A 72,089-nucleotide genomic window follows, 5' to 3' on the forward strand; every position below is an offset into this window, starting at 1 on the left:
GGTGCTGGAGTAATAGCTGAGAGATCACATCATTTGAGATGCAGTCATAGGCACAGAAAGCTAATTGGGAATGGTGTAGGGATGTCAGTGACACACCTCTGAAAAGGCCATAGTACTTCCTAAACATCTGGTACATAGGTATATCAATTTCAGACAAGGTTTCAGTTTCAGTTTCAAACAATGGCACATCAGAGCCGCTTGGAAGAAACCAAGAAAGAACGTCTTGTCTTGACCTCTCTCCGCAGTTCCCATCCTGCTTTAAAACCGGTAACATTGGAAAGTACTTCTATTACAAAACTATGTTGCCAGTTCAAGATGAAGGCTTGGTCCCGTTGAACTACAGCTGTATCAGAATATGTGGTTGACCTTAAGTGAACACATTCAGGTTGACCCCGCACAGGGGACTTCCACAATGGCGTTGCCCGTTAATTACAGCACTAATCTAAATAACACCCTGCTTTCAATTTTCTTTCCCAACCAAATCAAGTGTACTTAAATTCAATTTTACTGAACCTCCCAGGACAAAGGCAGAACATCAGATTCTTATGTAAAATATCACACAATAAAAGCTCTTATCGTAGTTCATGATAAAATGACAAAGTGAATAAACTGCAATTAATAAAAATAAAAATAAAAAATGGAAGAAAAATTGTTCCTCTGTGAAACTTCATGAGCCAGATCTCTGTTGTCTTCATTTCTATCAGCATTCTTATCCTCCATGTTATGACTAGAATGATGTTATCTTCTGTCTATAACAGTTAATAAACATTCTATCACAGACTTTCATAATCCTCCTCCCATCCAAAACTCAGAGTCAAAAGCCACACAGTAATGCTTATAACAGGACAAAATTCTGTCCTAATTTTATTTCTCTTGGTATGGAAAAAGTACACTGAAAAAAGGTAATTTCAGAGAGAAAGGGTTCATTTTAGTTCATGTTTTCATGTTAAAGTACATTATTGTGAGGAAGTCAGGGCAGAATCTTCAATAAGCTATACATATCCCTTTACTAGGGTACCCACTTGGAGACTGAGCTACCATGTGCTATATCTGAACAGGGGTTCTAGCTTATATCCATGCATGGTACGTGGTTGGAGTATCAGTCACAGAAAAGACACCTGTGCCAAGATTTTTTTATTCTGTTGCTCTCCTTGTGGAGCTCTTGTCCCCCCTAGGTCTTATTATCTCTCACTTCTTTCCTAAAATTATCTGCACTCTACCCAAAGTTTGGTTATGAGTCTCAGCATCTGCTTTGATACCCTGCTGGGTAGAGTCTTCAGAGGCCTTCTGTGGTAGGCTCCTGTCCTATTTCCTCTTTTCTCCTTTTTCCAAAGTCCATCCCATTTGCCTTTCTGAGTGAAGATTGATCATCTTACCCAGGGTCCTCCTTCTAGCTCAGCATCTTTAGGTGTACAGATTTGTATAGGTTTATGATATATTATATGTCTAGTATCCACTTATAAGTGAGTACATACTATGTGTGTCTTTCTGTTTCTGGGATACCTCACTCAAGATGATCTTTTTAAGTTCTCACAATTTACCTGCAAAGTTCATGATGTCCTCATTTTTAATTACTGAGTAGCATTCTGTTGTGTAAATGTACCACAATTTCTGTATCCATTCCTCTGTTGAGGTATCTCTTGGTTGTTTCCAGTTCTGGCTATTACAAATAAAGCTGCTAAGAACATTGTTGAACAAATGTCCTTGTTGTGTACTTAAACATTTTTGTATATATGCCTAGGAGTGGTATAGCTGGATCTTGAGGAAGAACTATTTCTAATTGTCTGAGAAAGCACCAGATTGATTTCCAAAGTGGTTGTATGAGTTTACATTCCCACCAGCAATGTTGGAGAGTTCCCCTTTTTCCACATCTTCTCCAGCATGTATTGTAACTTGAGTTTTGGATCTTAGCCATTCTGATGGGAATAAGGTGAAATCTCAGGGTCATTTTGATTTCCATCTCCCTGTTGACTAAGGACTTTGAGAATTTCTTTAAGTGTATCTCTGCCATTTGATATTCCTCTAAAGAGAATTCTCTGTTTAGCTCTGTACCCTATTTTGTAATTATATTACTTGATTTGTTGCCTTTTAACTTCTTGAGGTCTTTATGTATTTTGAATATTATCTCTCTGTCAGATATAGGGTTGGTGAAGATCCTTTCCCAGTTTTTTTCTTCTAAATGATTTAATATGTCTGGTTTTATGTTGAGGTCTTTGATTTTGGACTTTAGTTTTGTGCAGGGTGATAAACATGAATCTATTTTCATTTTTCTGCATGCAGATATCCAGTTGGACCAGCATCATCTGTTGAAAATGCTGTCTTTTTTCCATTTTATGGTTTTGACTACCTTGTAAAAAATCAAGTATCCATAGTTGTGTGGATTTATTTCTGCATCTTCTATTTGGTTCCATTGATCCACCATTCTGTTTCTAAGCCAATCCCATGCGGCTTTTATTACTGTTACTCTCTAGTACAGCTTTAGATCAGGGATGGAGATACCTCCAGATGTCTGTTGTTTTACAGGATTGTTTTGAAAATTTTGTTTGTTTTTTTCCAAAGTTGAGAATTTTTCTTTCAAGGTCTGTAAAGAACTGTGTTGGTATTTTGATGGGAATTGCATTGAATCTAGATTGCCTTTAGCAGAATAGCCACTTCCAATATGTTAATTCTACCACTTCATGAGCACGGGAGATCTTTCCATTTTCTGATATCTTCTTCAATTTCTTTCTTCAGAGGATTGATGATATTTCCAAACAAGTCTTTCACTTGCTTAGTTAGTCATTCCAAGGTATTTTATGTTATTAGTGGCTATTGTGAAGGGTGTTGTTTTCCTAAATTTTCTCTTGGCCCTTTTGTTTGTCATATACTGCAGGGTTACTGATTTTTTTGAGTTAATTTTGTATCCAGCCACTTTGCTCAAGATGTTTATCACCTGAAGGAATTATCTGATGGAATTTTGGGATCACTCATGTATACTATTATATTGTCTGCGAATAGTGAAACTTTGTCTTCTACCTTTCTTATTTGTATCCCCTTATCTCCTTTCCTTGTCTTATTGCTCTAGCTAGGACTTCAGGGACTATGTTCAAGAGATATGGAGAGAGTCCTTGCCTTGTCCCTGATTTCAGTGAGATTGATTTAAGTTTCTCTCTGTTTAGTTTGATATTGGTTATAGGCTTGCTATATATTGTCTTTACTATGCTTAAGTAAGTGCCTTGTATCCCTTATCTCTCCAAGACTTTATTTATTTATTTATTTATTTACTTACTTACTTACTTATTTTCTCTCCAAGACTTTAAACAAGAATGTGTGTTGGATTTTGTCAAATGCTTTCAGCATCTGAGGAGATGGTCATGTGGTTTTTCTCCTTCAGTTTGTTTATATGGTGGATTACATTGATAGATTTCTGTATATTTAACCATGCCTGCCTGGCCAGGATGAAGCCTACTCAGTCATGGTAGATGATGTCTTTTATGTGTTCTTGGATTTGGTTTGCAAATATTTTATTGAATATTTTTGCATTAATGTTCATATTAGAGATAGGTCTGAAGTTCTCTTTTTTTGTTGGTTCTTTGAGTAGTTTAGGTATCAAGGTGACTGTGGTCTCACAGAATGAGTTTGGTAATGTTGCTTCTGTTTCTATTTCTGCTTCTGTTTCTGGAATAGTTTGAAGAGTATTGGAGTTAACTCTTCTTTGAAGGTCTGGTAGAATTCTGCACTGAAACCATCTGGCTCTGAGCTTTTTGTTTTTTGGAAGGAAGACTTTTTTAAATTAAAATTTTATTTTTTATATTAACTACAATTTATTCACTTTTTATCTCACCTGTAGCCCCCTCCCTCATTCTCTCCCTATCCCACCTTCCCTCCCTCATCTCCTCCCATGCCCCTTTCCACATCCACTGATAGGGGAGGTCCTCCTCCCTTTCCATCTGACCCTTGGTTATCAGGTCTCATCAGGACTGGCTGCATTGTCCTCCTCTGTGGCCTGGCAAGGCTGCTCCCCATTCAGGGGAAGGTGATCAAAGAGCCAGCCCCTGAGTTCATGTCAGAGACAGTCCCTCTTCCTTCTGCTTACTAGGGAACCCACTTGGATACTGAGCTGCCATCGAACACACACAGTATATACTCACTTATAAGTGGAGACTAGACATATAATATAAGATAAACCTACTAAAATCTGTACAGTTAAAGAAGCTAAACAAGAAGGAGGACTGTGGGTAAGATGATGAATCTTCACTCAAAAAGACAAAGGGGTGGATATTGGAAGAAGGAGAAAACAGAAAACAGGCTAGGGACCTACCACTGAGGGCCTTTGAAAGACTACCCAGCAGTGCATCAAAGTAGATGCTGAGACTCATAACCAAACTCTGGGCATAGTGCAGGGAAACTTATGGAAGAATTTTGATGGTTGCTTCTATTTCTTTGGGGGATATAAGGCTATTTAATCTATTTACCTGATCTTGACTTAATTTTGGTAAATGGAATCTATCAAGAAAATTTTCCTTTTCATTTAGATTTTCATATTTTGTGGCATACACGGTTTTGTAGTAAGTCCTAATGATTGTTTGTATTTCCTCAATGTTTGTCATTATGTCCCTCTTTTCATTTCTGATTTTCCTGATTTGGATAGTTTTCCTCTGCCTTTTAATTTAGTTAGTTTCACTGTCTTGTTGATTTTCATAAAGAACAAGCTCTTGGTCTCACTGATTCTTTTAATTGTTTTGTTTGTTTCTTATTCATTGATTTCAGCTCTGAGTTTGATTATTTCTAATCATTTACTCCTCTTTGGTGTGTCTACTTCTTTTTTTTTTCAGGGATTTTAGGTTTGCCATTAAGTTGCTTGTATGAAATTTCTCCAACTTCTTTTTGGAGGCACTTAGTCCTATGAACTTTCCTCTTATCACTGTTTTGATTGTGTCCCTCAAGTATGGTTAAGTAGTGCCTTCATTTTCATTGAATTTTAGGAAGTCTCTAATTTCTTTTTTCATTTCTTCCCTTATCAAGCTGTCATTGAGTGGAGAGTTATTTATTTTCCATGTGTGTAGATTTTTTTGTTATTTCTGTTGTTGTTGAGGTCTAGTCTTAGGTCATGATGGTCTCATAGGAAAAAAAAAGGATTATTTCGATCTTCTTGTATCTGTTGAGGCTTGCTTTGTGCCTGACTATATGGTTAATTTTGGAGAAGGTTCTATGAGGTACTGAATAGAAGGTATACTCTTTTGAGTTTGGGTGAAAAATTCTGTAGACATAATTGGATTTACAACTTCTATAAGTACCATTATTTCCCTATTTAACTTCTGTCTAGATACAGACCTTTGGCCATCTGCTTATCTGGAACCTTCACCATTTGTTCCTGGAGTCTGTACTTCAGACTGGGTCCCTCTGGTGTCTGGATTATTCTTCAGGAAGAAGAGAGAGGACCACTAGTTCGAGAGTGGATGTTGGTGTTTCAGCTGCAGCTAAGGGAGGGAGGTCTCAGGCACATGTTCACAAATGCATAGAAGTGTGCCTTGAAGGATAGGGTATTGGAGCACATAGATGCCTGCAAGGGTGGAGCATAAGTGCAGGCGGGGATACTGGCACCATGCCTGGGCGCAATGCGTATGCACAGGTTCCATGTATGTCTCAGTGTCCCACAAGCCTGTCATACTGTTCTCGAGGTATTCAAATCTGTCTGGGTTGCACCATCTGGGTTCCAGGAATTGTTTGCTTGTACTCCACTCTGAGACCCACAGAACGGGGCTTCGATGTTGAAAACGCTGTCCCAAGGATCCTTAAGTTGCCCAGGTTGGGATGTGGGTGGCAGGGATCTGATGTCTGGCTGGTAGTGTAGAGGGTCCCTGGATCTGAGGCTCTGCATGCACTCACTTGAAGGTGCACTCACTCTCCTCACTCTCAGGCCTAATCAGAAAGCACATGGGTTTCCTCTGTCTTCTACTCTCAGATTTGGGCCCACAAGGACAAATGAAAATATAGGAGATCCTTCAGCTCAGTGGTGTCCACTTTTTGTCACCCAGGCAGGGAGACCCGAACTTGGGGCAGCCACTTCTGCCTTCTCAGTCACTGACCAAGGAGGCTCTTGTTTGGGACAGCCACCTCTGTTGTCTCAGTCACTGAGCAGGGAGGATCCTGCTTGGGACGGCCTCTGCTGCCTCCAAAGAGCAGGGAGACCAGTGCAAGGGGAAGTGCAGGGGAGTAGAATATTCACCATTCTCAGGCCCCAGAGGTCCATGGTGACCTGGATCCAATCTGATCCAGCTCATGGGTTATCCCCTCTTGCCCAGGAAGCCTCAGTGTCGATGTTCTGTCTTCAGCTGCACCCCTACTCACCAGTTTCAGAATTTTGGATCCTATGCCTCAAAAACATGGTGTGCACTGTTCACCACCATCTAGGACTCTGTTTTGGGAGCTTTGAAGCAGTTTTCTTTGAAGAAAAGCATTTCCTTAAAAAAAAAAAAGCCATTTAATCAGTATAATAAAAAATGCATACCATGAATAGTCTCTTCTTACCATATAAGCCTTTAATTCTGTTTCTAAGCTTCTCTGTGTCCTGGAGTACCCTCATTTTATCATAGTTATATTTGAAACACAATTAAATGGGCAATTTGAGCAATAAATAACACAAATTTAGAGAACCGGTTGAACAATGATAAAGTCCTTTGTAGATCTAAAAGTATATAACTCTATCCAAATATAGCTCCCTCTTGGGAGGATGATAGCTGGCACAGAATAAGTAAATCCACTAATCCAGGCTAAGTGCAGGCACTTTAATTCTCAACATAGCACTGCAAAAAGTTACTATGAACCATTGTTTTGAAGATCAGAAAATAAAAGCAATGAAAAGTTAAATAACTATGAAGTGATGGATATGAAATTCTAATATAGAAAATTTAGAGTTTTGTGAGTACAAATACCTTGCAGTATCCATCCCAATGCTGTACTTTAAATCTGCTTCTTGATGCCTTCATTGACTATGCTGACCCATAAAAATCTCTTTTATCTGAAATTCGACAAGCTTATAGTTTATGCAGTTCAGTTCACTGGAGTATATATTTTTCTCTCATAGTCTAATTGTCTCATTTCATCCACATTCATGCAGGCTGGCTAAATGTCCACAGACATTAGACTAGGTAGCAGTGATTGCTTGTCATTCAAAACATCCATAGTGTTGCTGATTTTGATCTGTGGAACACTTGCATGGGAATCATCCAACAATCTACATTTTGAGTAGGATGATATTGTTGCATCTAATCTGAGAAACACCAGCCAAGACAGTCACGGCTATCTTCTTAACCCAGATGGAAACTCTTTATGAAACGGAAATTGTGTCACCAATTCTATCTGTACTATGTGAAAGATGCCATTATGTGTAAGGAATCTGCTAACTATTGGTCACAAAGTTACTGGGCATTTTTCTCAGCTGGGGAAAATGCAGCCTTTCTAATGCTTCTATTTTTAAGCTGTATTCATTCATGTCAATAGCAAGATGATTTATAACATACTTCAGTCAAAAAAAAAAATGACCCATGATCTGTCTTTGCCTTGTAAAGAATGTAAAAGCTTCATAAGTGAGAAATCCATGCTGACTATTCAGTAATGATAAGATATCATAGTAACATGAAAGAGTGTTCCAGGTACCAAAGATCAATATGATTAATATGTGAGATAATATGCAAAATGAAGAGCTATAGAAAACTTGTCAGTAATAGTAGGTAAAATAAATGTCATTTTCTTCAGGAGCCAAGACTTGTGCCAAATCTGGAGATATTCAAGACCATGACCTATGAAACCCAGAGAATCCCATAGATATATAGCATGCATGTATTTGTTCATCAGTGTACACTTTGCTTCTGTTTTTCACTATAACTGATACAAATCTAAACCTAACAGTGGTAGGGTCCATGAATCGCCAAAGAAAAACCCCAGAATCAGATATTATTCTAAAACACAAAGAGTTTATTCTGCAGAAAATTCCAGCATGGTAGGGTCACCACCTTCACAAAATGGTGGAGACCCAGAAGCAGGCTTACAGGTCCTAATTATAGACTGTCAGTTAGGGTAAATCCGGGAATGATTATGTGAGATTTAATTTGATTGTGGGGCAGCTAGCTGACAGGTATGGGGTCAATCAAAATTAATCAGGAGGTTAGGGACTTTCTAAAGCAATTATTAAGTAAATATCTCTGACCCAAGCCAGGTGTCAGGGCTGATGCTGACTGGTTGCCTGACACATGTACCTAGAAAAAAAAAAGTTGAAACTCAAGCTTAGTCAGATGAATTAAGAACTAAAACCTGTCACTGGAATAAAGCCCTCTCAACAGCCTTCACTGTTTTCTCCTCTTAGAAGACTGATTTTTCTGTATCCTACAATGCAAAAGGTGACAATATTTTAGGCAATAACATGCAACATTTACTTTTTGATCACTTTACAACTTTATGTGTGCTCATGTGAAAGAGAAAGACACGCTTTCTCTTTTTCACGCTATTATGAAAAGAGGGTAGAGGCAGTAACCCATTGTTGGAAGAATATTAAAGCTGTTTTAATAAATAATGGAGGAGACTATGAGAATGCAAAAGTCTTGGGTCTCAAACTTGAGGAGATCCACACACTTTTATGAGGTTTATGATTCAAAAGTCCAGGCAGATTCCTGAGTAGAGTGTTGAGAGAATATCTTGTGTATTGTATGGATGTATTACCTGTCAATAAAAAATATGATGGCCTATAGCTTGTGCATGAAATAGGAAGTGAGACATCCTGCAGGCAGAAAGGAGTCTGGGATAGAGCCAGGCATGATAGATTGGTCAGGCAAGATATGAGGAGGACAGGCACATGATACCTGAGATCAGGTAACCAGACACATGGCAGAATGTAAACTAGTATAAGAGGTTCTTTTAAGTTATGAGTCAGAGAAGAGCCTAACTATATGGCTTAGGTATTTTTAAATATATTTTGAGTCTAATTAGTTGTTATTACAGGAACATAAAGCCAGGAGGAAGATCCACCACAACAGTAGAGAGAAAAATTTCCAAAGTTGACCACATACTCAGTAACAAAGTAAGTCTCCGGAGATACAAAAAACAACAACAACAACAAAAAAAAAAAAAACTGTAGTAACCCCCTTCATTCTCTCAGAAAACTAGAAACAACAGAAAGCATATAAACTCATGGCAATTGAACAACTCTCTCTTAAAGGATTACTGGCTTAGTGAATAAATACAGAAAGAAATTAAAAACTTCCTGGAATTCAAAGAAAGTGAAGGGGACACAATGAAAGCGGTGCTAAGGGGAAAGTCCACAACAATAAATGCCTGCATAAATAAATTGGAGAGATCTCATACTAACAACTTAACAGCACACCTGAAAGCTCTCGAACAAAAGGAACCAAACACATCTAAGAAGAATAGATGGCAGGGAATAATCAAGCTGATGGCTAAAATCAATAAAAAAGAAAGAAAAAAAACAATACAAACAATCAATAAAACAAACAGTTGGTGAGAAAAATCAATAAGATAGACAAACCCTTATTCAAACTAACCACAAAAAGAGAATATCCAAATTAACAAAATCAGAAATGAAAGGGGGACATGAAAATAGTCATTACAGAAACCCAAAGAATCATGATTTCATACTTTAAAAACCTGCACTTCATAAAATGAGGAAATCTAAAAGAAGTGGATAATTTCCCCAATAGATATTGGTTACCAATGTTAAATCCAGATCAGATAAACAATTTAAATAGACCTATAACCCCCAACACCCCACCCCAATAGAAGCAGTCATCAAAATCTCCCAAACAAAAAAGCCCAGCACCTGACAGTTTTGGTGGAGAATTCTGCCAGCCTTTCAAAGGAGACCTGATACCAGTACTCCTCAAATTATTCCACAAAAAATAAACAAAAGGAACATTGGTAAAATCATTTCATGAAGCCACAGTCACCATGATACCTAAAACATACAAGGATTCAACAAAGAAAGAAAAATTTCTCTTATGAATATTGATGCCAAAATACCCAATAAAATACTTGCAAAGCAAATCCAAAAATTGTATCAAAATGTATCCACTGTGATCAAGTAGTCTTCATTCCAGAGATCCAGGAATGGTTTAAGGCAGAAAATCTGTCAACATAATCCACCATATAGGCAAACTGAAAGAAAACACACACACACACACACACACACACACACACACACACACACACATGCTAAAAAAGCCTTTGACAAAAATTCAACACCCCTTCGTGATAAAAGTCTGGAAGAGATGAGGGATACAATGGACATACCTAAAAAGAATAAAGGCAATTTACAGCAAGCCTATATCTAACATCAAATTAAATGAAGAGAAACTAAAAGAAATTCCACTAAAATTAGGAAGAAGACTAATTCTATATTTACTCAGTATAGTTCTGCAGTTCTGGCTAGAGCAGTAAGACAACTGAAGGAGATCAAGGGGATACTAAATGGGTAACAAAAATGTTACTGTTATTTGCAGATGATTTGATAGTCTTTATAAGTGACCCCCCAAATCCTACAGCTAATAAACACCTTCAGTGAATTGACTGTATACAAGATTATTTCAAAACTAAAAATCAATAGTCGTCCTATATATAAATGACAAATAAGGTAAGAACAAAATAAGGGAAAAAGCACCTTTCACAATGTCCGCAAATAAAACATATTGGGGTAACTCTAATCAAGCAAGTGAAAACTTACATGACAAAAAAAATAAATAAAAATAAAAATAAATAAATAAATCGAGTCTTTGAAGAGAAAGTTTGAAGAAAATGGAAAGATTTCCTTTCATATGGTGTTATTGGTTTCCCATAGTAAGGGGAACAAGGACTATTTCTAACAGGAACTCAATGACTGGCTCTTTGACCTCCCCACCTCCCAAGGGAGGAGCAGTACTGTTAGGCCACAGAGGAGGACTTTGCAGCCAGTCCTGAAAATACCTCACAAAAGGGAGTCATATGAAAGGGGAGGAGGTCCTCCCCTATTAGTGGACTTGGAAAGGGGCAGGGAGGAGATGAGGGAGGGAGGGAGGGAGGGTGGGATTGGGGAGGGAATGAGGGATACAGCTGGGATACAGAATTAACAAAATGTAACTAATGAGAAAAATAAAATTATAGGAAAAAATAAATAAATAAATAAATAAATAAATAAATAAATAAATAAATAAAACCAGTTACACTGAACCTGATAGAAGAGAAGTGGGAGGTAGCCTTGAATGCATTGGCACAGCAGGCAGCTTCCTGAATAGAATGTCAAACATGAAGGCACCAACATCAACAATTAATAAATGGGAGATCATGAAACTTAAAAGCTTCTGTAAGACAAAGACACCATCAATAGGACAAAATGGCAGCTTGCAGAATGGAAAAAAGATCTTCACTCTTAACCAACCCCATAAATGCCAGAAATATCCAAACATAAAGAACTCAAGAAAATAGACATCAACAAACCAAGTAATCAAATTACAAAATCTAAACAGAAACTTTTTAATAGATTAATCTCAAATGGCCAAGAAACACTTAAAATGTTCAACATGCTTAGCCACCATTGACATGCAAACCAAAACTTCCATCTTACACCTGTCAGAATGGTTAAGATCAAAAACACAAGTGACAGCTCACACTGCCAAGGATGTGAAGCAAGAGAAACAATTTTCCATTGCTTGTGGGAGAGCAAATTTGAACAGCCACTATTTAAATCAATATGGTGGTTCTTCAGAAAATTGGGAATCAATTTACCTCAAGACCTAGTTATACCACTCTTGAGCATATACCCAAAGGTTATGTATGCTCGATGACACTTGTTCAACTGTGTTAATAGCATAGTTCATAACAGTCAGAAACTGGAAGCAGTCTCGGTATCCCTCAATGGAAGAATCTGGTACATTTACACAATGGAGTATTACTCAGTTGTTAACAAAAATGGTACCATGAAATTTGCAGACAAATGGATTGAACTGGAAAAAATCATCCTGAACCAGAAAAACAGACTTGCTATGTATTAACTTTCAAGTGGGTATTAGCTGTTGAGTAAAGGAAAATCATGTTACAATCCACGAACCCAGAGAGGCTAAGTAACAGGGAAGGGAAGGGCTCAGGGTGTGTGCATGGATCTCCCAGGAAGTGTAAATAAAATAGATTTTGAAAGTGGACTTGGGGATGTTTAAGGACTGGAACAGTATTGATCTAGGATACCATTTCCCCAGCACGTCTTGCAGGCATGATGAATGCAGGTCTGAGGTTTTGTGTTTGAGATGATGTCACACATTAGAAAGTGTGTCAGAGCTGTCTCAGAGCTTGTTGAGTAGCCAACCAACAACTGGTCAAAATTGAGGTCCACACCATGAAAGGGAACCCAAGCCTGACACTCACAGGACACAGAGACTGGATAGTCTAGAGACCTAGGATGGATCCAAATAAAACTGGCAAAGAAAAAAAAAATCTGGGAAGTAATTCCTAATGATATTTTGCTATTCTCATAGATAGGTTCCTAGCCCAACTGTCATCAGACAGGCTTCCTTCAGCAACTAATGGGAGGAGATTCAGAGACCCTCAGCCAAGCAGAGCTCAGGGAAGGGGAAAAGGAAGGATTATACGGAATAGAGCAGTCAACGACACCATGAGAACATGGCAGGGCTCATAGGGGCTCATAGAGCCTGAAATGACAATCACAGACCTTGTATAGGTATGACCTAGGTCCACTGCTTGTATGTTATGGTTATCTAACTTTGTGTTGTGTGGGCCTCCTAACAGTGGGAGTGGAGTGTGTCTCTGACTCTTTTGCCTGTTCTTGGGACACGTTCCATCCTACTGGGTTGCCTCATCCAGCCTGGATACTCGTTTGTGGCTAGTCTTATTGTAACTTGTTATACTCTGTTGGGTTTCTAGCCCTGGGAGACCTGTTCCTTTCTGAAGGGAAATGGAGGAGGAGGAGATATAGGGTAGAGGAAAAGTGGAGGAAAGGACTGGGAAGCAAAACTGTAGTTGGGATGTAATATATGATAGAAAACTAAATTAAAAAGAAAAAGAGAAAAGTTTCTATATGGGCTTCCGGTAAGTGGAATTAATTATGTTTAAACCTAATCGTATACGAACAACAACAAAAGCCTGTCTTACAAGTTTTAACTGACCAGGCAGAAGGCTAGGGCCTAGCTGTTTCATCCTTCTGAACTCGCCAAAAGTAAGAAAAGGGGATAATGAAACTCTTTAAAACACAAGATTTGCTCCCAGAAATATAAAATGCTTTCTTTCTGTGTGTATACCATGCAGCTACATCAACCAGACTTTTGTGTTAAGAGAACATTACATCTGACAAAGAAAAGCCACAGATTCGGTTTGCATGAGTTTCTAGGGAAGTAGAAAACAAACAAACAAACAAACAAACACAAAACAAAACAAAATAAAATAAACAGCAACAACAAAAACAACAAAGCTCCTTAAGGAGATCTTGGCTTTTGGCATTTCAAGCTATAGAAACATTAAGCATATTAAACTCTTGTCCAAATAAGCAAAATATTCCTGAATTGTGACCTAGTTGGCTCTTTTTATTTGTTGTTTGTTTGCTTGCTTGCTTCATTAGCTGGCTGTAAACTGAACATCAGGAGGCATGCTGAATGCTAGCAACAAAGTCTGAGGAAAGCAAGCAGAGACCAATAGAAATAGCTCTTAGCAGATTAGGATTTTAAAGCAGTTGTGATAAATAAGCTAATGGCTTTAATGGAATAGATGAGTGACATAAACAGAGACAGAGACCCTAAGAAACCTATACTCTGAGGAAATTTAAAACATTAAAGCCTTAATGAAGGAAATAGGTCACTAATTTAGCACTTTTTTCCCCTTCAGACAGTACCACATAGTTTGTCTACATGAGTCAGGTATACATGGAAGAGGCTCACATATGTTCACAAAATCCTGTGATAACAGTGGCAAAATGAACAAATTACATCATATATAACTTTTAAAAATGCTTATTTGTGAACTGAAGCATTTGATTGAAGATAACTAAGCTAATGTGTTAGTCTGGAATGTTATGAACAAATATTCTTGCTCACAGCTGAAAAGCTAAATAAACTTTAAAAATAATTTTGTTTTAACCTCTATTCCATGCTCTCTGCCAAGCCCCTTTCTGAGTTAATCCACCAGCCACCCAAGAATACTTCAGTTTTCACACACAAGCTCTAACAAAAAATAAGAAATTAACTGATTCTCATTCCTTACATCAATAAACATGTGGTCTCTTCTATACACGCTCTAGTATGGAGGTGTGCTAGCAGCAGAGAGTGAAAGAACTTAGCCGTTTTATTGCATGAAAGCAAACTGTTTTAAATGCCTTGTAGTGAGCATCAGTTATGCAGTGATTAGACACTATCACACGGTTGGCTCTGGGTCAGGTAGTCCGACCTACACAGAGAGCAATTTCTGTGGAATTTAGCGGACAGGGCAAAAGTAGAACACTCATAAATAAACTTCCTTAGTTGAAATTTGATATTCGCTCTCAGTAATTAAATCAAAAATTTTAAAGGAATACTCCCAGCTATAATAACTCCTTTTGAGTAGGAATTTCTGAGGGTTCTGCCCATTGTCAATCATGTTACTCCACCACTCAAAATAAGGATTTTCATACTGCCAGCCATGTGTCCTTATTCATATAAAGAAATTACTGTAAGTTTTTTTTTTCAATGCAATTTTGTCTTTAATGCATTTAGGTATAATTCCTCCTCTAATTAGTATTGATAACATTTATTGAGTAAAACCCATATTCCTGGCACTTTTCTTAGCTTTTAAGTATGTTGTCTCATACTATATTTGTAGTAAATATATGAGATAAGATTTTATTTTAGAGATGAGAAAAATGGAGAACAGATGAAATAAGTAATTTGCACATATCATACAATAAATAGATATTTCAGCACTACCTAGCTTTTCAAGCTGTACTCCTTTGTTAACATTATTTTTTAAACTCTATTTTACTTGTTGTATTAATTGCTTTTCCCTCCCTTCCATCAACCGTTTAACCCTAGGTAGAAGAGAGAAGGTTAGTGGGGTGAGGGGCACAGACCCCTTTATTTCTCCCAGCTGTTTAGGATTAGTGGAGTCTTTTAGGGCTATCTCAGTCTCTGTCAACAGCAAACACAGCCAACAGTCTCCTCCAAGCCACTGGGGCCAGAAGTGTTTCTCTCCATCTGTCTCTGGTCTCTCCAAACTGCCACTTGCTGCATTTTCTCTTTCTGTGCTCTCATATTTATATCCTCAGAACCCTAGCCCATGTCCCTCTCATTGCCACAGGAGGAAGGCCATTACCAGTTTTCAAAGGCCACATCCCACATGAGATAATTATCAGCTGTGGACATACTAGATGCCAAACAAAAACCCCAATCTGGGATTAAAATAAAAACATATCTACATAACTGATTTTTAAAGAAACCAAAATTTCCTTTACACTCACCACATTGAAATTATTAGCAGATAGTACATATTTGTGCTGAAGTTACACAATCTACCACGGATAAATTCACATTTATCAAGAATAGTGTAGAGTTCAAATGTAGCTGCCCGCAACTAACAGCACGATCTGCTTCATTTTCCTCCGTGCTATTAGAGTACATGAAGTGTATGGATCAAAGAGAACAACGGGGTGTTGCTTACAGTGAGCCTATTAGCCATAGCATCACTATTTTTACTTTGGTGTCTAGGTCACTAAATATGTGAAGTGGGCCAGAGAGCACTTGTGAATGATGGCTGTACTGTAACTGATAAACCTTGATCTTAGAGAACCTGAGTTCATACTGACTAAAAGGATGATTGTCTGTCGGTTGCTACACCATAGATGCACTCAGTAGACAGACAGACTCCCTCTCCTCCCTACACATACACACAGGAATTCCAGAAATGTAGGAGTCGCCATTTCACTTACAAGAGGAAAGAAATGCAAAAAAAAAAAAAAAAAAAATCCACCCATAAAAAGTTTTCTCTCAACAAATTCTATTCAGAAAACATGAAACTACTTTTTTCTTTGTAATAAATTTGTCATCACTTTAAAAAGATTTTGTGTGTGTGTGTGTGTGTGTGTGTGTGTGTGTGTGTGTGTGTGTGTTAAAACAGTGCTGTCTCCCTGGCGCCCTTCTCTGTGTCCTGTCATGCTTAACAAGTTCCCAGCCTCCCAGAGATTGTGTGAATCTCCAAGATAAACAGGACATTTGCCCTTTAAGTCTGGTGAGAGAATTGCAGTTCTCCCTTAATCTTTGATCATTGTAAAACCTTAAGATCCAACAGTCATATGTCCATACTTTGTGTATGATTTACAGTGTTCATGACAGCTACTGTTTTCAAAAGCAACAAAAAAGAAGGTATAACTCTATGGATGGAGCTGTAATCACCATATCTAAAATATTAGCACTAAAATGTTAGTAATATTAAATCAATATAAAGTGTTTATGATGAATTTCATATTCATTCAAATTCTTTTTTTCCATTCAGACTTTTTGTGTTTCTCTTCCCTCCTCTCTCTTTCTCTCACTGTCTGTGTGTGTGTTTGTACAGTAACATGTTCACCGTGTTGGACATACGTAGTTCAAAGGAATCAGTTCTTTTCTTCTACCTCATGTGTCTTGGACCCCAGGCTTTGCAGCCAGGGCCTTTACTCACCAAGGCCTGGGGGCCAAGACCTTCTCATTGCACTTGAAATGAAGGTTTCAAATACAATACAAAAATTACAAAATGTCTCAATATAGATTAGGGGTATTTTATGTTATCTGATTCCACATTTGACCAGGGGCTGTTGTAAAAGACGGTGTATTCTGGCCAATAGCATTTGTGAGGAAGTGAATTGTTGCATCTTTAAAGGAAAGCATTGTCTTTTTACTTCTGTCATTTGCTCCTCTGCTTCAATTAATGCAAAAAGAAAACGGGAGGATTTAAAAAAAATTGCAGAAGCCATATCTGCTTATTTTTGAAACAACTTCCAATGTTTAATTGACCCTAGCTTTCTTGCTTTTATACTCATTGTACTGGTAATTTTGTCTTAACTTTTAACAAGCTAGCATCATCTAAGTGGTGGGGAAACTCAATTGAAGGAAATGCCGAACCAGCTGGGTTTTTCTTTGTTTTGTTTTTTTAGGTAATCACTTTATAGCCTGATATAGCCTCTTCCCTCCTCTTCTTCCAGTCCCACCCTCATACCCTTTCCTCTTATTACTCCCTTCTTCTCAGAGAAGAAGAGGCCCCTAAGGGATATCAACCCACCCTGGCACTTCAAGTAGCAACAGGACTAAGCACATCCTCTCCAACTGGAACCTGACAAGGCAGCCCAGCTAGGGAAAAGGGATCCAGTGGCAGGCAATAGAGTCTGAGACTCTGTTGCCCCTACTCCCATTAGTAGGGTACCAAAATGTTGACCATGCTGCAATCTGCTACATATGTGTAGAAAGTGCTGACTTTTTTTGTTAGTGATTGATAGGGAAGGGCCCAGCCCTTTATGAGTGGTACCACCTCTGAGGTGGTCCTGAGTTCTAGAAGAAATTAGGCTGAGCAAGCCATGAGGAACAAGCCAATGATCAATATCCCTCCATAACCTCGGCACCAGCTCCTGTTCTTGCCCTGACTTTCTACTGACTTTTCCATGATGGACGGTGATGTGATAGTATAAGTCATTTAAATCCTTTCCTTCCCAAACTGCTTTTGATCATGATGTTTCATCACAGCAATAGAAACCCTAACTAAGATACTCACTAAACTTCAAATAACACAAATTATTTACTGTTAAAAAATCATATCTGACCAGTTTATGTGTTCTCTTTATCCAATGAAATATATTGACATGATCATTCCTTGGGGTAAGATGTGTGAATACAACAATAAAGTTAATCACAAATAAGTAGCTTTTTAGTGAATGTCAAGTGTCAGAAAGTTGTGCTCAGACTTAGAAATAACGTTTAGCAGAACTATTTCTGATAATAGTTCAACAATGCACAGATAATGAATAACTGTGTGTAAATAAATGTAAGCGTATATTTAGATACAACAATTAACATACATCGCATAGGATAACATGTGACCCATCCTTGTTTATATACATACACACTCATTATATCAATGAGAAAAGCTAAATTTGCACTTACAGTAAATGGAACTTTTATTTGGATCCCACAGACAGGGAAAAAGTTAGTTGAAAACTTGCCCTGTTATATAATTTTAGTTGAACCTGTTATCAGTTACCACCCTATTTTTGAAGAATACCACAAAACTTGTCTTAAAAATTTTTATGTCTTGGTGTATACCATCAGGTTTAAAGTGTTATCTTTTTAATAGTTCTTTTATGTAATAGCCAGGATTAGTTCCATAAGACACTGGGCTTAAGATAGACATACATCCTAGAGACTTGGTATGTGAAAAAAAATATGGAATTATGAACACATTGGAATAATTGCTTTTCTGACAGCTTTTAACTAGCTGGCAATAAAACGTTAAAGTGAAGGCTCTGAAGAACTGTGAAGTCAGAATCAGAAACATGTTCATAAAAAACAGCCAAAGTGTAGGGCCGTGCTGCCAGGTCAGGGACAGATGTGTTGTGGCTATCCAACCACGGAAGCTTCAGCGACCAGAGGGAAATGCAATTATATCCTACCCACAGTCACTTCAACCTCAGGACTTTAATTCTTTCATCATATTTTTGCCATAGATGTCATATGCCACCCAATTTAGCACTGAAGACAAATAACAAAAAATGTATGAATGAGGCCCAACTTCAGATTTGTATAAAGAGCAAACTGTGTGGTGACTGAAACCTACAAGAGCTAATAGAAAGCTTGCATTTGGCCCAAGTCCATGCAGAGTGAAAAGTATTAGAATCAAAGAGCTCTTGTTGATGTTTGTGAAGTGAGTTAGTCATTTCATGCCAATTTCTTATTGACAGGTGTCCAGACAACCGTTGCTGTGGTAACTCTTAAACTGGATTTTGGAAAGAGTCAAATATATATGCAATACAAAATCACTATAGTATAAAGCACACACACACACACACACACGTGTGTGCGTGTGTGTGCGTATGCGTGCGCGCATATGTGCCAGAATATTGGCGATAAACTCAGTAACTTTTTGTTTATTTTTGTTGCCTGGCAGAAATGCACTTAAAACATAGCTTATTAAATAAATTTCATAGAAATAGGTTTGGCAAATTTTCTTGACAATGCAAGGAAAATAGTAAGCTTATTAAGAGCCTTTCATAGCTGTTTCTTCCATACACATTTCTTCTAGAGTAAAACATTAGTTATAAGTATCAGCAAGCAATATTTTTCATTTAACATTTTTACTTTAGAGTATTTGCCCATTTTAATTCATGTTTATTAAGACTTATAAACAAAGTCCAGTTTATTATAATACCATGTCAGGAAATAATAAATACTTCCTTTAGTGTTGTTTTCCCTTAGGCTGCTATATGATTTAGACAATTAATTTTCATGTGCAAAGAACAGAAATGTCAGAAAGGAGTAGGATTATAAAAATTAGTGATTAGATTTTTAGGCTTTAAGTGTTGATGCCAAAATTATTTAAGCCATTTATCTTAATTGGCAATCCTAGTTGAAAGAGTGGAAGCTTTTATGGGAGGCAATTGTAACATCTTTGCAACTTACCTGTTTGCCTGAAATTACATCACATAGAGTAATCCTTACAAAACTAGAAACCCCTGAATGGCTGAGGGTTTCATCTGGAAAGCATTTTAAAGATAATAATCTTTATTTAAGGGGGTAGTGATGATTGTGTTGATAATGATAATTAATGATAACTAGTGATATGCACCAAGTATGAGGCCATGATGCCATTAGTCCTTTTTCTTTTCTGCAAAAATTGTCTTACTGAGGCTTGCCAGCCAGTGATTAAGAAGATATTTTAACCTAAGTTTAAGATTCTACAAAATCTGAATCATTGAATACAATTTTAAGGGAAAATATCTGTGGATAGACATGAATAACTGATCTGGTGTAACTAATAAAATATTGCTTAGAAAAGCATGCTTTTTCATGCATATGTAAATTATCTTAAAAAGTGAGCTTTATATTGACAGAATGAAGAAAAGTAATACATGATTGGAGAAGTTAAGGTCTTATACTTCGAATGAGCTTGACTGCCACTGAGGAAGGCCATGAAAATAATGTAAGCCAATCGACAATTTATTGCCTCCTGTAACTAATGATATCATAGGGCTGCTTCTAAAGCCTCTTACATCATCAGCAACTGTTTTTTGTTACTTTTTCTGTCTTTCCCTTCCACCTTTGTCTTTTATCTCTGGAAAGAAATTATTACTAGGAATTGAATCCATAATATGGTACCAAGGAAATCACAATATCTTTAGAGCCACTGTTTTCCAAATTCATACATAAAAGAAGATGTAACCTCCTGAAGATTGTTTCAAGATCACTTATTGACACTTATTTTATATATTTAAGACAGGAACTCAATTCACTGATGGACTAGTTCACTGGTTTATTTTTTCCCATGTGTATATTCTGGCTTTCTACTGAGCTAATTCTGTTAGTTGAAATGCTTAAGGTAGTTCCTATCTAAATGATGTTTACATCTCAATAGAGAAAATTTTATAAGATATGTAAGATCTCTCACTCCTTCCTTCCTTCCCTTCCCTTCCTTTCCTCTTTCTTACACATTGACACACATGTGTGTACTTTCTTTATCTTACCAATTGCTAATTATCTATTCAGTGCATTTAATATAGCATATATAGACATATATATATTTCTTATATGTGTATGTAGTATATGCATTTATATGCACACATAGGTGCATACACATATCTACATACGAATGAAAAACAAATGTCAATGTCAAGTGATTTCTTCAATAGCTTTTCACGTTAGGTTTTCTGTTTGTTTTTTACTTGTGTGTATTCTTTCTAAGACTTTTAAAATTTTACTTATTTATTTTATAAGTTACAGTTTATTCACTTTGTATCCCATCAGTAGCCTCCTCCCTCATCCCCTCCTAATCCTGCCCTCCCTCCTCCCATGCCCCTCCCCCAGTCCACTAATAGAGGAGGTCCTGCCCCCCTTCCCTCTGACCTTAGCCTATCAGGTCTCATCAGGAGTGGCTGCATTGTCTTCCTCTGTGGCCTGGTAAGGCTGTTCCCCCCTCAGGAGAAAGTAATCAAAGAGCCAGCCATCACTTTAGGTTTTAAGACAGGGTCATTCATTGAACTTGGAGGGTAACAAGTTGGCCTGACTGGCTGGGCAGTGAAATCCAGTGATCTACCTGTTTTGTTCTCCCTAGTGTTTGAGTAACAGATATGCACTCTAACACTTGTTTTTTGTTTGTTTGTTTTTTGTTGTTGTTGTTGTTTTTGTTTTGTTTTTAAGTGTGTGTGTATGCGTGTTAGGGGGGAGGGGAAGATTAGGAAGCCAAACTCAAACTATCATGCTTGCACAGCAAACATTTTATGGATGGAGCTATCTTCCTGGCTCCATTTCCTAAATAAATAAAGGGTAAAAAGAACCTTTAGCACTGTTTCCATTTTCAATATTTCACTGTAATAGACAGAAAGCCACAGATAAATTGGATTTCCCAAAACACTCCCTGTATTTATTGGGCTGATCAGGTATAATAAGAAATGAAGGAAGAAAAAGGTGTGTATTCCATGTGTTTAATGTTGGATGAGATGTAAATTCTAACCACATAGCCAAATAGCTGCCACCAACTGTGCAGAAAGAAAACCATGGGAAATTACAAGAACTCTTTCCTGTTTAATATTCAAATGTAAAATGTGCATAATGATAAATAACTTTTGTAAGAATAAAACATATAAATCATCAGATGGAAGGGCATGAGCAGCATCATTGTAAGGAAAATAAATTATGCCTGCTTATAAATCAAAATAATATGAAACAGCTTATGCAATGGAGTGAGTGATAGGATATTAAATACTAAATTCAGTGGTATGCTATATTACAAAGTCAGTGCTATTTTAAGAATGAGCACATAATAACTCTAGAAGGCCATCTAGCATCGTGATTCGCTTACCTGTGACCATGTATAAAAATTAGTTAACAAGAGGGGAACACATTATAAAGTTTAATCATAAAAACAATGAAATCACAAGATGTAAACATTTCATCAAGCAAAACTTTAAACTATGATACCAAGGTAATTTAAAAACAGTAAAGCATGGGAATAGAACTAACTGATTTAGTATGCAAGATCTAAGCTAGGAATGATGATAGAAAACTGTAATACAGTATTCATGAGGTGATGACAGGAAAACTGTGAAGGCATATCAAGAAAATGCTGTCTTTAAAAGCAAAAAAAAAAGACAAATCAAATTAGTGTATTTCTTCAAAAGTATTAATTTGAAAATTATTCCATATTATATTTTCACTGTGAGCAAAATGTTAAACATGAGTTCTTCAAGTGGTCAATGAATAATGAGTAAGAACAGTGTTCAAAAAGTCATGGACAATAATAAAAACAATCATGTCAACAAAAATCACAGAGAATATTGAATTTTTGCTTGCAAAACAGTCTCAAGCATGTGTAAGACATGATGTACTATGGTGGTTTGTCCAGCTCCTAGGTTGCCTAGAAAAGCCAGGTATTGTGTGGAGAAAGACATTTCATGGATAAATTATCCATAAATCACAGCACATATTGGGGCATTTGTGATTATGCAAACACTTTAGGGAAGAAAATTATAGCAATAAAAATATACCTTTTTGCCTGTTTTGTTGTGATTGGGTGTGCAACTAGTATCATTATAAGTACAGTAAGGGTATGAATATGAAAGCCACATAGCAGTAACATATAAAGGGAATTATCAATGTTAATCATGCCTTACCTTGTGTGTATTTTATTATTTTTTTCTATTTTTTGACTACCAGGACAAAGGTAATTTGTACACACACACACGTGTTTCCCCAAGTAAGTTTAAGAAAAAAAATAATTTATTCTAGTTTCTAAGTTATTTTCTTACTCCCTAATTGTTTCCATACCTTCACAATATAACCATCATATGTCTTTCCGATCTTTAAGATCTTTCTTTTCTCACTTCTTTTCTCAATTGTCCCAGATTAAAAAAAAAAATGATATGGGGAGTCTCAGCTATATAGTAACTGCTGGGATTCATTTGATTTGGTTTGATTACATTTGATTTATATTTTGATTTTGCTTTGTCTTTTGAAACAGATACCCACTCTGCAATCTAGGCCTGCTTAGAATGCACACTGTAGTAAGGCTATCTTTGAACTATAACAATATTCCAGTCTCTATCTTCCAGGTGCTGAGATTTTAGGTGTGAACCACCATAACTGGCAGAAATTGCCATTTCAACTTTATTTTGTTGGTCCGTGAACACTATAACAAGAAGAATACAGTTTAACAAACAACTGACATTGGTTGCATATTTATTGGACCAACACAGAATCAATTATTTAGTTCTGTAAATATTTCCTCCAATTTCTCAATAGAGAAAAATAGGAAATTATTAAATACATGCTCATTTCACTGTTAGCAAAGGGTAATGAGATAAAAGAATCTGGGAGTCAACAATGATCTCTTGGGAAATGATACTGTTTTCAGTTGGTCTGGAAAATTTGCACACAAACTACAGCTATCAAAACCAGTATATAGACAAAGAAACAAATTTATAATAAACTACCATACAAAAATATTTTCCTCAAGTCCAAAAAGCCTTCAAAGAAAGAAGCTCATAGAACCTGTGGTGCTTTGAATGAGAACAGCCCCGCCCCCATAGACTTCTAGGAGTGGCATTATTGGAGTAAGTATGGCCTTGTTGGAGGAAGTGTGTCACAGGCTTTGAGGTTTTAGAAGATTAAGTCAGGCCCAGCATCACTCTCTCTTCCTGCTGCCTGAGGATCTGGATGTAGAACTCTTACCTTCTTCTCTAACACCATGTTTACCTGTGTACCACCATGTTTCTGTGTGACTATAATTGAATAAACCTCTGAACTTGTAAGAATGCCCCAATTAAATTATTTCCTTTATAAAAGTTATCACGGTCATGGTGACTCTTCACAGCAATGAACCCTAAGACACACTTAAATGCAACATAAGGAGGTAGGGGCTATCTCTGAACTCAGTGGCTGACTCTTTGATCACCTCCCATTTAGGGGTGCTTCCTTGCCAGGTTACAGAGCAAGATGACATAGCCAGTCTTGATGAGAGCCGATAGGCTAGGGTCAGATAGAAGGGGAGGAGGTCCTCCCCTATCAGGGGACTAGAGAACAGGCATAGGGGGAGAAGAGGGAGTATGGGTGGGACTAAGAGAAGATGAGGGAGGGGGCTACAGCTGGGATACAAATTGAATAAATTTTAATAAACAAATAATTAGATAGATAGATAGATAGATAGATAGATAGATAGATAGATAGATAGATAGATAACGCAGCAGAGGGTGCTTGTGGCACCATTCTTGCTTTAAGTTTACATCCTTGTATAGACTTTACTATTCCACTGCCCTTGCTTTTCTTTTTTTTCTTTTATTCTATTAATTACAGTTTATTCACTTTGTATCCCAGCTGTAGCACCCTCCTACCTCCTCTCCCAATCTTACCCTCCTTCTCTCATCTCTTCCCATACCCCTCTCTAAGTCCACTGATAGGGGAGGTCCTCCTCCCCTTCCATCTGACCCTAACATATCAGGTCTCATCAGGACTGGCTGCATTGTCTTCCTCTGTGGCCTGGTAAAGCTGCTCCCCCATAAGGGGAGGTGATCAAAAACCAGCCACTGACTTCATGTCAGAGACAGTCCCTGCCCCATTCACTTGGACACTGAACTGCCATGGGTTACATCTGTGCAGAGGTTCTAGGTTATCTCCATGCATGGTCCTTGGTTGGAGTATGAGTCTCAGAAAAGACCCCTGTGCCCAGATATCTTGTTTCTGTTGTTCACCTTGTGCAGCTCCTGTCCCCTCCAGGTCCTTCTGACTCTCCCTTCTTTCACAAGATTCCGTGCACTCTGCCCAAAGTTTGGCTATAAGTCTCAGCATCTACTTTGACATCCTTCAGGGTAGAGTCCTTCATGCACTTGCATATTTTATGAATGTTTATATCAACAGACTTCTTGATTATGTGCCTTTAATCTCTTCATTATCTACTCTCTATATGCAAGTTTATTGTTCCAAGAAACGCACATTATTGTTCCTCTATGGTATTTTTTATACTGTGACATAAAAGACCTCAAAACTTGCCCACGTAGTCATGTTCTCTTAGATCACACTTAAGAGTAAGAAGCTGAGTGTACAGATATAATTATTTGGTGGAGATTGGTGAAAAGGAGACATAAAAGGAAGTTCTTACATTAATCTGCCATTCTTGTATTATAACAAGTTCTTGGAGTATCAAACTGAGGGGAACAGGAACAAGCTAAAACATGAAAAGCTCACTTACAAAAGAGTCAGCCTAGAAGATCTAACATTTGAGCTTATTTTAAGAATCAATTTGGATTTGTGAAAGTATATTAAAGTGTCAGTTCATTCTAAAATGCCCATGAACATTATTTCAAAACAATGTATGTCCAGAAGTAAATGCTGAAGACTCATGATGTCATGGAATAAAGAGATTCAGAGGTTTATTCTGAAACACATAATAGTCCTGTCTTAGTTACTCACAGAACATAGTTGCTCATTAAATGCTCTTAAGATTTCTGCCGAGTATGAAACCTTGCCTAAATTTTACTTATGAATATCTCCAAAACTCATTGTGAAGACCCCATCTTATCATGTGGTTTTCAATTTTCTTGACTCCCATACTTTGAATTTTCTAAAGGCAGGTAACTGCATGTGGCAGGGATACCTGCCTAATTTGGACAATGTACATTGATGTCTGAGCTCATTTGTAAGCTGTGTTGTAGCCTCTGAAAAAGATCCATTCATAGCTCTGGTTCAGCCCCACTTGTATGAAGTGATTTAATTACTGCAACCTAAATTGTAATTCTATCCTTTTAATGTGGAGCTGTTTCTAGTCAGACCTTTAATAGCTCTCCAAACAATAATGTTTGGCAAAGAAAAATGCTGTCATTCAAGCAGAACCATAAAAAAAAGTGTTTGTTTAAAATAAGCTTCCCTTGTAATTAAAAATATAAATGTACTAGAAACTTTCCATGTCATTAAAAATTGCACTAGAAATACTGGAAATACAATTGTATTTCCAGTAGAATCAGGTCTTCAGAAACAGCCTCCCAAGAAAAGCAACTCCTGTCAGCACTAGAGAATTCATGGTTTAAACTGATATTGTTTTCAAAAACACATGTGACTAAACAGGCCACCTTACTATTTAAATATTTAGAGATATACTTTATTTTCAGGGAATAAGACAATATATTTTAAGCACCCAAGAGTTTGGTGTTCAAAGGGAGCCTTATTAATGAGTAGAGTATCAAAGATTTTATGTTGTGGCAAATTCAATCATCTACAGTCGGTTTAAAAACTTATTTCATCTCATTTTATAGCCAACCTCCAATAAAAAAATGGCAGTGTATGCTCAATTGTTCATTAGTCTAAAAATAGAACATTAGCATGAACATGAGACATGAATAAACACTGCAACATAATTATTTTGTCCTGAACTACATAGTAGCAATGCATCTTTCGCTTGAAATCACTCCAAATCTTTTTTAAGCTGTAAGCTTTTAAGAAATGAAATGCTGAAATGGTAACATTATATAAATATATTTACATGTATATATGAAGATTTCTTTTAAAAAATTTCAAAAGCTTTCCACATTATCTAATTAATTGATGTCAAGAGAGCAGTTAGCTTTATATTAAATTTCACAAGATTTTAATAAGATTTTAATTTTAATTAAAATTTTAATTTAAGATTTTAATTTTTAAGATAACAAATTTTAATTATCCAAAGTAAGAAATAAATTCTAATATAGACATACTCACTATCTATAATACTCAATTTTCAATAATACCAAATGGCAGAAATATGCTAAAGTAGTTATAATTTAAATAATTTTGATGATTATTAATATAATAGATTGGAAATTTAACACATCATAAATAATAATGAGTGTTTTATGTTATAATAATTCAGCTCTACTTTCCACAAGAATATATCACAAATATTTGCAATAAGTATGTCTTATTTAGCATGTGTATTTATTGATTTACTAATATGCATGACCAATAGGAAAACTTTACTATCCAGTATATTTTTACTAGAGACACTCTATTTTATTATTGACTAAATTGGTAAGGAAATTCTGATATTGGGGATTATTCATAATGGTTTTGTTCCTGCTTCTAATGAGCAGGAGTTCTGTAGCAGTTTTTTCTATGTGAACTAGCGCTTGTTTGATTTATTAGCTAGTATTTTCCAAGATAGGATGGGAAGCATGGCTCCACAGTACAGCGATCTGCAGGTCTGCAACATAACTACCCTTCCTTTTATTGTGTGTGTGTGTGTGTGTGTGTGTGTGTGTGTGTGTTTTAATGTGGTTTCTTCCTTTCATGGCTGGGGCACATTTTATCATGAACTTCTTACTAAATAGCTTGACTTTTTACCTGTAAAATGTAATGATTAAAAATAACCATTTACACAGGAAGAATATAATTTTCACAAACTGTCCGATCCATGAACTGAGAGTTCCTGTTCATTCTCCTGATATATCTCAGAGCCCCTCTCATCTGTAGTCACTTCTCTAGCACTTAAACATGTCCGTTTGTCAGAGGTAGGATATGTCTAGAACAGGAGCTGAAGGAATTAGTCCATGCTTATTCTGCTGCATGTAAATCACCACATATTTCTGGTGTCTGCCAGCTATGTCTAGGATCATAAAATTACTTGCTGCACTGGCTCAGTTTCACATCTTAGCCAGTAGCATTGCTAATCTGTGAGTGCACCACATTTCATTGTGGTTTGTATTCGGTTCCACCAGACTTCCAACTCTTCCTGCTGACATTAATTTTAAATATTTTACTTGTAGCTTAGGCCAAACTCATTTCCAAAGTATGATAATAAAACCATGTGTAAAGAGTCACGCAACTTAATGGTCTCTGCATAAGTACCTATTTCATTCTTTGATAATCTCTCATTAAAAAATGAGCTTTCACATTATTTATATCAAAGTACCATTGGACATATTGCTGACTACTTTGGAAGCTAAATATGATATGTGTTGCCTGTGCCAATTCCTTTTTGGCACTAAGCCTACTTCTTTGATCCTTTCTCTATCTTGCTTTTCTCACTTCCTTCATGTTCAGGTACTGAAACATCCCTTCCACAGTTAAATCAGTTCTACAGATTGACCTAGTATTGAATTGTTTGCCTGGATGTTTTTCTCTTCAGGTGGCCTTTGTTGTCAGATGTTACCTTTTTGTTAAAACAGATTCTGTCTGTTCATCTTAGGGAACTGCTCCAAATTCTATCCATGGTGGTCTCCTGAACTTCCCTTGTTCTGAAGCATAAATCTGTGTACATATCCTCAGGTCCTTCTCTGCCCACCTGTCCACAGTTTTCCAGATTTTGTTGTTGGTTATTGAATGACTGGCATTAAAACAAAAGCTCTGTAATTTAATTCAAACTGAAGTACATAAAATCTGGAGAGCTGGTTTAAATAAAACTTACCAAACCAGAATGCTTCCTTCATATTTTACTACAATTAGCACAATTGGTGACTGAAGTTTCATTATACAACCGCAAACACCAGCTGCCTTCCTGTCAGAAATCAACCAAACATGCCAAGACAAAATTGGAGTTTGGGTTTTCCCTTCACCATAGAATTACACAACTAGAGAGGATCAAGGTCCATCTGGTCTACTTACCTGCAAGCTTGCATAGCAAATTCTGAAGTCACTAAATCAAATCAGTTTATAATATTTCCAAAGACAATGTGAGCAAAGTTTGTAACATATTTGAGAGAATACTACTACTTGTAAGGCTAAATTTTTGCCTCCCAATAGCATTGGGATTTCTTTTTAAACTATTTGACAGTATTCTTACACTAAATATAATTTTCTTCTCAGTCTTGAAGACATAGTGCCATCATTGTGATGTCCCTATGTGAAATGATATTTTCTCCTTAATTTTTTATATAAATACTCTTTGTTTTTCTATGGAAGCCAACATTGAGAGATTTAAGGTCTCTGCTTTCCCATTCCATTGTATTCCATTAAAAAGGTCATGTCAAACTTAATCAATGTGTGCTGGGTTCTAATAACTTCATTGATAAGGTAATCAAAAAGGAAATAGAAAATATATTTCTATGAAACTGGTTGAATAATATTGAAAACTTAATGAATCATTGCATTCTTCGTTGTCAGTTTAGAGCAAAAACACCATTTTAAGTCAGATTAGAGAGTACATTGGAGAAAATGCAGTGATTTTTGTTAAAGTTAATTTATAAATAGATGGTATTTGGCAGAAATTATGACCTCAACTCAACAAACAGTTGAAAATTAGTTTTTGTGAGAAAGAACCTATGAAGATATTTTCTTTTTAATATGTGCTACTAAAGATATCATTTTGATATTGCAGTTGTAGGAAAAAGAAGTTGCAGATATTTCAGAAGATTGTATTACTTGAACTTCAAGTAAGATACAGCATTTAAGAGCTAAAATAAATCATTACCAAAATAAACTGATTTTTCTGACTGAGCACTCACCCAGAACGATGAAGCAAAAGCCAGTAGCCTGTACTACGGCTATTCCATCTGTTTCCCCATTTGTCAAAGCAAGACTGATTGTTGATTAATTTGAGCTACGGAAATTCAGCCAATTTATAAGTAGTGACTTACAATTACTCATGCAAAATTATCTGATCAAGCGATGAAGCAGTCAATCATTACCAATGAAGTATGATTATTGGTTGGATAAGCTTAAGGCTACAGATTAGGTAATATGTTATGTCTACTTGGGCCGTATTAGTCAAGTAATACCACCCAATAATAAATTGAGTTATGCATATTTGCCATACCATATAGAGTTCTTGATGCAAGGATATAGAGCACTCTTAGGTCAATCGAAGTTGATAAATCAAAATGGTTCACTTTCTACTCCTTTAACTCTATATATTTTCCCTTAAAATTTATCATCTATTTGCCAGTTATGATTCAAATCAATTTGGAATGTTGGGTTAATCTATACATGTTTTGTTAACTTTAGGCAAGTTATTTTTCTTTAGTGTGCCTTGGGAATGATTGTACACTCTATCATGAAATTACTACATATTTTCTAAATTTACGTAAGTGAAGTACTTAAATTCAGGCAGGCATACTCAAATAAAGTACAGTTAACCCTACTATTATGTATAGTTTTAAGATTCATGGATCAAAGGCCCTTTTCCTTGCTAGATTTTAAATTTTGTGATTGTTAGGATCATGACGGTCATTTTTTACAACCACACATATTCTAACATAATTTTTCAATCGATACCTCTTTTAATGTATTAATGATGATTGTCACCATATGAATTAAAAGCTTTTAGTATGTTCATACATTTTTACTTAGCATTTCTAAAACTATGATATTTCTAAATGTAAAAACATAAAAGATTCCAATGATAAAAAATGACCAGGTTAGTAATTACATTGATTTTAACAGAGAAAATTAATATATCCAAATTTTATTCAGTGCAAAATTAAATCAGATACAACTGTTGTATCAAATAATATATCATCATTAAAAGTAATTACCGGAAACTATTTATAATAGAAGAGAACAATGTTCAAAAAAGAAACACACATAGCATAGCTTTTTTTTTGTATATGAAAGATTATTGATCCATTATTTATCTAATCTACCTATTATTTATCCATCACCTAGGTTTCTACAATCAATGTATTCCTCATACATTCATCTATCTATTTATATAATATTTAATAAGTAACTTTCTAAGGAGCAATTTTGATGAAGAATAGACTGTTTCTATGATTACCAAGTGTCTCCATATAGAATGATTACTACTTTAAAAAGGGAGACACAGTATTAGCCAACATTTGTTTGAAAGGGTAATTAAAATTAAAATCAATAATAAGAAATAAAAAATCATATGTAAGGTTATGGACTGAATGTTATTCCAAAATTTATGTTTAAAATCAGTGATATCTATTTTTTAATTAAATTTTTATTTTTTATATTAATTGGAGTTTATTCACTTTGTACCCCAGCTGTAGCCCGGCCCTTATTCCCTCCCAATTCCACCCTCCTGTCCTCATCTCCTACCATGCCCCTCTCCAAGTCCACTGATAGGGACTTCCCCTTCCATCTGAGCCTAGCTTATCAGGTCTCATCAGGACTGGCTGCATTGCCCTCCTCTGTAGCCTGGCAAGGCTGCTCCTCAATCGGGGTGGGGAGAAGGGTAAAAAGCTAGCCACTGAGTTCATATCAAAGACAGTACTTGTTCCCCTTACTAGGGTACACACTTGGAGACTGAGCTGCAATGGGCTACATCTAAGCAGGGGTTCTAGGTTATATCCGTGAATGGTACTTGGTTGGAATATCAGTCTCTGAAAAGACCCCTGTGCCCAGATATTTTGGTTCTGTTGCTCTCCTTGAGGAGCCCCTGTCCTCTCCAGGTCTTACGATCTCCCCCTTCTTTCATAAGATTCCCTGCACTCTGCCCAAAGTTTGGTTAATGAGCCTCAGCATCTGCTTTGATACCTTACTGGGTAGAGTCTTTGAGAGGCCTTCTGAAAGAAGGTAGGCTCCTGTCCTGTTTCCTGTTTCCTGTTTCCTCCTTCTTCCAATGTCTAATCTATTTGTCTTTTTGAGTGAGGATTGAATATCTTACCCAGGATACTCCTTGCTTAGTTTCTTTAGGTGTACAGATTTTAGTATGTTTATTCTATATTATATGTCTAGTATCCATTTGTAAGTGAGTATATACTGTGTTTGTCTTTCTGCTTCTGGGATACCACACTCAGGATGATCTTTTCTAGGTCTCACCATTTACCTGCAAATTTCATGATTTCCTTGTTTTTAATTGCTGAGTAGTATTCTATTGTGTAAATGTACCAGTTTCTATATAAATTCCTCTGTTGAGGGACATCTGGGCTGATTCCAGGTTCTGGCTATTAAGAATAAAGCTGGTATGAACATGGTTGAACAAATATCCTTGTTGTGTACTTGAGCATCTTTTGGATATATGTCTAGGAGTGGTATAGCTGGATCTTGAGGAACCTCTATTCTTAATTTTCTGAGAAAGCATCAGACTGATTTCCAAAGTGGTTTACAAGTTTACATTCCCACCAGCAATGGTGAAGTGTTCCCCTTTCTCCACATCCTCTCCAGCATGTATTGTCACTTGTGTTTTTGATCTTAGCCATTCTGATGGATGTAAAGTGAAATCTCAGGGTTGTTTTGAATTGCATTTTCCTGATGACTAAGGATGTTGAGCATTTCTTTAAGTGTTTCTCTGCTAGTCTATATTCCTCTACAGAGAATTCATGATGCTTATTTTTTTATTATTATGTTGACTACAACAAGAATTAACTAAAATCCAAAAATGGAGGGCACTTCTGTAAGAGATTTTTGCTTGATTTGAAATAGAGAAACCTACTTCTAATCTGAATCTTTGATGTAGGATGACAGAAGTCCAGATCTTGATGCTGGAAGATATGTGCCTTTAATCTGGATCTTGAGCATGAAGACGCACCTTTTATCTGGGCTACATCTTCTGCTGGAAGCTTATATAAACACATTCAAGGAGGTAACTTTTTCTGTTTGCCTGCTTGCTAGAAAGTCAGTTCTTTCACTGGCATTAGAGCCTACACCTTTGGGATTCCAGAATATAATAAGAAGGCCACCTTAGCAATCCAGACTTTTGTTTTGACAGTTTGGGGAAAAATAAGGAGAATGATGATGAGGTTGGTTGTTTTTGAATCTCTAAATAAACTGACAAAGGATAGGGATGATCTCACTGATAAAATTAACCAACTTGTAACATCTCAGAATATAGTGAAGGACAACAATGAACTTAGCAATAAAATTGACCATCTCCAGGTACATATGAACAATCTAAATTATCTTTTAATGTTTGTAATATATAGTCATAATAACAAATATAAATATTTCATATATATTCTTCTACATTTTTAGCCAAATTTGAAGCAAGCATTATTAAGTACTGGCCAGAACTATGGACATTGGCCAGGTCCACACCCACGATTCTCAGAGAATGGCCACAAGTTATGTTAGTGCTTATAAAGGCAAAACCCACAAGGCTACATACTTCCTGCCTGTATGCTACATACTGCCAACAAGGTGCTAGCACACATCCTACCTATCTTCCTGCCCATGCACCTCCCACATATTTGTGCATTTGCAACAACCAGCATTGTGTAAAAGGTGAAAATATGTGGCTTATTATCTTATATGAACAACAGCTCCAGCATGCAAGGAAGTGATATGTCCTAGGACAAATGGGGCTTACATCTTAGAGGCTTTTTGTTTTACATATATCTTAAGTACAATATTTTAAACTTAAAACAACTGTAGCTATCGCCCCTACACTTAAAATATTCTTTTTCACCAATGACTGAGAAAATTAATTCTTTATTGCCTACTAAACCAACAGTGACGTTCTTTGAAGGAAATGCCAAACAAGACAAAACTGATGTTCCTCTAGGGCCATAATAGTTGCCTTTAGTTCTATAAACAGACTTAAGACAAAGCAGACTCCTAAATGGGAAGTATAAAGTGAGGAGGTACACTACTATAAGATCTTCCTGTATTTTCTTTTATTAGTTACATTTTATTAACTCTGTATCCCAGCTGTATCCTGCTCCCTCATTCCCTCCCAAACCCTCCATCCCTCTCTCATCTCCTCCCTGCCCCTTTCCAAGTCCACTGATTGGGGAGGACCTCCTCCCCTTCCATCTGACCCTGTTTTATCAGGTATCTTCAGGACTGGCTGCAAAATTCTCCTCTGTGGTCTAGCAGGACTGCTCTTCCTTTGGGGGATGGGGAGGTCAAAGAGCCTACCATTGAGTTCCTGTATTTTCTAAGTCATTCAAGCAGAAGTCTAGAGAATATGTATGGGAAAAGATTCTAAAGGGGAGAGATAATGATGAAAGAAACATAAAACTAGATCAGGCAAAGTTTATTGATATGGGCCCTCTGAGATTCTAGGTTTAATATGGAAGCTCACAAAAAAAAGGGGGGTGGTGTTTAAGGTTCAGAGAAACTGTAATGCTAGAGTAGGTACTCTGTAAAACCTAATCCTCTATGGGAAGATCCAGAAGACATGCCTTTCATTAATCCTAAAAGATGCAAAATGGTGACAGTAAGGTTGGAGATATTGCTGCTTAATTCAATGGGTCTTAAGGTAGCAGGGGCCAGGTGGAAGCCCTTAATCACTAAAGGCAAGGTGATTGTAGTTATCATAATGGACACAATACAGTAATGCCCATAACTGCCTAACCTATATTGATCAGCACAGGCAAAGTGAGTTTTATGGTGGCATGACTCATATGGACTTTTGGTACTGGCTAATCAATCATGGTGTTTCCAGGCATGAAATAGATAGGAAGCCTATCGTGCATTTGTTTGATCTTTATAAGTCGAAAAATTCTCAAATGAAAGAAAAGCTTCCTTGGATCATGACAAAGGAATCATGGCCTGTGAATCAATTTCCAGACTTGAGCCAATTTGCAGACTGAGAACCCCTTGAATGACAGAACAGCCAGGTCTCCCAGGAAAGACCTTGATAAATCACCTTAAAGCTTTACTGATTTACTGTTAACTTTTCTCCAGTTCTTTCCCAAAGAGAAAGAACTTTCCCAGCTTTTTTCAAAGGTAAATATACAGACTTTTGAGCCTACTGGATACTAGTTCTAAATTAATGGTGATTCCAGGAGATACCAAGAATCATTGTAACCCTCCAGTTAAAGTTGGGACCTATGAACATCAGGAGTTTTGACTGACATCTAACTCACAGTAGAGTGGGTCACCAAACCCATCTTGTGGTTATTTCACCAATCCCAGAACGTATAATTGGTGTAGATATACTTAGAAGTTGGCAGAAATTTCACATTGGTTCCCTTACCTGTGAAGTAGAAGCTATAATTCCTGGAAGGGCTAAATAGAAGCCTTGCCTCTGCCAAGGAAAATAATGAATCTAAGAGTTTCACAACCCTGGAGGAATTTCAGAAAGTAATGCCACCATCAAAGACTTGATGATAGCTATTCATGATTGTCAACTTGACTAAATCTGGAATTATCTAAAATCCAAATATGAAGAACACAACTGTGAGGGATTTTTGTTTAACCTGAAATATGTAGATCCATTTCTAATCTAGGTCTTTGAGGTAGGAAGATACAGACCTTTATTCTGGTCTACACATTCTGTTGGAAGCCTACATAAAGATATGGAAGAATAAAACTTTTGCTCTTTGCTACCTTCTTTCACATTGCTAGCAAGTCTATTCCTTCACTGGCATTGGAGTCTACTTCTAGCATATACTGAATACCATCAGTCTTGTGAACTGAAAAACTAATGAATTCTTGGACTTTCTATTTATAGCCAGCCATTGATTACCTGGACTGCATTCTACAATTCATTCTAATAAATTCCTTTTATATATATTCCATATATATATGTTTATGTATGTGAATATGTATAGGTATATGGATATGGATAGATGGATAGATAGATAGATAGATAGATAGATAGATAGATAGATAGATATGCAGAGAGAGAGAGTCCTTCTATAAGCTGTTACTATAGAGAACCTTGATTAATACAAGTTCTAACCACAAGATTGATGATATTTGGAGATATAACATTGAAGGTAATTAAGTTTAACAAAAACATGAAGGTGAAGACCAGTTGAGAGTATCTGTGCTGTTATAATAAAGGGGTGGGTGGGTGAGTTTGGCAACATGGTATATCTTGGAATCCCATAATTTAGAACAATTACAAGCATGAGTTGGACCCCAGTGAGATATACAATAAGACTCTGAATCAAAAATGTTTAATTAAATAATTTAATTTAAAAATAAGAAAGGAGGGCTCGAGAGGTGGCTCAGAGGTTAAGAGCACCACTGTTCTTCTGAAGGTCCTGAGTTCAATTCCCAGTAAATACATGGTGGCTAATAACCATGTGGTTGAGATGTGGTGCCGACTTCTGTTGTGTAGGCATACATGCAGACAGAATACTATATACATAATGGATAAACAAATCATTAAAGAAGAAGGAAAGAAGAAAAGAAAGAAAGAAGGAAAAAGAAAGAAAAAAGAGGAAGGAAGGAAGGAAGGAAGGAAGGATGGAAGGAAGGAAGGAAGGAAGGATGAAAGAATTAGAATTTCTCCTTGTAAGGACATAACAGTAAGTTGACTATCTGGAGTCTTTGAAGAATCCCCTCAGGAAAGGCATAGTCTGTTTGCATGTTAATCTTTCACTTCACAGTTTTCATAGCTGTGAAAGGTAAGTGATTATCTTATTAAAGCCTCTCAGTTTATAGTGTTTTCTTATAGCATCCTTCATTAACTAAGATATTGTTATGGTTTGAATAAGAATGGGACCCACAGCTCACATGTTTGAATTTTTGGTCTTCAGGTGGTGGAACTATTAGGGAAGGGTTATGAGACCCTTGATCTAACCTGGTAACTCAATGTTCATAAAATTGTTAGAAAAGACCTTGCAAATGTTTGGCTAACACCAGCCACCTTCCAAAAATAATTTTTGTGATGAAATATAAACTATATAAGCAAGCCCATCAATCTACAAATTGTTTCATGAATCTTCAATGATTTGATCGCCACTCCCTCTAGCAAATACCAAAAAAAAGGAACATTTTTTTCAGTGTAAGATTTTGTTCTTCAGAATTTTTTTTGTTGTTGTTGTTATTCAGAAATTTAAAGCTCATGAATTCATAACATGTGAATCTCATTGTCTGGATTTTGAAAAGGGACATTAGACTTGCATTTTTCTTTTTCTGTTATCCCATTTTCTAAATTTGTTCCTGTTTTGGATTGCCACAGGAGTTCCAGATCCATGCTATGTGCTAGTAACTTAGAAAATTATTGGCGCTAGTTCACTGGCTTGGGATCTTTTGAGTGCTGTTTTCAAATTCACTTAATATTGGCTGTGTTTCCTAAGCCTCTAGCAATAAATTAGGCGTAATTTATTCCTTAGTAAACAGTTCTTAAAGATGTGTTGTTTTGCCAGTTTTATACTAAGTAACCAGAGAGTCAAATATCTATCTATTCAAAGTCACATACCTAGGCTGGGGAAATGGCTCAGTGTTTAAATGTAGTTGTTACTCTTTCAGGGCACCTAGATTTGGCTCCTAGCACACATATGGTAGCTCACAACAGTCTATAATTACAGTTCTGAAGTAGTTAGTGCCCTCTTCTAAACTCCTTGGGAACTCCACACACATACACACATAATACATATAAATACATGCAGGCAAACTTTCAAACACACAAAAATAAAATAAATAAATCTTTTGAAAAGTCTTTCAATTAGGTATACACAGTCATAATTATAGTTGACACACAGATAATAACATAAAATTAAAAAACACACGGAATAACTTCAGTTCCACATTAGGGAGTCTCAATTTGGAGACAAACCTGACAATTTCAAGTTTTAAACTCTTTGCATCATCCTGTAAGCTATCAAACTGTCATAGCAGAAGAATATATTTTAAAAATTCCCTTTCTTTAATCATATGTTTGCTATTATATATAAATGCAAAAAAACTGCCAAAAAATAAGTGAAAGACAAGAAGAGGACAGAGATGGGCTCCCTTGTTGTTTTCGTCCACTCTGCACCTGTTGTAGAAAGGACATAAGTTAATAATTTGCTCACCATAGTTTTGAGAACTTTCTAAGAATTTGGGTAATTATTCCACTTATTTCATTGAATCCTTGCCTATCTACTAGGGGCTGACTTTAAAATGGGGGAGAGGAACTGTCTATCTCGTATGAACAATAGCTCTATTTTAATCTATTTTTTATCACATTTCTGTTTGAGTGTCATTTAATTTAGATCATAATTAGACGTGATTAGACATTTCTTATTAGCTGTCCTCACCCCCAACTCTCCTCTTTCTTGAAGCATTGTCTTGGAAAGGCAGTGTCACATAGAAATCTGAGATTTCCACATAAAAGCACCGATTAAGCTGACATTAATCGCAAACATATGACTAATGTTTTGACAGAATATTCTAAATGAATTATTAACGATAGGCCACTTCAGAACAGTTTTTCTGTTTAAGACTAGACTTTTGTCTTCTCCTTTTTAAAACTACTCACAGATGTTTAGAATCATCTCCTTTGGAATTTTTTTTTATCATTTTAGATTCCTTTAATTATTATTTGTGGTGATTAAAAAACACTTTTTGGCTGAATAAAAACAAATGAGGATGTATATCTAGTATAAGCATATTTCTTGATTTGTAATCTTTCATTGGATTTTCAATACACATTTTTCTCATATTTTAATGTATTCATTTGCCAAGATTATTGGTTAACTTGTTAAAAGTCCATTAGTCTTTAGTAATCACCAATGGAATGCTATAAAATACAACTATATTAAATATTATTTTGTTATTCTCAGGTAAAATGTGGAGGTCATATCTCAGGAATTTAAGATTCTTTTGGACATCTATTCAGAAAAGTGAAAATGTGAAAAAGAGATGGAGACATGCAGAGGCCACTGCTGATCTTCTGAAAACTCAAGGCTGTAATTTTTTTTTTCACATCTTTGAGGTAAGTAATGGAAGGTAAGCCTTGCCAAGACCACACTGCAGATAAACTTATAGAAAAATTGTGAGTATCAAGTGAGGGCTGCTTATCTCCAATAAGGGTTTGCAGTGTATAGTATTTTTTCACACCTTACATGAATTGATAGGATGATCTTTCTAATGTTCTTTCCCCTGTATTATTCATCAATACATTTTATGACTTCCATGAAATCATTTTCATGCAGGGTGACACTATTCATGTTTTGCTTTATTGAGCTGAAGATAAAGAGTGATATGCTCTTGGCCTTTGGAAGATAGGGAAATCATGAGTGAGTGATGATTTTTCTAATTTCTATCTATCTCATCACATTATCTCACTCTCTCAGCTCTTGTAACTGTGACAATTTTGCATAAAATCAAAGCACAAGCTTGTGTGTTTTGATTAGTTTTTATTCTCCTCTCCCTTTTCACAACATTCCTTTCCAGTGAACATACCATCAATGGTTGTAAATCAAGTTACAAAACCTATGTGCACATTCTGTGGGTTTATATATTATAAATAGAAAGATACTTTAATAGTTTTTTAAATTAAATTAAATTTTTAATTTTTATATTTATTACACTTTATATTTTTTATATTTATTACACTGGGACTTTGTATCCCAGCTGTAGTCCCCTCTCTCATTCCCTCCCAACCCCACCCTCTCTATCTCATCTCCTCCTATGCCCGTCTCCAAGTCTACTGATAGGGAAGGTCCTCCTCCCCTTCCATCTAACCCTAGCTTATCAGGTCTCATTAGAACTGGCTGCATTGTCCTCCTCTGTGGCCAGGCAAGGCTGTGCCTCCATGAGGGGGAGGTAATCAAAGAGCTAGCCACTGAGTTCATGAATCTTAGGAAAGAAGGGGAAGATGGTAAGATCTGGAGAAGACAGGAGTTTCCCAAGGAGAGCAAGAGAACCAAAATATCTGGGCACAGGTGTCTTTTCTGAGACTGATACTCCAACCAAGGACCATTCATGGATATAATCTAGAACCCCTGTTCAGATGTAGCCCATGGCAGCTCAGTATCCAGGTGGGTACCCTAGTAAGGGGAACAGAGACTGTTTTTAACAGTCTTTTGATGTTTCTCAAAAGAATAATTAGGGTGACAGCTATTAAACATTACTGACAATACCAAATCCATGAGAAAACAAAATTCTGATACATATTATTAAAGTTTCTTAATTATCCCAAGGAAATAGTATTTGGAAGCAAAAATTCAGCAATACATAGAGTACATAAACAAAAATGGCTTTTATGGTTCGCATTTGCATGTGTCAAATTTATTCTCACTAAGTACTCTCTTATTGCTTTTTTTTCACTTTAATCCTTCATGGTTATATAATTGTAGAACTAAAGAAAAACAAATCCTGACTTGTAGAGTTTACACATCACAGATATTACTTAGTTTTGTAATCACAATCACCACAGCTTCTTCAACAAACTACTTTTCAATAATGTGATAAAAAGAATTGACCAGTAATGAATTTCTTCACTGAGTAAATATTTATTTCCCATCTGCCATGGGTCAGAGACTTCCCCAGGCATTGAACCACGTCAGTAAATAAAACATAATGCTCCTGGCCTCATAGAGTTTAATTTATATTCCATAGGAGGGATAAATGCTAAACAAATAAACATTAAATATGCCATTAATAATAATAAGTGATATGAACACAGCTAATCCAATGCAAGAAAATTGAAAATGACAATTCTGTAGTTATAAAAGCGTTGAGGGTTGATGTTGAGTTAAGACCTTAATGAAAGGTGTGAATCCAATATGTAGACAATGAGGAGAAAAGTGGTCCACACAGAAAGTGTTGTTAAGGGATTCCAACTGTGGATGGAGAAGAGAATGAGGAGGGAGGCACCTGGAAGCAGGAGGATGCAGTGACAGCAGACTTGGGTCACGTTTGGAGGCAATAGTGGTTTTCCTCAAAGTGGGTAGAGGAACAAGTGAGAGGCAGGACTGACTTTACCCGTTTACACAGTATTTTGAAATTAGAGTCAATAGAATTTTTCCAATGGATTGACTGAATTTGAGGTGTAAAGGTAAATTAACTATTTAAGAGTGGTTTAGATCTGGTAAACTAAGTGGGAGGTGGCACCAATAAGAAATATAAGAGTTTCTAAAGGTGAAGAACCTGCATCAGAAAGAGAATCAGGAGATTGACTCAAGGCTTGTTAACATAGACATGTTTATTATATTCAGGAGTAGATGTCCAATAAGCAAGTGCAGTCTAATAATGAAACTGCCAGCAAAATCTGAATCTAGCAGTTTAAATTACACCATTCTTACTTTATAGTTAGTATCAAAAACATTACTTGAAAAGCAGAGATCCTACTTCAAGTTGTTAAGAGCAAGTAAATAGAGGAGGGATAGTGTTATAAAAAAGATATTAGACTGTAGAGGGTGTCTCTACTCCTGCTAGCTCCCAAAAAATTGAGACAGATACATCTTCGATTTATAAAAGCTGTATAGCACGGTAATTGGGCAGGTATCAACTCTCTAAACTAGTTTGTTATTTCCAGCTACCCATCCCACGTTACTTGCCTTAATAATTCTTGTCTGGGCTGCTACTGTTCTATCAGGCCAGCCATCATGCCCACATGCTTATCCATTAATACTGCCCCATGGTGACTTTCTTCTCTCTGGCTTCCTCTCCTCCTACTACATTTTTTGCTTCCTCTCTCCCTTCTCTGTTCCCTGCTACATCTTGCTCTCAGACCCCAGCCCTAGATTTTAAGCAATACCTGTCTCTTTTCGGCCCAGTCACAGGCTTCAGCAACTTTATTAACCAATTAACTTTGAATTAGGTAGAGCAAAATTTACACAACAAAGAGAGGAGTGTGTGAGAATGTGTTCCTCTGGGAGGAAACCACATCTTATGGGCCAGGAATTAGCATTAGAATACATAGCACCCGACCAACACCCAAAAGGATAGAAACAATTATAATATTGAACAAGAGTAAATTGTTCTGCATAAAATATTTAAGATAATTAGTATTTCCTGGATACAAAACTTTATAATAATAAATGATTTTTTAAAAGTACTTACTAATGTGCCAGGCAATAATTCTGTATAATATATACAGAGAACTACAACATTTTACATATATATATGTGTGTGTGTGTGTGTGTGTGTGTGTGTGTGTGTGTGATCAGGAACCAGGGAAAGAGGTATGCGTGGTGATGGAGTCCATATAGAATCCCAGGAATAATACTTCAGAGACCAGACTTAAGATGCAGATCTAACTGTATTATGCATGTATAAATAAAGCTTTATATGGCTGAAGGGCCAATCAAACCATCCCGTGCTAGTCTCAAGCATGAATAACAATCAATCTGGTTGGTTCAATTGTGAGGAGATATGGGGGCAGGGGGGAGATTATCTCAAGAGACTTCTATAAAAAAGGGGAAAGCAGTCACTGCCCTAACTTTTGATCCATTTTGAGACTTCACTAGTGTGTTAGGAATCCCCCATTGAGTGCAGTGAGTCGGGATCATTTGAGGAGCTGTAGTAATCACTGAAGCCTCACTCACCATTCTCTATGGGCCTCCAAAAGGCTTATATCAACACTCCCCTCAATTTATGACATAATTTTCTCATTGCATATTTCCTAATATATGAAGAGTTTTGGCACCAAGAAAGTAAATTAATTTAAATTAACAAATCATTTAGTACCTGAATTAAATTCAAAATTGAGTTTGCATCCAGACATTTAATAATTCCTGACTATGTTATATGGACTTACTGATCTTAAGGGTAGCACCTACTATGTATGAGTTTACTTGTTAAATAACTAATTGATCAGTGTATTATTTATTTGTTTTGCATTGCTGGGGATAAAACCAAGAGCCTCATGTATGCTGGACAGATTCACCACCAATGAGTTACAATCTCAACACTAAACAATTAAAATAGGAATATAAAATTACTTTTCATTAAAATCAGTTGAGCTACAAAGAAATAACTGTATAGATGTTAATAATACTATTATACACTGGTTAATAAAAATAGCCTTGCAGAGTAATGGAATAATATCAGCTTTAACTTCAGCTTTATTGAAAGCACATGTATCTGTAATGAGTTCCCAGTACTCACATGATATGAAAAGGTAGTGTTTAAAGACACAAAGTTTTTATTACCAATAATTTACTAGCTAACTGCCAAAATTGTACTTCCTATTTTCTTCTCCCTCCTTGAATTCTCCTAAGAATTCTCCCAGGCCCATAGATATTATAGGAAAAAACTCTAGTTCATTTCAAGATAGTAACTCTCAGACACTTAAATTTTTTTGTAGACTGTTCCTTTTGTCTATGAGGCAATAAGAGATCTCCCTTCATCTATTTAGAAATAACTCCTAAAAACATCCTTAAATCTTCATTTGATAAAATCCCGACAATTTCTGTGATGGTTGTAGGTACATCCAACAGGAATTCTTCATTAGTAGTTTGGTGTAATTTCTTGTTCCATGCCAATGACTGCTTCTTCCCCAGGCACAGAAATATGCCCCTCAAAGGCAGGGTCTATGTGCCATGATCTTTAAAATCTTCTAAACAAAATTCTTAAGGAAAAATTGTATGCAATTAAAATGTCTTGTTTAAAACTTCATGCACATGTTTTATTCTCTTTCACCTATGCTTTCTTACATAGGTATGTAACAGGTATTATTAAAGCAAGCTGATTCTTATTGTCATGATGATAATAGTTTATTATATACTTGGGTTTTAATGATGTGTCTGAGCACATTAGTGCCTTGCTAAAAATTCATCTTATTTTTGTGGACAGCCCAGAAGAGGCCTCAGACATTACCTCTTTGTGAGGCTTAGGGAATCCTATGAAAATCAGTGTCTTAAAGATATGTAATTTCAAATAATCTAATGTAAAACCTGACAGATATTTTGGAATGAAGTTGGTAAAGTATCACAACATCTAGGTAAGACTATTTATCACAGCAGAATTGTGCATTTATAGTTTCTCAGATGGAAAAATAATGCATGCAACCCAAGAAACTATCATGAGTTTTAGACATGAAAGCAGAACTGCCATTTTAATCAGAAAATTTAGATGTGTTTTCCTGCATATCCAGAAAGAAAAATCATATGGTTAGCAAGGCAGAAGAGAAGAAAATATTTATGAGTAAAGATGGCATACAAAACATAAAAGTAGATAGTTATCACCAGAATTCAATTCTGTTTAAACACATGATATAGAGGTACCAATTTTATATAAAACAGTATTTGATGTATTGTAAACATATAGAAAAATAAATAAACACAAATAACTTGTAGCTTCAAAAATATGAGTTAGTAGTAGCATAGACATTAAAATAACTCACTATAATGTAGAGCACAACACTGAACAGCCACAGCAGAGATGAGCTTGTAAATAATCCATTAAATAACACCAATTCATCATTTAAGTAGCTCAGTTAAGCAATAAACGCATAAGAAAAAAAAATCCAAGTAATTCTTGACTACTCTAATTCTTGATGTTTCTTAGCTAAGCTTCCCAGGTAGGAGGAAAACAAATGCCTAGTTCTGCCTGGAGGAACCAGCAAAAATTAAAAATGTATAATTTATGCAAACATATTGTTGGTTCAGACCAGCTGCAATCTTTCAGGTTGCCTAGCAACCTGTGACATCATTAGCTACCACCAACAGTAGTGCTGCTGTAAAAGGGCATGCCCTCTCTTACACTCTCTTCTCTTTCACCCTCTGCCTGTCTCTGCTTGTCTCTCTGGTTCTCTGTCTGCCTTGCATTCTCTTCCCCTTTATGCTTTCCCACACTGTCTGCCTCTCCCCCTCTCTTCTGCCTTTCCCACAATAAACTTCCTTGTACCGGATCTATTGTGCACCTGGTAATTTATATATCATAACATTTGTTGGCTTATAACTCGGTGGGCACTTGCATCGTCTTCACTCCGTATTCCTATCCCCTTTACTGTCCTCCTGCAACAAATTTCCTTTCTTTCCTGGTGCCACACAGAGGGCCCCTATTTCCAAACACTCTCATCTGCTCCATTCCCAGGATCAATCCACTTCCTCCTACCCCAACCCCCACACCTGCCAGCCTATCTACTGTTAGGTAAGCAATCGCCTGCTACAAACTGCTCAGACGCCACTATTCTCAGATATGTTAAATCACCCACCACTGCACAGCCCTGGTTACCACTTTGTGTCCCCCACACCGCCCCTGTGGAGGCCAGGTCTGGACTAGCCCCACTGTGCTTCCGGGCCAGGATCTCAATGGGCCATGCAGCACTACCACAACATGTGACTAATCGCCATGTTGATTTTGGGATACTCACGGCTTCACCGCTATCTTGACTATGGCTGTCACATAACTGGCTGCCATCGTGGTTTTGAGAAAGTTATGGCTTCTCTGCCATCTTTATTGAAGGCTGCCAGCTGTGTTTAGTACTTCACATCTGTCCCACTGTTTTCAGAACTGTAAACATGCAGTCTCCTTTAGGCCCTTTTGTTCCATTGTGCCCTTCCCTGTTCCTTTATTATCCCACTCTGAAGCTGCCTGTTTGTCTCAATTCTTTCCTGCAAATGAGGTCCCTCTCTGGGAGTTTGGTTTTCCTTACTTTCTGGCTTCCACGAAAATTCATGGTACCAAGTGCCAACTCTTGTCAGGCTTAAACAGGCTAAGCCTCTGACCCCCATGTTAGCTGGTTGACAAACTGCTCACCAGTTTGTGTATTCCACTGGTCCTCCCCTGGTCCAGGGACACTTGAGACCGCAGGCTACAAGGACATCATTTCCCCCTCTTGTCTGCAGAAACAGTTCTTTCATGTTTTCTCCTATCTGGGAAACCTCTCGCTTTTCCATCTAAAATCTTACCTAAAGAGCTTTCTTATTCAGAAACACCAAGAGAGATTGATGAAATGGAAAGCTACTCCTTATTTCTCTTTTCTCAAAGTTTGTCTCTTTCTTTCTGCCAGCTCTCCCCTGCTGTGTTCACAGAGGATCAGAGCAGCCTCAGTCCAAGCCTGCTCCTGCCACTGGCTACTTTGAGGCCTCATGTCCATCCTTAGACCACCTCTTTGTATCTATCAGTGGGTGGCCATGGCTCCTTCTGATCCTTCCTACTCACCTCTGCTGCCCACCCTTGCATGGCTCCAATGTGAGTACTTTTCTCTAGAACACTTTTGGAGATGTGTGGAAAACATTTCTCTATTAATTTGATTCTAAATTCTACTTAAAGTCCTATTCCCCCACATGGCTCTGCCTTTCAGCTTGTCCACATGGATCTGCTCACTGCTTGCCCCTCCCTACTTCCACCTGGCCTGCAGAGGTTCCAAACAAGCTTGTGCTCCCTCCCTTCAATGGATACAGATTTTATCATAAAAAAAAAAAAAAAATATCTGGCCACATTCACAGGCAAAAAGTTGCATTACCAAAATTTCAAGTTCTTAAGACCACAGACATATGGTTCCCAAATACCTAAACTCTACTTGGCACTCCCAAAAGTCTCCTATCACAATGACTAAAAAACAAACAAACAAACAAAAAACCCTCTCTGCTCTCAAACAAAAATAATAATAATATCTTAAGATTATATTGTAAACTCTTACCTAAAGATTTATATAATTTTCTGACTTTATGGTTTACAAGCTGCCATGTAACGTGACCACGTGGTATAAAACAACATTTATAAAAAGTCCTAGTCAAAAAAAAAAAAAAACAACAACTCTCTATTTATTATTTCATCTCCTTTTTAGACTAAGAAAGCAACAAGTCTCATCTTACATTGGTATGGATTTTTAAATTCACAGCTTTACTTTTTACAATATACTATATATTGCTGGTTTTAAGTGTTTTATATATATATATATAAACTTTCAAGTTTATAAAAGTTTATAAATGTCTATTCAGATTAACAAACTGGTTTAAAATGTATGTCTAATTACTTATATCTTTGCTTGTTCTTGGATGCATAAACGAATGATGTTTCTCCCATATCCAGTTGCCTTTGCTCTGGGTTCAATGTTTACACTGTTCTAATATATTGCTGACTATAGAAGCAGGTTGTTGCTCACCTTTTTTCATACCTAGTCATGTTTTTAAAGTTCAGGGTCAATAGTTAAAAACTTGTGTTTAAATAATCTTAAGCCATGTGACATAATTTCAAAGATACTTTTAAACTTGGATATATTAATTCTACAGGCATTAAACTGATTACAGTGTGAACTTGATTACAATTCTTTGTCTTCATTCTCAAACAGGTTAATAATCACTGCCTCAAAAACATGTTGATTTTGCTAATGTAACTAATCTATAATATGACTTAAGATTTTTATAAGCTATAGACCTTTCATAAATCATACAGAAAACTTTTATGCTCTCTCTTTATGGACTATGTTTATGACTTTTAAAGCTGCAACATAATAGGGATGAAAGCTAAAGTCCTTGTCTTTAATGATTAAAAAAAAATGCAAGTTAGTAGTCTGATGTCTTGTAGTTGATCAAGTCCTTTAACATGTCCAAAATTATATTCCTACACATGCACACACTGTCTCGGTAAATGGCTGAGGATGATCCCTGAACCCCCACATAGGAGTTGGTAAAAATGATTTTTAACATCTTTAAAGCCCAAGAGGAGCCTTCCCAAAGGGCTTAGCTACAGCAAAGAACTATGCTCCAGGCTCAGAACTTGGCTGCTTCCCTGAGGCCATCAGCATTCCATTAAAGGATGCCGCATCCCTCAGAACTCCAGACTAAGTCAACTCCGCCAAGAATCTGTTTCAAATGCAGCCGGAAAGGACATTGATCCTGAAGCTGCCTCAACAAGCCATGCCCTCCCTGACTGGCCTCTGGAAATCAAAATGCTGCCATGCAGGCTTGTCCTCTATGCCTAGACAGGGAGACTCAACCACCACAAAAGCTACGACATTTCCAGTCTGCCAGCTCCATGGCCTGGCAGATGAAATATGGCCCATAGATTCAGTGACCTCAGCAAGCCCAGGGTAAGGCTGCAGGTCTGTTTTAACTTTACACTCATGGGGTCACATAGCCATGTTCTGTCATGGGAAGCTTCAGATGACTCCTCAGTCCTCTTCATGAGCCAGGGACCAGGCATTAAGTCTTACTCATAGAACTGGTACTGCCAGATAAACATAGCCTACCTTGTTACCAAACTCAGAAAACAGAGTTAGTCCCTTGCCCCAAGGTAATCCACCAAGTTTTAGTTCATTAGTTAATTCATTAGATAGTTAGAACTAATATGTACTAGTGAGAGAGCCTGGATAAATAAGCCTGAGCAACTCCATGACAGGCTTCATTTTCTTGATAGACAGAACAGGCCTAAGAGTTAAAGGAAACACACACACACACAGAAAAAGAGCAACCAATCAGAAATAGCCAAAACATCTGGCTTGGGAAAGATATGGTTGCTTAACTACCGGTATAAAAAGCACCTAAGTCCTGACCACAGACATCTATTCTCTATGAGCATCAGCCAATCCCAATTAAGGTTACAAAGCCACAGTAGGATTTCCCTTTTCTGGCTTCAAATGCAGCCTTTGAGCTCATTTGTTGCTTCTGCCATGTTGTAAAGGTAGTGACACCAGCATCCTGGACTTTCTGCAGAATAAATGCTTTTTGTTGTTTACATAATACTCAAGTTGGGATCGTTCTTTCAGCATACTTCAGACCCTAACATAACACTACATCTCTTATGTAGAGAGGCAAACAGGTTTGACTTGGTTACAGACTTCATATTAAAAGATAAATAGGTCTCGCAGGTATAACTTTTTACTACTCCTTTAGCTAAAAGAACTTGTTTTACTTAGACTGCTCCCAGCAAAATTACCTGTGTCTTATGGTAAATAATTGGGTGCAAGACCTAAAGATACAAAAGCTTAAGTCATCAGGACCTAAGAAAGTATTTTAGAGTCTAAGAAGGTGATTTAAGACATACAAAAATAAGATTCTTCAGATTTCTTCCAGTTGCTCTGCTACTGTTGTATTAAAACTGTTCAGTTTTGACATTAATTATTGGAGCTCTGATTTATAAATCTAACTCTGGATTTAAAAAAAAAAGTCCACTATACAATCTGCTACCAGAGTTCCAAGCTCAAAAATTTAAATTTCCTTTGCTTTGTCTTTTAAGTATAGACTTAAAAGTTGTTTCTCATTGTGTTAAAAATCAATATCAGCTGAGTTTTTGTCCTTCTGCTCTGCAGATTTCTGCCTTCCCTAAGCTCACCTCAAACAATGTTGGTGCTTTTAACCCAAGATTGTTTCCCAAACTTCTGCTATGCTATTACATACAAATGTATGTCTACTGCCTATTTTGCAATGTGTATTTCACTGCAGATTTCAAACAATGGTGATATTAACATGTTTAAAACTTATTTTCTTTGTAAACTCAGAAACAATTCTTGTAAGCTACAGGAAATCCACATGAATCCAGCTCTCAGGTCAGATGACCTCCAGATAAGTACTGCCAATCAATAGCCTAGTTTCCCATCTATTGCCTATCTCAAGGGGCAGGATTCCTCCCCCTTTCCCTAATTTTGGGACTCCTCTTCCACAACTACCAAAACCATAGGTCGAAAAGTTTCAAATATACACCTAAATTTTTTTCTCCCTAAACAAATTAACTTTGTCTTCTGTCCTTTTACATGTTCCTGTATAGTTGTCAGTCCCAGGTGTTTCTACATCAATGATCGCACCAAAGCTATCCACAGGGGCTCCAGTCTAACCTCACAGAATGCTGCAAGATTGACCTGCCTTTTTCTTCCTAGCCACAGATAATCTCACAGGTCCTGAACAGCCTGTTCTTGCTGGACTTGATCAACATTCTAGACTTTTGGCCCCCTATCCTCAACCCAATGTCAGCAGGAAACAGCCAAAGATGATTGATTACTCCACCCCAATCCATTTATTATCAGCAGAAGGGTGGGATGTTGTTCCTCAGACCTGGGACAAGCAGCTCCAGCTTCTCTGAGCATCACTCTCATCATACCTGCTGTGGGGTGTGGCTGGTAAACGCTATCCTCTATCTTGAACTTTCTAGGGCAGGGGCTTCCATTCCTCCTCAGCATATAATCTGGATATTTTTGTGCTCCTGCTTCCCTCTCTCTTTTTTTCTCTCTCTCCACCTCTTCCTAATTCCACATTTTTATGTAAACAAAAAGGGAAGAATATTGGTTCAGACCACCTACTGTCTTTCAGGTTGCCTAGCGACCTTTGATGCCTTCAGCTGCCACCAACAGGCATGTCCTCTCTTACTCTCTCACTTTCTCCTGTTTCATTCTTGGCCTGTATCTCTGTTTGTCTCTTTGATTCTCTACCTGTCTCTCACCCCTTGTACTCTCTTCTCTTTTATGCTCTCCCTCACCGTTTATCTCTGTCCCTTTATCTCCAATCTTTCCCATAATAAACTTCCTTGTACCAGAACTGTTGAGCCTCGCATAATTCATTTATCATAACAAATATACTATTGGAAAACAAAATAAATCCCAGCATCATTTTTCTAACCACCTGTCATGAAATGTTTTAAAAAATAATGCATAAAAAATAATAAAGTGACAGTTCCTTGAAAATATACCTGCCTACCAACGCATCCCTCCAGTATCAATCCATCCTAGTTCTTTTTTCTATTTTCATAAATTATTTTATTTTTTATTTATTACAGTTTATTCACTTTGTATCCCAGCTGTAGCCCCTTTCTTCATCCCTTCACAATCCCACCCTCCCTCCCTCTTCTCCTCACATGCTCCTTCCCCTGTACACTGATAGGGGAGGTCCTCCTCCCTTTCCATCTGACCCTAGCCTATCAGGTTTCATCAAGACTGGCCGAATTGTCTTCTCTGTGGTCTGGTAAGGCTGATTTCCCCTCAGGGGCAGGTGATCAAAGAACCAGCCACTGAGTTCATACCAGAGAGAGTCCCTGTTCCCCTTACTAGGGTACCCACTTGGTGTTTGAGCGCGCTATCATGGGCTACATCTGTGCAAGTGTGCAAGGGTTCTAGGTTATTTCCATGCATGGTCCTTGGCTGGAGTATCAGTCTCAGAAAAGACTCCTTTGCCCCGCTTTTTTTTTTTTTGATTTGTTACTCTCCTTGTGGAACTCCTGTCCCCTCCAGTTCTCTCATCTCCCCCTTCTTTCATAATATTCCATGCACTCACTCTGCCCAAAGTTGGGCTATGAGACTCATCCTAGTTCTTCATGTAGGTCAATGTGTTAAAAAACATACATTTACTTGCCTCTAACTTGCATTTTATTACCTTTATTTGAACATTTATTTTCTTCTTTCAGATCATATAACATTTGAGGTGTTTTAAAAGATAGGGTATACCACACGCAGACTATTGTCCTTATCCTATAATCAAAGATGTTTGTGGTTTGTTCCCTGTCAGTGCTCCCACTCAGCATTCCCATGTAAGCATGGAAACCATTGTTCTGACTTCATGTCAATTTAACTGGCTCTGTTGTAGGACTCCACTCAGATGGAATCACACTGATTTAATTTCTTCTGTTTTTTTTCTCTTGTTATTGTTGTTGATATTGATGTTGTTTTGTTCTTGTTTTATGGTTGTTTTAATTGAATTTGCTGGTAGGAACTGAATCAGGCTTGTTGAAAGTATTCCCTTTGTCTGCTGGAGAATTAGCTAATCCCAGTGCATTCAAACACTACTGCTCACAATGATATTTCTAACCAAAGAAGATCAGGTCACTCTTCTGTTGAAAATATAAAGCTTACTTTCTGTCCATAAAAAATAATGTCCACACTATGGCAGAGGAGTTACAATCTCTTTATTTCTTGAATCTTCATTCTCCAGTAACTCTTAATCTCCTGCCTCAGTAGAGTACTTGGTATCTTGCACTGCATCCTTTACATTTTCTACTTTGCTCATTTGTAAGTAAGAAGGGTCTTTATAATCGATGTCAGTAACCCTTTACCAGCAAGGCAATATTAACTCTTCTCACTCTGCTCTCCTGGGACAATTTGCTTTCATCTTTCCTTTTTGACTAATAAATAGTCATTAGCAATCTCCTATTGTGTCAGTTGTGCTGAAGCAAGTGTAATCTCAGACCTACCTATGAAGATGGGAGCATAAAAATCAGAAGTACACAGTAAACCATGGCTCCATATTGAGTTCTAGGCAAGCCTGGATCACATAAGACTCTCAGAAAAATCTAAAGAAAAACAAAGCAAACTGAAAGATTGCTAAATACAAGGTATACTGTAAAATGTAAGATTTCTCAAAGCCATATATAAAGTAAGTTCAAAGACCTTACCAAATACCATGATTTTTCCTGTGTTATTTTTCATTCTGATTTAAAAAAAAAAAAAGTATGAGTGTTTTGTCTGGGTTTTTGCCTATGTACCACCTGCATGCAGTGCCTACAGAGACTGGAAGGGGACTCTGTTCCAGTTTGTCAGCCAGTCTGTGGGTGTTAGAAATGACCCCAGGCTTCGGCTTTTAACCTTTGATACCTCTTTGCAAGTATAGCATGTTTTCTCCTTTCTCAAAACTTTTGTGGAGATAACAGAATGCATTTGCATAGGCTGTGCCCAATTCTTTGCATATTTCTCTTCTATGCCTAGACTGGAATTACTATGTCAATGAGTACAAATAATTGTTTTTTTATTTGAATTTTGGAACTGCAAAATGCTACTATAGCATTTTATGCTTCCTTTTGCCTTTTGCAGAGAAGAAACTTGACATATAAAGCCACACCTCCTGACCAGCCTTCACCGACACACTATTGCAATGTATTTTGCTTTCTTTAAATATATATGCATATATTCTACACAGTTGACTTTTCTGAGCATGTCTTCCATTAAAGGATAAAAGGAAAAAACCTGAAATTTGATGACACAATAAAATATTGTTGTTTACATTCCTGTTATCATTGCTTTCACCCAAGTAACAAGTAAAATTTATGATCAATGTAACAGGCATTCAGCTGGCTATGAATGGTGACAAGAGTATACTTTTGTTCCTAAATTTATGGACTGGAGCTCATAAACCTATTGTAAGTTGAAAATATTATGACTTGAAAACTAATTTAATTTCTTTTGCCTATTGAACACTGTAGCTCAGCAAAGCAATTCACCATACAGCATCGGCTAACTATGCCTTGAACCCATGCCAGACTATGAACTTTGACTTGATTCCATTGCAGTTAATTTATCTCACCATAATGAGCTAGCCTGAGAAGACACCCAAATTCAAGGCTTGAAGCACCGTGTTTCCTGACTGCACATTGCTTCCGCACTGTCAGAATGCCAAGTCATCCTAATTCAAACAATTTTAAATCAAGGACCATCTATTTCATATTTATATGCTTGGAACTGATGAAGACATGATTTTATTTATGTAAAGAATCTATTTCACATGAGTATGTCTGAAGACAGTGAAAAATCAGTAAGGAATTTTGTTGAATTTGAGTTTTCCTATTCTTATTTTAAAAAAATCAGAGGTAGATAGGAATAATCTAATGACTTCATGATGCTATTCCAGGGAGAGCACTTTCTGTTTGTCCTCTTAACACATGCTTAATACTTTTAGTCATGAGACACACTTAATACTTTCATTCTTCCTCCAGGCAGCACAGATTTGTATCTGTGTACAAATAAAAACAGGGAAGGTAAAAGTGAGAAAAGGTAAAAGGTTAGAAGCCAAGGATATAAAGCTGGAACCAATAAGGCCAAATTCTATTGTTCAGTAGTCATATCTCTGTCCTTTCATCATCTTTGTCCAGAAAAGAAAAAAAGAAAAAGAACAATAGCATGCTATTGAGAGCAATATCTGATTAAAAATCTGTATCATAGAGGGTGGAAAATTATAATATTCATACTAATTTGAAAATCAATGTGTTGCCAAAAGTGGTCAGAGTAGCAGTGACTGAAAACACTATTTGTTCTAAAGACAAGTACTGTACAAATTCACTTATAAGAAACATCTAGATAAAGCCATTTATAGGTGCAGAAAATCAAATAGTAATTTCAGAGGCTAGAGTCTTAGTAGACAACTAACATAATCAATAGGTTTTAAATTTTTGAAGATTAAGAGAGTTTTAGAGGGAGCTGGAGAAGCAGTGACTCGGTCTACAAATGCCTACATAAGCCTGAGGAGATGAATTCAAATTCCAAGCCTCCACACAGAAGCCAGGCATAGTCGTGTACGTCTTCACTAAGTGCAGGTCTCTGAGGTCATTAACCTACTGGTTTAAAAATATTACAGCTCCATGTTTAATGCAGTGTTTATCTCAATAAGACAGCAGAGAACAATCAAGGAAGATGCCCAACATTGACCTCTGGGAGCTGCTTGAGCACACATGTGTTCTTGTACTTGTGAGTACATGAGCACACAACCAAATGTACATAGATATAGATAATACACAAACACCTACACACAGAGAACACTGTATGTTTTCACTACTGCAATGTGAAATGCACTGAACTGAACTGTTCAGTGAATTGTTCACTCGAAAACTAAAGTAACTATTATTGGGTAACTCTCTTGGACACTGAGCTGCCATGGGCTACTTCTGTGCAGGGGTTCTAAATTATCTCCATGCATGGTCCATGTTTGAAGTATCAGTCTCAGAAAAGACCTCTGTGCCCACATTTTTTTGGTTCTGTTGCTCTCCTTATGGAGCTCCTGTATCCTCTAGGTCTTTCTATCTCCCCCTTCTTTCACAAGATTCCATGCACTCTGCAAAAAGTTTGGCTATGAATCTCAGCATATGTTTGATACCCTGCTGGTTAAAGTCTTTAAGAGGTCCTCTGTGATAGCCTTCTGTCCTGTTCCCTGTTTTCTCCCTCTTCTGATGTCCATCTCATTTACCTTTCTGAATGAATATTGGGCTTCTTACCAGGGTCCTCCTTTTTGATTAGCTTCCTTAGGTGTACAGGTTTTTCACCTCACCCTGAGGGGGAGCAGCCTTACCAGTCCATAGAGAAAGACAAAGAAGCCAGTCCTGATGAGACCTCATAGATTAGGGTCAGATAGAAGGGGAGGAGGACCTACTCTATCATTGGACTGGGGGAGGGGCATAGAAGAAGAAGAGGGAGGGTGGGATTGGGAGGGGATGGAGGAGAGGGCTACAGCTGGAATACAAAGTGAATAAATTGTAATTAATAAAAATAATAATTAAAAAACTAAAGTGTAACAACGGCAAGGATGGTAATTTTAAATTTATGTCTATTTTACCAGGTTCGGAAAAAAATTATTGTACTTCTCAGTGCAAACATTCCCAAAGATAAGTTAATTGATATATTTTAATCTTTTATAAGATATAAAATCGGTTGGGTTATCAGAAAGACACACTTTTAAAAATGAAGAGTTAGGTATTAATATTGGATAAATAAGACAAATTGGTCACATGGCTCCAAGTTCTTGATATAGTCTCAAGCATGTAAATTATACTGTAGATTTACGTCTGTATTTAGTTGCATTATTCCTAAGTACATTTGTTTGACAAAATTTCATACTTGATTTAGAAGATAAGTAATGTAAAGACACATATTTTCATTTTAAGCGATTATGACCAGCTGCTTCAGTTTATGTCTTAGTTCTGATGTCATTAGCAATCTACTAAAAGCAGTTTAATATTATTAAAAATATTAATCATTTAGTATTTTGTGGAAGTGCTCTTAATTGCAGATTTTTTTTCATTTGATGCCTCAGAAAACAACTTAAAATTCTTCCAAGCCTCTTGGCACAGGAAGTGTTTTTTTCTAAAAGTCATTAATGTAGTGTCCCCCACCTTGTCCCCTGCTCCCCTAGAAAGGACTGAAAATTAACAGCTTCCTTCCATGACTAAGAGAGTTCTTTGGCTTAGCAAGAGTTCATTGATAGCTATTCATACATATTTTTATTAGGTACGAGAAAATACAGAGCTTACTCATGGTGGATTTACGCCATCCCTGAAAAGTCATGGACAGTAGGATCAAAGTGTTTTCATTTGTTTCTTCTTTTAAGGTAAATATATAGACCCATGAATTAGCCAGAGTATTTGATGCTAGACCTTGTAACAACCTCAAATTGAATCTCTGATTAGCAAGGGTTCACATAATTTATCTCAAATCCATGCGCTGGACTGTTTTCTGCAGTTGCACTGTGATGTAGATGTTTACCTACTCCTCTGGGCCACAGAGATTCCTACTTCATTTTCTGTTTCTCAGGTGGAACAGTCAGAACAGGTGTAGGTGTAGTCTTGGAAAGTGTGTGTGTCCTGTGTACACTGTTCTTATCATTGATTGCTGGATCAAGCCCCATCTGACTGTTTACCTGAACTCTGTTTGTATCCCATCTTTCCCTGGTTAACCTGACTCATTTTCAATATCTCAGATCAGTTTGAACCAACAAAGGAGACCTTTCCCTGTCAGAGTTAAGACAAGTATCTGTGTTTCAGCCATTCATAACAAAGAATACATCTCTTTCCTGTACTTTCCCAGCTCTAATTTTAAAACCCACAGAAATACTATCTGTTTAGTACCATTTTCTGTGACTGCAGTTAATGTTTATATACATTACCATGAATAGAAATTATTATGTCAACACTTATTCAACATTATCTTTAGAGTGTGACACCATACTGGCCCAGGAAAATATTTGATAAATATCTGTTGAATGAAATAATATGTAGTAAATAGTGAAAAGATAAAAATGGATCCCAAAAATGATCAACCTAGTTTTCTTTCCAGTAACTTCATATTTTTACAGAGTAATATTTATGGATTGAAATCAACCCTCAAGGTCCCATGACTCTGGAAATGATGAGCCATTGAACCCTAAAGACATAATTTGCAGATTTAAAGTAAAACTTTGGAAGGAGTGAAGACATGTTTTTCAAGTATACTGTTTTTACAAAACACTTTTACAAAAGGCTATTTGTGCAAAACTCAGTTTGTGGATTTTTTATTAGGCTCTGTTCTTAGTTAAGACTGAGATATTGACTGGTTTAGACAACAGCAGATAGTTGCAAACATCATGTTGCAAAAGCAAAAAAGGTGCTGGAGAAAGAGTAGATCGATACATTGAACCATATAATTCTTCAGATTCATACAATTCTCTATATGACTACTGTGAGGAGAGGGGTGAGTGAAGGTGCTTGATAAACACCTGCTGAATGAATTAATGAATGGCAAATTCTTTGGGTGTCTGATCAGAATAAAAAGATGCAGTTGAGTCCTAAGAATGGCTAGTGTCAGTCCTGTTCTTTTTCGAGCACCACCAACAAAAACAATGCAGCCTCAGTTATCTTTTTTGAATTTTTTTATTTTTTTTAATATTAATTACACTTTATTCACTTTGTATTCTCCCCCATAAGCCCCTCCCAACTCCTCTTCTGATCCCACCCTCCCTCCCCCTTCCTCATTCATGCCCCTCCCCAAGTCCACTGATAGGGGAGGTCGTCCTCTCCATCCTTCTAATCTTAGTCGATGAGATCACCTCAGGAGGGGCTGCATTGTCATCTTCTGTGGCCTGGTAAAGGATGCTCCCCCCTCAGGGGATGGTGATCAAAGAGCAGGCCAATCAGATTATGTCAGAGGCAGTCCCTCTTCCCTTTACTATGTAACCCACTTGGACACTGAACTATCATGTGCAACATCTGTGCAGGGGTTCTGGGTTATCTCCATGAATAGTCCTTGGTTGGAGTAAGAGTCTGTGGGAAGTCCCATCTGTTCAACTTTTCTGGTTCTGTTGCTCTCCTTGTATGGTTCCCGTCCTCTCCAGCTCTTACTATTTCCCGCTTCTTGCATAAGATTCCATGCACTCTGCCCAACAGTTGGCCATAAGTCTCAACATCTGCTTTGATTGTCTGCAGGGTAGAGGCTTTCAGAGGCCCTCTGTGGCAGGTTCCTAGGTTGTTTCCTGCTTTCTTCATCGTCTGCTGTCTAGCCTCATTGCCTTTCAGGATAGGGATTGAGCATTTTAGTCAGGGTCCTCTCTCTTGATTACTTTCTTCAGATGTACAGTTTTTAGTAGGTGTATACTATGTTATGTCTATATGAGTGAGTATATACCATTTGTGTCTTTCTGCTTCTGGGACAGCTCACTCAGGATGATCCTTTCTAGGTCCCACCATTTACCTACAAATTTCAGGATTTCCTTATTTTTCATTGCTGAGTAATACTCCATTGTATAGATGTACCACAATTTCTGCATCCATTCTTCAGTTGAGGGGCATCTGGGCTGTTTCCAGCTTCTGGATATTACAAATAAAGCTGCTACAAACATGGTTGAGCAAATGTCCTTATTGTGTACTTGAGCCTCTTTTGGATATGCCTAGGAGTGGTATGGCTGGGTCTTGAGGAAGCACCAGATTGCTTTCCACATTGGTTGTACAAGTTTACATTCCCACCAGCAGTGGAGGAGGGTTCTCCTTTTTACAGAACCTCTCCAGCATGTGTTGTCACTTGAGTTTTTCATCTTGGCCATTCTGATGGGTGTAAGGTGAAATCTCAGGGTCATTTTGATTTGCATTTCCCTAATGGCTAATAATGTTGAGCATTTCTTTAAGTGTTTCTCTGTCATTCGATATTCTTCTACAGAGAATTCTCTGTTTAGCTCTGTTCTCCACTTTTTAATTGGATTACTTGGTTTGCTGCTTTTCAGCTTCTTTAGTTCTTTATATATACTGGATATTAGTCCTTTATCAGATAGAAGGTTGGGGAAGATTCTTTCCCAATCTGTAGGCAGTTGTTTTGTTTTGATGATGGTATCCTTTGATTTACAGAAGCTTTTCAGCTTCATGATGTCCCATTTACTGACTGTTGCTCTTAGAGCCTGTGCTGTTGGTGTTCTGTTCAGGAAGTTGTCTCCTGTGCCAATGAGTTCAAGGGTATTCCCCACTTTTTTTTCTAACCGATTTAATGTGTCTGATTTATGTTGAGGTCGTTGATCCACTTGGACTTTAGTTTTGTGCAGGGTGATAAGTATGGATCTATTTTCATTTTTCTACATGTAGACATCCAGTTGGACCAGCACCATTTGTTGAAGATGCTGTCTTTTCTCCATTGTATGGTTTTGGCATCTTTGTCAAAGATGAGGTGTCCATAAGTTTGTGGGTTTATTTCTGGGTCCTCTGTTCAGTTCCATTGATCCACCATTCTGTTTCTATGCCAGTACCATGCAGTTTTTATTTGATCTTTTGATATCTTCTTCTAATTCTTTCTTTAGAGACTTGAATTTTTTTCCATACAAGTCTTTGACTTGCTTGGTTAGGGTTACTCCAAGGAACTTTATGTCATTTGTGGCTATTGTGAAGGGTGTTGTTTCCCTAATTTCTCTCTCAGCCCTTTTGTCTTTTGTATATAGGAGGGCTACTGATTTTTTTTAATTAATTTTGTATCCAGCCATATTGCTGAAGGTGTTTATCAGATGTAGGAGTTCCCTGATAGAGTTTTTCGGGTCACTCATGTATACTATCATATCATCTGTAAATAGTGATAATTTGACTTCTTATTTTCCAATTTGTATCCCCTTGATCTCCTTCAACTGTCTTATTGCTCTAGCAAGGACTTCCAGAACTATGTTGAAGAGATATGGAGAGAGTGGGCAGCCTTGTCTTGTCCCTGATTTCAGTGGGATTTCTTTAAGTTTCTCTCAGTTCAGTTTGATGTTGGCTATAGGCTTGCTGTATATCGCCTTTACTATGCTTAGGTATGTGCCTTGTATCCCTGATCTCTGTAATACTTTAAACATGAATGGATGTTGGATTTTGTAAAATGCTTTTTCAGCATCTAGGGAGATTATCATGTGGTTTTTTTTCTTTCAGTTTGTTAATATGGTGGATTACATTGATGGATTTCTGTATATTGAACCACCCCTGCATACCTGGGATGAAGCCTACTTGGTCATAGTGGATGATATCTTTGATGTATTCTTGTATTCGGTTTACAAGTATTTTGTTGAGTATTTTTGCATCAGTGTTCATAAGGGAGATTGGCCTGAAATTCTCTTTCTTTGTTGGGTCTTTGTGTGGTTTAGGTACCAAGGTGACTGTGGCTTCATAGAATGAGTTTGCTAATGTTCCTTCTGTTTTGTGGAAGAGTTGGAAGAGAACTGGAGTTAGCTCTTCTTTGAAGGTCTGGTAGAATTCTGCGCTGAAGCCATCTGGTCCTGGGCTGTTTTTGGATGGGAGACTTTTGATTACTGCTTCTATTTCATTGGAGGATATAGGACTATTTAATTGATTTACCTGGTCCTGATTCAGCTTCGGTAAGTCAAATCAATCAAGAAAATTGTCTTGATTTCATTTGGGTTTTCATATTTTGTGGCATATAGGCTTTTGAAGTAAGTCCTAATAATTGTTTGGATTTCCTCAGTGTCTGTAGTTATGTCCCCCTTTTCATTTCTGATTTTGTTGATTTGGATGGTGTCTCTCTGCCTTTTAGTTAGTTTGGCTAAGTGTTTGTCGATCATATTGATTTTCTCAAAGAACCAGCTCTTGGTTTCATTGATTCTTTGAATTGTTTTATTTGTTTCTAATTGATTGATTTCAGCCCTGAATTTGATTATTTCCAGCCGTCTACTCCTTTTTGGTGTGTCTGCTTCTTCTTTTTCTAGGGTTTTTAGGTGAGCCATTAAGTTGCTTGAATGCACTGTCTCGAATTTCTTCTTGAAGGTACTTAGTGCTATGAACTTTCCTCTTAGCACTGCTTTCCTTGCGTCCCACAAGTTTGGGTATGGTGTGAATTCATTTTCATTGAGTTCTAGGAAGATTTTAATTTCTTTCTTTATTTCTTCCCTAACCCAGCTGTCATTTAGTAGCAAGTTGTTCAGTTTCCATGTGTGTGTAGGCTTTTTGCTATTTCTGTTGTTGTTGAGGTCCAGCTTTATTCCATGGTGATCAGACAGGATACAGTGGATTACTTCAATCTTCTTATATCTGTTGAGGCTCGCTTTGTGACCAACTATATGGTCTATTTTGGAGAAGGTTTCATAAGGTGCTGAGAAGAAGGTAAATTCTTTTGTGTTTGGGTTAAAGGTTAGGTAAATGTCTGTCAGGTCCATTTGATTCATGACCTCTTTCAGAGACATTGTTTCTTTGTTTAATTTCTGTTTTGTTGACCCGTCCTTTGTTGAGAGTGGGGTATTGAAGTCTCCCACTATTAATGTGTGGGGGTCTATGTGTGGTTTAAGTTTTATTAAAGTTTTTTTTTTAAAAATGTGGGTGCCCTTTTATTTGGGGCATAGATATTCAGGATTGTGATATCTTCCTGGTGGATTTTTCCCTTGATGCGTATGAAGTGTCCTTCCCCATCTCTTTTGATTGATTTTGGTTGAAAGTCTATTTTATCAGCTATTAGAATGGCTACTCCTGCTTGCTTCTTGGGTCCATTTGCTTGGAAAGCCGTCTTCCATCCCTTTACCCTCAGGTAATGTCTATCTTTGTGACTTAGGTGAGTTTCTCGTATGCAACAGATTGCTGGGTTTTGTTTACTCATCCATTCTGTTAGTCTGTGTCTTTTTATTGGAGAATTGAGTCCATTTATGTTGAGAGAGATTAATGTCCAGTGGTTGTTAGATCCTTTGATTTTGATGTTGCCTGTGGTCATAAGGTTGTGTGTTTGGTTGCTTTTTGTTTTGCTGTAGTGAGGTTAATGATTTCCTGTGTTTTCTTGAAAGTAGCTAGTTTTCTTGGGTTGTATTTTCCCTTCTAGTGTCTTCTGTAACATTGGATTTGTGTGTAGGTATTGTTGAAATTTATTTTTGTCATTGACTATCTTGTTTTCTCCGTCTATGAGGACTGAGAGTTTTGCGGGGTATAGTAGCCTGGGCTGACATCTGTGTTCTCTTAGGGTCTGCATGATATCCGTCCAGGCCCTTCTGGCTTTCATAATCTCTGTTGAGAAGTCAGGTGTGATTCAAATGGGTTTGCCATTTTATGTTTCTTGGCCTTTTTTCCTTGCAGCTTTTAGTATCTTTTCTTTGTTCTGTATACTTACTGTTTTAATTACTATGTGGCGGGAGGATTTTCTTTTCTGGTCTAATTTATTGTGTGTTCTGTAGGCTTCTTGAATTCTTATTGGTCTCTCCTTTAAGTTGGGGAAATTTTCTTCAATGATTTTGTTGAAGATATTTTCTGGTCCTTGGAGCAGAGAATCTTCTTTTTCCTCTATACCTATTATTCTTAGGTTTTATCTTTTTATGTTGTCTTGAATTTCTTGGACGGTCTGTGTCAGGAATTTTTTAGATTTAACATTTTCTTTGACAGATACATCTATTTCTTCCATTGTATCTTCCACACCTGAGATTCTTTCTTCCATCTCTTGTAGTCTATTGGTTATGCTAACCTCTGTGGTTCCTGTTTTCTACCCTAAGTTCTTTCTTTCCACAATTTCCTCCATTTGTGTTTTCTTTAAGTTTTCCAATTCTATCTTCAGATCTTGAGCCATTTTGTTGATTTTCTTCACTTGTGTGACTGTATTTTCCTGTTTTTACATCAATTCCCTCAAGTGTTTGTTTGAACAATCCTCTTTTTCTTTTATTTCATTCAGTGATTTAAGCATTTCCTCTCTATAGCCCACTAACTGTTTGGCTGCAACTTCTTCTCTTTCTTTACGGACAGCCATAAACTGTTTGTTTTCATCTTCCTCTATTTCTTTACGCATTTCATTTGTTTCCTCTGTTTTCTTCTTTGTGATCATAGCTGCTAGGTCCTCTTCTTGCATTTCAATTGTGCTGGGGTGTCTAGGGCTACCTGTCCCTGGATAACTGCGTTCTGGAGATGCCATATTGCTCTGGCTTTTGTTGGTTGAACTTTTAAGCTGGCCTCTACCCATTGAGTTATCTTAAGATTTTGAAGTTGGTTTCTGGTTTTTCCTGGAATCCTGTGGTGCAGAGAATCCCTTTGGCAGGAAGATGTTTGTGGTTTTTTTTTTTGTTTTTTTTTTTTTGTTTTTTTCTGAAGGAAACCTTCTCAGCTTTTTGGGTGGCTGGTGTTTTTCAGGAGTTGCCGCTGCTCACCTCAGGCATAGAGACCTGAATGGTAACTGTGGTCCTTATTAGTCGAGAGGGCTCTCCTCTCCAGGAGAAGTCCTGAAGACAGCTGCCCAGTTTCTTGTTGTGAATTTAGTGATCTGCTGCTGTAACCTGTGTGTCCCGTGGTTTGGTCAGTTTTGTTAGGGATAACTGGTTGCCCCATGGAGCAGTATCTGGTGGTTGGTCTCGGGGATCTCAGGCTTTTGAAGGTCTGAGGTTGGGGCTCTGTGTCCCAGTACCCAAGTAGTAATCTGTGGCAGGTGAGTACTGCTCTTCTGGTAACAGCAGGCTATCTGGTGCACAGGAGGTCCCTGGTTTTGGCCAGTCTGCGGGACCTTTTCCAGGGATATACTGGGTGGCCCAAGTCGTCCCCTTTGCTTAGTTCCCTGTGAGGATTTCTCAGGACAGTGACACCAAGTCTCTGGTGTCCTGGGGCACACAGTTTTGTCTGTGAGGAATAGTTGGTACAAAGCAGGTCTCTGGGCTGGCGGCATGTGGGCCTGCCTGCTAGTCTGCAGGAGCTGGGTGCCCAACTACTGTTTGTGCTTCTGGCCTGGGGCGAATTCGGTGATGCAAGAGACTTTCCCCAAGTAAAGCCTGGGTATCCCAAGTCAGTACTGTTTCCTTCCTTCCCTGTGGGGCCCTCTCCGGACAGGAACTCCCTGTCTCTATTGCACTAGGGCGTGTAGCTCCATCTATGCTAGAGAGCCGGGCTCAGCCACTCCGTGCTGGCGGAGGGTACCCGCGGTCTACAAGACTTTTTCCAGGAAAAGACTGGGTGACCTGTGGTCATTCCCACTGCTTTCCTTCCCTGTGGGTTTTACTCACGACTGGGGCTCCCCATCTCTGGTGTTTTTGTGCCCACCGATCAGCCTGGGAAGGTGATCAGGACACGCAGGTATGTAGCTCTGGTCTGGGGACCTAGTGCCTGAGCAACCCAGGATCTCATGGGTTGTTCCTAGTTTCTGCCTATTGTGAATAAAGCTCCTATGAGCATAATTAAGCAAATGTCCTTGTTTTATGGTGAGCATCTTTTGGGTATATGCCCAGGACTGATATAACGAGGCTTTGAGGTTGAGCTATTTCCAAATTTCTGAGAAAGCACCAGCTTGATTTCAGAAGTTTGCACTACCACCTGCCATGGAGGAGTGTTCCCTTTTGTCCACATTCTTACCAGCATGTGCTGTCACTTGAGTTCTTGATTTTAGCCATTCTCATGGGTGTAAGATGGAATCTCCAGGTCATTTTGTTTAGCATTTTCCTTATGATTAAGAATGCTGAACATTTCTTTTAAGTGCTTCTTTGCCATTTGAGATTCCTCTGTTGAGAATTCTTTGTTTAGCTCTGTATCCCATTTTTCAATTGGATTATTTGGTTTGCTGGTATTCTTGAGTTCTTTATATGTTTTATATATTAGCCCTTTGTCAGATGTAAGGTTAGTGAAGATCTTTTCTCATTCTGTAGGCTGCAGTTTTGTTCTGTTGATACTGTCCTTTGCTTTACAAAAGATTTTCAGTTTCATGAGGTCCCATTTATTAGTTTTTGATGTTAGAACCTGAGATGGTGTTCTGTTTCAGGAAGATGTCTCCTGTGACAATGAGTTCAAGGAAGTGTCACTTTCTCTTCTAAAAGATTTAGTGTTTTTGGTTTTATGATTAGGTCTTTGATCTACTTGGCCTTGAGTTTAGCGCAGAGTGATAAATATGTGATAGCCAAAAGGTCTGTTTTCTTCTTCCCATGCTGTACTGTTTGAATTTGATTTGACTTGATTTGATTTTTATGAGTCCTAGGCAGATGACAGCTTTGGCCACCATGCCAGATATCAAATTAGGATGAACGAAGTACTGCAGTTTGCTCTGACCCTGAATGACATAAGAACAACACCAAGATGCCTCTTTGTTCATTGCCAGTGGTGCAGTGAGCACTCTTCAAAGAAAAACAAAGCACAAACAAACAAAAATAACTTTTATTGTTTTTTGTAAATTTCACGTTATACACCCCCATCCTACTTACCTTCACTTTCCCTTGTAGCTACCTCCAACAGAAGAGAAAAATATCTTTTTTCCCATTCTTTACATATTTTATTACCTTCTAAAAATCAATTTATTTTTTATTAATTACAGGTTATTCACTTTGTATCCCAGCTATAGGACCTCCATCATTCCCTACCAATTCTACCCTCTCTCCCTCCCTCAAATCTTCCCATGCCTCTCTCCAAGTCCACTGAAGGAGAGGTCCTTCTCTCCTTCCCTCTAACCCTTGCCTATCAGGTCTCATCAGGACTGGTTGCATTGTCTTCCTCTGTGGCGTAGTATGGCTGTACCCTCTCTCGGGGGGGGGGGTGATCAAAGAGCCAGCCACTGAGCTCAGGTCAGAGAGTCCCTGTTCCCCTCATTAGGGAACCCACGTGGATACTGAGCTGCCATGCACTACATCTAAGCAGGGGTTGTAGGTTATATCCATGCATAGTCCATGGTTGTAGTAGCAGTCTCAGAAAAGACCCTTTACCCAGATTTTTTGGTTATGTTGTCCTCCTGTGGAGCTCCTGTACCCTCTAGGTTTTTCTATCTCCCCCTTCTTTCATAAGAATCCCCATACTCTGCTCAGAGTTTGGCTATGAGTCTCCACATCTGCTTTGATACCTTGCTGGGCAGTCTTTCAGAGGCCCTCTGTGGTAGGCCCCTGTCCTGTTTCCTGTTTTCTCCCTCTTCTGATTAACTTCCTGTTTGCCTTTCTGAATGAGAATTGATCATAGTACCTAGGGTCCTCCTTCTTGCTTAGCTTCTTTAGGTGTACAGGTTTTAGTATGTTTATGTTATATTATATGTCTAATATCCACTTATAAGTGAGTATATACCTTGTGTGTCTTTCTGCTTCTGGGATACCTCACTCAAGATGATCTTTTCTAGATCCATCCATTTGCCTGCAAATTTCATGATGTCCTTGTTTTTAATTGCTGAGTAGTATTCCATTGTGTAAATGTATCACAATTGCTGTATCCATTCCTCCGTTGAGAGGCATCTGAGTTGTTTCCAGGTTCTTGCTATTATGAATAAAGCTGCTACAAACATGGTTGAGCAAATGTCCTTGTTGTGTACTTGAGCATATTTTGGAGTGGTATAGCTGGATCTTGATCCTAAATGTTTTAAGAAAGCAACAGATTGAGTTCCAAAATGGTTGTACAAATTTACATTCCCTCCAGCAATGGAGGAGGGTTCCCCTTTCTCCAAATCCTCTCCAGCATGTACTGTCACTGTCACTTGAGTCTTTGATCTTTGCCATTCTGATGGGTATAAGGTTAAATCTCAGGGTCATTTTTATTTGCATTTCTCCGATGCCTAAGGACTTTGAGCCTTTCTTTAAGTGTTTCTCTGCATTCAGTATTCATCTACTTAGAATTCTCTGTTTAGCTCTGTACCACCTTTTTAAATGAATTAATTAATTTATTGCTTTTAAATTTTTGAGTTCTTTATATATTCCAGATATTTGCCCTCTCTCAGGTATAGGGTTGGTGAAGATCTTTTCCCAGTCTGTTGGCTGTCGTTTTGTTCTGATGACAGTGTCCTTTGTTTTACAGAAGCTTTTCAGTTGCATGAGATCCCATTTATTGATTGTTGATCTTAGAGGTTGTGTTGTTGGTGTTCTGTTCAGGAAGTTGTCTCCTGTGTCAATGAGTTCATGGCTCTTCCACAATTTTTTTCCTACCAGATTTAGTGTGTCTGGTTTTTTTGTTGAGGTCCTTGATCCACTTGACCTTTAGTTTTGTGCAGGATAATAAATATGGATCTATTTGCATTCTTCTACATGTAGACATTCAGGTAGTACAGCACAATTTTTTGATGATGCTGTCTTTTTCTGCATTGTATATATTTGGCTTCTTTGTCAAAAATCAAGTATCCTTAGGTATGTAGGTTTATTTCTGGGTCTTCTATTCGATTCCATTTATCCAACATTCTATTTCCAAGCCAGTACCATGCAATTTTAATTATTATTGCTCTGTAGTACAACTTGAGATCAAGGATGGAGATACCTCCAGATGATTTGTTGCTATACAGATTATTTTAGCAATTCTGGGTTTTGTTGTTGTTGTTGTTGTCTTGTTTTTATTCTATATGAAATTCAGAATTGTGCTTTCAAGGTCTGTAAAGGATTGTGTTGGTATTTTCATGGGAATTGCATTGAATTTGTAGATTGCTTTTGGCAGGATGGACATATTCAATATGTTAATCCTACCAATCCATGAGCATGGGAGAGCTTTCCATTTTCTGATATCTTCTTCTATTTCTTTTTTCAAAGACTTGAAGTTTGTTTATTTTTTTTCAAACATCTCTTTCTCTTCCTTTGTTAGAGGCACACCAAGTTACGTTATGTTATTAGTAGCTATTGTGAAGGGTGTTGTTTCCCTAATTTCTTTCTCAGTCCTTTTGTCTTTTGTATACAGAAGGGCTACTGATTTTTTTTTTAGTTAATTTTGTATCCAGCCACTTTGCTGAAGGTATTTTTCAGCTGAAGGAGTACTCTGGTGGAATCTTTGGTTCACTCGTGTATACTATCATATCATCTGAGAATAGTGATGCTTTGTCTTCTTCCTTTTGAGTTTGTATCCCCTTGATCTTTTTTAGTTGTTTTATTGCTGTAGCTATTACTTCAGGGACTACGTTGAAGAGATACGGAGAGAGTGGGCAGCCTTTCCTTGTCCTTGATTTCAGTGGGATTGATTTAAGTTTCTCTCTGTTTAGTTTGATGTTGGTTGTAGGCTTGCTGTATATTATCTTTACTATGTTTAGATATGTACTTTGTATCCCTGATCTCTCCAAGACTTTAAATATGAATGGGTGTTGGATTTTGTAAAATGCTTTTTTGGTATGTAAAGAGATGATCATGTGGTTTTTCTTTTTCAGTTTGTTTAAATAGTGGGTTACATTGATGGATTCCCATATATTGGACCACTCTGCATGTCTGGGATGAAGCCTACTTTGTCACAATGGATGATATCTTTTATGTGTTCTTGGATTTGGTTTGCAATTATTTTCTTGAGTATTTTTGCATTTCACAATAGAGATAGGTCTGAAGTTCTCATTTTTTGTTTGGTCTTTGTGTTGTTTGGGTGTCAAGGTGACTGTAGCCCCAAATAATGAGTTTGCTAATGTTCCTTCTGTTTTTATTTTATAGAATAATTTGAAGAAAATTGGAGTCAGCTCTTCTTTGACAGTCTGGTAGAATTCTGTGCTAAAACCATCTGGCCTTGGATCTTTTTCGGAAGGGAGAATTTTGATGACTGATTCTATTTCTTTAGGGTATATAGGAGTATTTAATCTATTTGCCTGATCTTTATTTAATTTTGGTAAATGGAACCTATCAAGAAAATTGTCCATTTCATTTAGATTTTCAAATTTTGTAGCATATAGGCTTTTGTGGTAAGACTTAATGATTGTTTGGATTTCCTCAGTGTCTGTTATTATGTCTTCTTTTTTCTGTCTGACTTTGCTGATTTGGATAGATTCACTCTGCCTTTTAGTCAGTTTGGCTAAGGGTTTGCCTATCTAGTTGATTTTCTCAAAGAACCAGCTCTTGGTTTTATTGATTCTTAGAATTATTCTTAGAATTGTTTCTCATTCATTAATTTCAGCTCTGAGTTTGATTATTTCCAATTGTCTACAGCTCTTGAATGTGTCTGCTTCTTTTTTTTCTAGGGCTTTTAGGTGTGTCATTATGTTGCTTGTACAAGACGTCTCAAACTTCTTTCTAAAGGCACTTAGTGCTGTGATCTTTCCTCTTAGCACTGCTTTTGTTGTGTTCCATAAGTTTGGGTACATTTTTGCCTTCATTTTCATTAACTTTTACAAAGTTTCTTACTTCTTTTTCAATTTGTCCCTGGCTAAGCTGTTATAGAGAGTTGTTTAGTGTGCACGTGTATGTAGGCTTTCTGTTATTTCCGTTGTTAAGGTCGATTTTTAGGACATGATAGGATACAAGGGATTATTTCATTCTTTTATCTGTTGAGGCTTGCTTGGTGCCCATGGTCAAGTTTTGAGAAGGTTCTGTGAGGTGCAGAAAAGAATATATACTCTTTTGAGATTCGGTGAAAAGTTCTGTAGACATCTATTAGGTCCATTTTATTTAGGACTTGTGTAAGTGTCATTATTTCCATATTTAGCTTCTGTCTAAATGATCTGTCCCTTGGTGAGAGTGGAGTATTGAAGTCTTCCACTGTTAAGGTGTTGGGATCAATTCATGATTTCAGCATTAATAATGTTTCATTTACAAATGCAGGTGCTCTATTATTTGGGGCATAGATGTTCAGGATTGTAATGTCCTGGTGGATTTTTCTTTTGATGAGAATGACGTGCCTCCCCACATCTTTTTTGATTAATTTTGGTTGAAAGTCTGTTTTCTTAGATATTAAGATAGCTTTTCCAGCTTGTTTTCTTGAAAAACATTTTTCCCGCTCTTTCCTCTGAAGTAGTGTTTATCTTTGTTGCAGAGGTGTGTTTATTGGATGCAGCAGAATGTTGGATCCTGTTTCTGCAACGATTCTGTTAGTCTGTGTCTTTTTATTGGAGACTTGACTCTGCTAATGTTGATAGAAAATAGTGACCAATGAACAGCATTTCCTTTTATTGTATAGTTTGTAGTGTTACTATTAATTGTTTTCTTTTAATTTTTGTTGTGAAGTTATTTATATCCTGGTTTTCTTGTGTATAGTGATTTTATTTGGATTGACATTTTCCTTCCAGGATCTTCTGCAGGGCTTGGTTGCTGTGTAGATATTGTTTAAGTTTAGTTTTGTCATGGAATATTTTGTTTTCTTCATCTATATTTATTGAAAGCATTGCTGGGTATTTTAGTCTGGGTTGGCATCTGTGGTCTCAGAGTATGTATGACATACATCTGGTGTGATTTTGATAGGTCTACCTTTATATGTTACTTGGGCTTTTTCCCTTGCTGCTGTTAATAGTTTTAATTTGTTCTGTAGATTTAGTGTTTTGACTATGATGAAATGTGAGGAGTTTCTTTTCTGGTCTAGTCATATCTGGTGTTCTGTAGGCCTCTTGTATGTTGATGGAAATCTCTTTCTTTAGGTTGGGAAATTTTCTTCTATGATTTTCTTGAAAATATTTTCTGAAGTTTGGAGCCTGGACTCTTCTTTTTCATCTATTCCTGTTATTCTTAGATTTTGTCTTTTCGTAGCATTCTTGATTACTTGGATGTTTTGTGTTTGCAAATTTTCTGATTTTGCTTTTTCTTTGAGAGATGTATCAATTTCTGCAATTGTAGCTTCAATGCATGAGATTCTCTCTTCCATCACTTATATTCTCTTGGTGATGATTACCTTTGTGTTTTCTGATCTTTTCTCCAAGTTCTCCTTCTCCAGGGTTTTCTCTGTTTGTGTTTTTTTTTTTTTTTTTTTTTTTTACTGATTCTAATTCTGTTTTAATGTCGTGTACCATTACCTTCATCTGTTCCTGTCAGTCCATGATGGCCTGTATTTTTTTATTCATTTCTTCTTTATGTGCCTTTATTTGTGTGGCTGTATTTGCCAGTATTTCTTTGAGAGCTTCATTGTTTCTTCTTTATTTGCCTTTGTCTGGCTATTCTTTGAGAGTTTTTTTTTATTTCTTCTTTATGTGCTTGTAATAACTTGATAAGCATAATTTTATAATCAGTTTCCTGTGTTGCCAATGAATTAAGATATCCATTGATTTTGGGGTTTGCTGGTAAAACCATGATTTTTGTTGGATGTTTTCTTTCATCGACCTCTACTCATCTGCTTATTGTAACCTTTGCTGTTTGTTTCTGGATTCTGTACTTCAGACTATGTCGGTCTGTCTCTGGTGTCTGGAGTATTCTTCAGGAAGATGAGATAGGTCCACCAGTTTGAGAGTGGATGTTGGTGTTTCAGCTGTAGCTAGGGGAGGAAGGTTGCTAGTGTGTGCTTGGAAGTGTGCCTTGAGGGACAGGATGCCACAGGGTGTAAACACCTGGAAGTGTGGTGCTTAATCACAGAAGTCATGCTGGCACTGTTCATGGGCATAATGTGCATGTGCAGATGCCCTGAATACCTCAGTGGCCTACAGGCTTGTCATACTGTGCTCCTGGTATTCAGATCTGTCCGGGCTCCAGGAATTGTTTGCCTGTACTCTACTGGGAGGCCCACAGAAAGGGGGCTTCAGTATTGAGAAGGCTGTCTCAAGGATCCCTGAGCTGTCCACAGTGTGAGTGTGGTGGGATCCTATGTCTGCCGCTAGCATAGAGGGACCCTGGATCTGGGGCTCTGTAGGCACTCACTTGAAGGCACACTCACTTGCTTGCAGGTTAACCAGAAAGCGCAGGGTTTCCCCCTGTTGTATACCCACAGATTTGGGCGTGCATGGGCAAAATAGAGTGCAGGAGATCTGTCAGCTCGGTGGTATCCACTGTTTGCCTTGTGGGCAAGAAGACCTGTACTTGGGACAGCCATCTCTGCTGTCACGGTCATCAAGCCTGGATGCTCCTGCTTATGCTAGCCACAGCTGCAGACCTGGGAAGCCTGTATGTCTGCCTGTAGCATCTGCTGTCCTGGAATGCCCTTACTGCCTCCCCCTCTTCTGTCTCAGTCACTGAACAAGGAAGCTCCTGCTTGGGGCAAGCAGTAGTGCCTCCATTGATCAGGGAGGCCAGTGTTTGGGGCAAGAGAAAGTGCATGGCAGTTGAATATTCACCACTCTCAGTCTCTGGAGTCCACCAAGGGGTTACCTGGATCCAAACTGTCCCAACACACAGCTTGTCCCTCTCATTCAAGAAGCCTAATTGTTGATGTTCTGGCTTCAGCTGAACATCAATTTCAGTTTCAGATCCTATTCCCCTCATATACGGTAAGCTCTGGATGCCGCCATCTTGGACTACTCAGAAAAAAATATCTTGTTGTAAAAGCTGTAGTGTGTCACAGTATGTCCCCACAGTACACCATTTTGTCCAGTCTTCCTTGCTTACAATTGTTCCTGGCAGTTCCTCTTGGTCTCCTAAGAGGCATCTGGTTTTTGCTATGCTATCACTACTGAGTTCTCACTAGAACTCCTTTTAGATATCCTGTAGGTTTCAGTTTGTATAACTAGCCCCTTCATGCTTTCCAGAAGTTCATTGATGGGGCAGATGATGAGGTGGGCCAATTTAAAGCCTTGGATCTGGGGCTCAGAGGTATACGAGTTGGTTAGCTCTCCAGCTTTTTTGCTTTCAAGCCCTCGAGGCTGGTCACCATCAACTCCCAAACCTTTCCCCCCATCTCAACTGTACCTCCAACCACAGCAACGAGGACCAGCTCTACCCTGCTGTCCAGGCTAGGTGCAGGCCCAATAGTTAGCACACTTAAGTACTGAACCACCTTTCCAGCAACGCTTCTCTATATTTTTATCTTCCTTATTTTTCCTTGCAACTT

Source organism: Meriones unguiculatus, chromosome 1 (assembly GCF_030254825.1).
Source record: "Meriones unguiculatus strain TT.TT164.6M chromosome 1, Bangor_MerUng_6.1, whole genome shotgun sequence".
NCBI lineage: Eukaryota > Metazoa > Chordata > Mammalia > Rodentia > Muridae > Meriones > Meriones unguiculatus.